The sequence below is a fragment of the Euphorbia lathyris genome, chromosome 1 (assembly GCF_963576675.1).
Source record: "Euphorbia lathyris chromosome 1, ddEupLath1.1, whole genome shotgun sequence".
NCBI classification, from domain to species: Eukaryota; Viridiplantae; Streptophyta; class Magnoliopsida; order Malpighiales; family Euphorbiaceae; genus Euphorbia; species Euphorbia lathyris.
In genome coordinates, this window is record NC_088910.1 from 44290054 (window position 1) to 44362142 (window position 72089).

At 32.5% G+C, this 72089-nt stretch overlaps 1 protein-coding gene and 1 long non-coding RNA gene across 27 annotated transcripts; one reads left to right on the forward strand and one right to left on the reverse strand.

Moving 5' to 3' along the window:
• Positions 1 to 24160: 24160 nt before the first annotated feature.
• Positions 24161 to 25787, reverse strand: LOC136234851 (uncharacterized). The gene is made up of 3 exons (XR_010691510.1): positions 25439 to 25787; positions 25085 to 25158; positions 24161 to 24333 (listed from the first exon to the last, which is right to left on the reverse strand). It is a non-coding gene; the product is annotated as an uncharacterized lncRNA (long non-coding RNA).
• Positions 25788 to 55086: 29299 nt separating this feature from the next.
• LOC136230429 (uncharacterized) lies at positions 55087 to 60420 on the forward strand. 26 transcript variants are annotated; one of them, XR_010689387.1, is made up of 7 exons: positions 55087 to 55426; positions 55689 to 55743; positions 56877 to 56990; positions 57173 to 58497; positions 58567 to 58613; positions 59036 to 59285; positions 59632 to 60420. XR_010689387.1 is itself a non-coding variant. In XM_066019566.1 (6 exons), exons 4-6 carry the CDS (start codon positions 58427 to 58429, stop codon positions 59824 to 59826), a joined length of 279 nt encoding a protein of 92 aa, XP_065875638.1. In that variant the 5' UTR covers positions 55089 to 55426; positions 55689 to 55739; positions 56877 to 56990; positions 57173 to 58426; the 3' UTR covers positions 59827 to 60420. The 26 variants fall into 26 exon arrangements, 7 of the variants coding, with proteins under 7 accessions (XP_065875573.1, XP_065875567.1, XP_065875638.1 ...); XR_010689389.1 differs by having other exon boundaries at positions 59039 to 59285; XR_010689388.1 differs by having other exon boundaries at positions 57173 to 58463.
• Positions 60421 to 72089: the final 11669 nt, after the last annotated feature.

Sequence of the window (72089 nt, forward strand, 5' to 3'; positions counted from 1 at the left end):
TGGAGTAAAGTTAAACAATCATCAATGTCCTAAAACTGATGATGACAAACGACGCATGGCTGTAGTCCCGTATGCCAGCGCGATCGATTCGATTATGTATGCTATGCTATGCACTAGACCTGACGTAGCGTTCGCGTTATCTGTAACGAGTCGTTACTAAGGGAATCCGGGAGACGGGCATTGGATTGCCGTCAAGAACATTCTTAAGTACTTGAGAAGGACTAAAGATATGTTCCTAGTGTACGGAGAAGGATATCTGAAAATACAAGGATTTTCAGATGCTAGTCATCTCACAGATGAGAATGATTTTAAATCCCAATCAGGATACCTGTTTATCTTGAATGGGGGCGCGGCCAGTTGGAAGAGTTCCAAGCAGGGAAGCATAGCTTTCTCTACAACCGAGTCAGAGTACATCGCTGCTGCGGAAGCAGCAAAGGAAGCAGTTTGGATTAGAAAGTTCATTACAGAACTAGGTGTGGTGCCTGACATTGTCAATCCCATTACTCTGTACTGTGATAACAATGGAGCCATTGCGCAAGCAAAGGAACCACGGTCTCATAATGCATCCAAGCACTACCTTAAGCGATACCACATCATTAGAGAGATTGTGGCTAGAGGAGATGTGAGAATAGAAAGAGTACCTACAGAGGACAACGTTGCAGATCCGTTGACAAAGCCTTTAACCCAGAAAGTACATGATCGTCATTTAATTTCTACTAGGATAAGTTTTAGAAAAAATTGACTTTAGTCCAAGTGGGAGTATGTTGGGGTTTAGTGTCCTATAGACAATTGTTGCAGGATACAAACTTAATGTAAATGAATTGTTCTTTATATCATTTGTTTTAATGAGATGTATGTTTTATAACTATATAAAGGCAATCACTTTTAAGCACTAAATAAAGTCTAATAAAAGGAAATCCGTAAGTTTGTTTAAAGTGATTATAAAGTGTTCATACAAGCATGAAGTGAGACAAAACTTTATAATAAACTAATAAACTTAAAACCACCCCAAGTCAAGTGATATGTTTAGGATTGATATATCGATGTTGAGACTTGTATGTAACAATGTCTTCTGTCCGACAGAAAGCTGATCTCACAAGCTTCATATATAAAGATATCTGGACAGTTATATAGATCCGGTGAAACGTCATTCATTAGGATTGGGGATCCGATTTGAGATAACAGGATGGGTAGATTCATCCTTGTCACCTGTTCATCTCATTGGTATTAATAGGTATAACTAATCCTCAGACTCAAAGGAATGTTAATTGGTCATCCTGAATTACTGAATGTGAGACTTTGATCCTGCGGTCCCACGATCCTTAACAGAGATGACTCTGGGGTGTGAACTGCAAAGGTTGGGTGTCACAGGAGGTAATGTCAGGGTAGTTATACATTGGATTGAGCATTTATCACTCCCGATTAATGGGAGATACATCCAAGGATCGCTTGTGGAAGACTCGACTCTAAATCCTTGCAAGGTGATAGCTTAAGAGTAAGAAATACAGATTTCACTTAACCTATCTATTTGAGTTGACTCGGCCTATACAAGTAAAACGAACGTCTCGCTATATGTGACTTGACATCACCCATAGTCATAAGATTCAGTTCAAGGATGTAGTTGATAAAGGATCGAATTATACCGTAACTAATACGGAAAGGTTAACGACAGAATCAACCTGTCTTCTTAACGGACTCTGGGGGAATGATTACAGACTTGCCAATAACATACTCAGTACATCATTCCGTTATGCAAGGATTAAATATAATTCTTGAAGAAATTAATTTAATAGTTGCATACGGCCAGAAGTAGTAAGAACCTAATAGATCACACATAAGACTTGGAACCAAAAGAGAGATGGATGTCATTAATAGATGGAAGCCCAATTGAGCCCAGTAAGGCCCATTTAAATAGAGGGGGCCGAAATTTATATATAATAAATAAGGAATTATTTTAATTCCATTAATCCTAATTTGATTAGGTTTGTGAATTAAATTAATTAAGAGATAATTAAGTTAGGAGTTTTAATTAGATTAATATACTCCTATTATTATCCAATTAGGTTATTTATTATTATCCTAGATATATTAGATATATAATGAGATAATAATTGGGAATTCTATTCCGAATTGAATTCCTATTAAGTAACCTATTCCTATCTAACTAGGGTTTAGATACAAGCGATTATATATACCCCTCTATACATGAATTTCGACTAAGCTCTAACCCTCCCCTCTATGTGATTTTCGAAACCTACATCTAGAGAGAGAAAGAGAATTCGACTCCCCTAGTTCGTGGACGAGAATTAATACGGCTTTCATCGTTTGATTAATTTCATTCATCTTCTTTTCTCTTTGATCTTGTGTTGGTTAATTAGAGGCAATCTATTTTGGTTGCATCTCATACGGTTGATTCTAACTTAACCTCACCGTGTTATACTTCGTGCTTGGGAACTCAGAGAAGAATTGTGGGCGCTTCTTTAACAACGGTAGATTGTACTTGAAAAGGTATTTCTTCTTATCCCTCTTTATATGAAATAACGATTAACAGATCCTATGGTTAAAAGGAAGTAGGCTAAATTTGTTATATTTCCGGTGCTATACCTTAGCCTAATTTCCAACAGTTAGAGTTTGTCAGGCTCCAGGGTCGAATCCACTACTTAATCTTCTCGCTGAATCTTCGGAATAGAGATGGGTCGTCAACTACCAGAATGTAAACTAATATAAACTGATCTTAATCTAAATCTAAATGCTACTGTGTTTGTAATTATTTGATAAACAATGTGTGTACATCATATTGCTTTTTACAAAATCGAACTTCTAACTCTGAATTGCTTGACTCAGAATTTCTGCATTAATTCTGTACTAAATCTTTTCTTCAATATATCATATCAACTATGAAATCAACTCTTTATTTATAGATGTTGAGGAGTCAAGTCTAAGGATCGTGTCTACTGCGAAAAGACGTTCTTATCCAATCGAACGGACACGTATCTTTGAAAACGAACAAGTGTATATTGGGCTGCCTGAAAATCTGAACTTACCGAGAATGTAAATTCTCGGCTGAGAATGGAGAAACAGTTTTTTCAGCCTTCTAACGAAAGGGGGAAGTATCTGGACAACGCGTGTCGCGATCGAGAATGGAGGATTCTCGGTCGCGACACGGGATGTTTTTCTCCGTTTCTGACTTCATCCTCATCCTCGTTTCGGTGCGTTTGATTTTCATCGTCTTTGACTCCTTTTGTAGAGTTTTTCTTCGTTTTTGACCTCTTTTCGTTCCTATTTGGATTTTACCAAATATTTAGGTACCTTGCATGAAAGAAACATATTCGAACGTAAAAGTACTCTAAATAGATATAAACAACACGATTTCATAGCAAAACTGATGTAAATATTAATGATATTTTAGGTATATTTTGGGCTTAACAAATCTCGACACTTAATCTTTTGCTAGTCCCGAGCAAAATTTCACTGAATTTATTCTTTAACTAACCTCTTTATGAAAATAAAACATATATATTTGTATTCCTTTTTGAATTAGTTAACCCGAAAAGACTAACTTCGCATGACAAATTTATACGCAAAATATCAAACTAACTTAGTATAAAGGCGATATATCATTCGTCTTGTATTTCAATTTTAAATTGAAGTATTTGGGACGATATAAGCAGGCATGTTATTGAGTCTTTCGTCTCAAGGCATTTCAAAGCACAAAATTTCCTTTCACAAACCTAAACTATTACATGAAATGAGTAAGTATTTGGGTTAATGAACTGCTTAGTTACGCCTGAGATAAGGGTGGTCTCGATCGTAACTTTATATGCATTTTATTGCTTTTGTGTTTGCTCAAGAGGTACCGACCATGCCATGGGTGGACGTAATCGTTACTTTAAACTTAAACACGTTTAATTTCTACTTAAACGTTCCTTCCATACCTCGATTGTGATAAGGGTGGTCGCAACCGTGGCCAAAAGTAAACGGTACTTAATTTTCTTCCATTTCATACCTCGATTGTGATAACGTTGGCCTCAATCGTGGCCAAAAGTTAAGAATATTACTAATTGAATTAATTAATATGAATTATGAATTGTAAATTGGGAAAAAGAAAATAGCACATTCATCCTATATTGACTTAAAATTCAACATGTATTATGGCTAAAGTTTCCTTAAAAACTTCAATTGGTGTTAATATATGACGAAATCAAACCGAGCTAAAAATGTTAGTTCAATTTAATACCTATAAACCTAATTGAAAATTAAAAATAAGATTTATTGTATCATGAATTGCATGATAGAAAATAGAGATTGAAAGAAAGAATTTATTTACTTAAATACATTCACTCGAGACAATTTTACTTAAAATCGTATCGGAGATTTATGAAAAATTAACTAATTTAGGTTAAATGTTATAAATTATAATATTTTATAGTATACATTTAGGTTAGAAAAAATATCCATTTAGTCATTGGCTAATATTTTATTTATCCCATTAATTTTTTTATTTGAAAATAAGTCTATTTAATTTAAGTTAAATGTTATAAATTATAATATTTAAAGAATAATTTTAATTATAATGAGGAATAATTGGGGATTCATCGGGGATTCCCCATCGGGGGTTAACAGCGTGGGGTCGGGGATCCCCACGGGGCAGGAATACCATCCCCTATCCCCACCCCATCCCCATCACGGGGGATAAAATTATCCTCATCCCCGTCCCATTGGGATTCTTATCGGTGATTCCCCATCCCCATCACGGGGGATAAAATTATCCTCATCCCCGCCCCACTTGCATCCCTAGGAATCTTCATATAAAGGAAACTTATGTCTTGAATTTTTGCCTAAGTATCATTTGTCAAAGATGATACAAGATCAAGGAAAGGATTACTCCAAAACTATCGACCAAAGGAGTTGGCATGCCGTATCAACCATACAATACGACATATGACGTGCTAACATTGTGCGACATGACATGCCAAAGGACAATCACATTTTGCTAAAGCCAACATAATGATGCAGAGCATCTCCTTTGAGGATTGAGTCCGGGCAAGGGAAGTCGGAGGAGGAAGCAAGCACGGACAATTATTGGATTAGCAACCAATCCATGCTCCGCTTAACTTAAACCCACGCTTCGCGTGGAGTATGAGTGATCTGGAGGAAGTTGCACTCATTGGATGAACAGCCAATCCACGCTTCTCCTGGCTATCCCATGCTCCGCATGACTTAAGTCACGTTCCACTTGGGATCACTTACAAAGCCTTGTGGATCAGCCTTGCGCCTTACTCCAACTTCCTCATATTTACAACTTTGCCACTCCCTAATTACAACTGACATCAATAAAAACTATCTAACTCCTAAGAGCAAGTGGACTCTATCGTTATTAAGTAGTAAACATTCCTAAGAATGGTATCGACCCCACATAGACTAGTTTCCTATTCCTTACTTGACTAAAATCCTATATTAACTAATGAATCAGTGAAAAAAGTTTGTTTGTTTTAATTAATCTAGAAAGATAAAAACAATGATTTAATAATGGGTTGTTCTATGTATGAATGAGAGGCTGAGATATCAGGATTCCAATGCTTACCTCCTATGGTGTCAAGTTGTGTAGTGATGTGACAAAGATCTAAACCTAAAAGACGGTAACTTTCCTTAAAAAGTAAATAACATCGACCTAATATTATCAACTCTATTCCTAGTTCCTTAGACCGATGTTTGATTAGGCAAAATCTCTAAGTTATTAGGAAGCATGAATATCAATGAAAGCTAAAGCTAAGTCGTGACCTAGACTACGAAGCCGCACTATCTAGTTAGGGTATAAGTAAAGTTAGGGTTTGCTTGGTTGGATTGATCGCTTGATTAGGCTACACAATCTAACACCTATACTAATAATTTGGTTAGGTTATTTAGTATAGACAAAGATTCCTAACTAAATCTTTTGATTTATTTCTTTTCACAATACAATTTAAACATTAACTTGACTTTAACCATGTTTGCTAAACACAGTTCACCATTAATCTTAGCCAAACGGTGGTTTAGTTCATGATGGAACTAAAACACAGATTAGGGATAAGATGAAGGAAGAGTGAGCTCATGTTTATCAATTATTATTAAGATTAAATGTGTGAGAGAGAGTGTGAGATTGAGCGAATTGAACTGTAATAAGTAAATTGATAGAATTGAGATGAAGAACAAAACCAATATTGAAATCTTACAACTAATGAATGAATGTACCTTGGTTGATTGAATACAAAACAAATCTGAACTTACTTGAATGTAAAACAAACAAATAAAAGCTAAATTAAAACTGAAACTAAGAATAATTAAAGATGAATACCTAATACAATGGTTCTAGCTTCTATTTATAGTGTTATAATAACTATTCTAGTCTAATTAGGTCTTCTCTCCATCTCTAAATCGGTTTAAAGTGTTCTTTTTTTTACTTGAAGTTGGATAATTGAAGTAGAATTGGAGCAGGATTCGTAAGTCTACTCACCGAGTAAGGGGTTTGCTCGCCGAGTAGATGACTGGTTTTGAGCTTTCCATGGTTGACTTTTATCTCTATTTCGTTGACTTGGCTTGATGACTGTCTGGTCTGGATGAGTTAATTAGCTCGTCGAGAAGCTGAAGTAAGTCGCTGAGTATCAAAACCTACTCGCCGAGTAGAGAATATTTTCAACCTTGATTTTGCTGCGTTTCTACCTCAATTGTACCCGAAATACCTCAAAGTGCACATTAAGCATGTAATGGAGAAAACACCTCATAAAATATGACAAATAGATGATAATTACACATAAATAGGCCTAAAACCCTATCTAAGACTCTATGTAACATGGCCCTAACAACAACCCATGCCACTCCATATTTATAACCATACCACCCCTTTACTATTACCCCAATCTACCCTTATCTTTACCCTTTTTAATTAATTATGTAATTGTCCTTTATTGTAATTTGCCAACTAGGTTTTGAGGTGATATAAATTCATCTCTTTCTCTTTGTAATGTTTAATTTTTATCAATACAAAATTATTATCTTCTTCATTGAAGCTTTGTTAAGGTTTCTAACCTTCAACGATGAGTGATCCTTGATTTTCTACGAATTTAGGCTCTAAAACCCGAGATTCACTCCTTCTAGTTTAGCTAGAGAAGAACATCTTTGTTAGTTTACGATTAAAACTAACTCATCCCATAAAAATCTACATCGTTTGGTATCGAAGCCGATCGTTTTCCTAACGGAGACTTCTTTCGACTATGGATTACCCGACTTTATTACAAGCCATTGAGAGACTCACTCTAGATGTTCAAATGTCTGTTCCCAATGCACCATGGAAGTTCCTCCCAAAGATCCATCACCAATCTTTTCTTCTTTACACATTGAAGAGGTAAATACTAAACTTCCAATTTCTCATATTGAGGTTGTGGATAGTCCTATTGCTATGGAGGATTTGGTTGTTTGTGATGTTGTGTGTGAGTTAGATTCTCATTGTAGGTTAATTGATAATGGTGTTATGAATGAGAATGTAAGTTCATGTGTGGATGAGGGGGAAGGAGTGTTTGTAGGTGAGGATGTTGGGGAAACCCATATAGCAAGTGATGTTCCCCAAGTGTTTGATAAAATGCCTCTTAAGCATAACCTTGTTTATATGTTTGAGGAAAGTGAAGGTATTATTCTTGAGGAAGGGGAGAGTGACTTTAGGCTTGTTAATCTCTTTAAGGAGCATGATGAAATTAGTCTATGTGTGGAGATTGATGGCTATGGTGATGGGAGAGATGTTGGTGGTTCTACCATGTTGGGTTGTAGTATGTCTTTTGAGTCAAGCGATTTGGCACGTGAATTAGTCGGCTTGAGCTATAGAGAGAAGTGGGAGGAAATGAGAGGTCATGGGAAAAGACAGATCATAGACGAAGGGAAATGAATTTGAATACGATCATAAAGAAGATGAGTTAGAAGAGAAGATTGATGAAGAGAGAGGCACGCTTCCGAAGATGAAATATGTGAGGATGGTGAACTTTGTCATAGTGCAAATGAGTTTGATTATAATGAAGATGATAGAGTTTACCATGACAAGGATGAACATCAAAGAATTGAGTGGAACCGATATGGGGCTGCTTATGAAGAAGCCGAAGATAGGGTCTACTATGAAAAGAGTAAGCGTCAGTGTGTTGAGTGGGATCGACATGGGGCTCCTTATGAAGATAATGAAGATAGATTCCATTGTGATGATGAGTTGGAGGATGTTGAACGAGACCAGAAAGAGGATAACTATAAGTATGATAGAAGTAGGTTCCGTCATGAGGGTGAGTTTGGGAATGTTGTGTGGAACCGATATGAAGAAAATTATGATGGTGAAGAAGGTTGGTTCCGACATGAAGATGAGTTGGGAAGTGTTGAGTGGAGCTTGTTGGGGTTTGGTGTCCTATAGTCAATTATTGTAGGATATAAACCAGTTGTAAATGAATTGTTCTTTTATATCATTTGTTTTAATAAGACGTTTTCAACTATATAAAGGCAATTACTTTTAAGAACTAAATAAGTCAAATAAATGAAAATCCTTAAGTTTATTTAAAGTGATTATAAAGTGTTCATACAAGCATGAAGTGAGACAAACATTATAATAAACTAATAAACTTAAAACCACCCCAAGTCAAGTAATATGTTTGAATAGAGATTGGCATAATATTGTTGAGACTTGCATGTAATAATGTCTTCTGTTGTGAACAAAGAGCTGATCTCACAAGCTTCAGGTATGTAGATATCTAGACAGTTACGTGAATCTAGTGAAGGAGTTCATTAGGATTGGGGACCCGACTTGAGATAACAGGATGGATGGATTTATCATCACATTGGTATTAGTAGGTATAAGTAATCCTCAAACTCAAAGGAATATTAATTAGTGATTCTGGATTATGGAATGTGATAATTTGACTCTGTTTAAACACGATCTATAACAGGGAGGACCCTGGGGTGTGTGCGGGCAGGCGTTGGGTATCATATGAAGTAATTATAGAATAGTTAATATTGTATTGAGCATTTGTCACTCCTGATAAATGGGAGATATGTCCAAGGATCACTTGTGGAAGACTTGACTCTAAATCCTTGCAAGGTGATGGATTAAGAGTTGAAATAAATCAGCTAGTCTACTAGCATGAATAACAACTATCTTTACTATATTCCTCTTCTTAATTAACTTATATCTTTTACTTGTTTTCAAGGCAACAATAATAGTTAGCAAGTTCCAATATAATAATAATAATATTATTATTAAAATCCAGATAGATGGAAGCATTTTATATAATAAAACCACAAACCTATTTTCTAAAGAAAAAAAGCTCTTAAATTATTTTTCCAAAATGTTATTACAAATATGCAAAATATATAGATACTCGCATATCAAGGTTAACAATCATTTCCATTTTTATTTAAATCATAAAAATTAAAAAAGAATTTTTCAAGAAAAAAATAAAATAAAAATAGCAGATGCATTGTGTCATACGTACGTCGAATCAATAATTCAATCACACATGTCATATTTTACCAATAAAATATTAACTTGTGTGGTGCCTTCTATGGTTATTTTGTTTTTTGACAAAGTACAATTACTTGGTGTGTTTTCACCATTGGATGATGGAGTATAAAATTAATCCAATGGTGAAAACACACAAAGTAAGACTTACTTTGTCAAAAACAAAGTAAGCATAGCCTTTACCTAACTTGTGTAGTTTACTAATTAAATATTTTTAGATTAATTATTTATAACCTTATAATATAAATTATAAATTCTAAACTGTAAATTAGTTCCTATTGGAAACCATTAACATTTCTCTTAGAAGGTTAAAATTAAAAATATTTTCTTACCTTTCCAATAAATAGAAAAAAGTACGAAAAAAATACTCGTAGTTTGCCTTCACTACAAAAAAATGGTCTATTAGGACACTAAAATTTATGGCTTAACGACGCTTTTCAGCATCTCTAAATGCTTACCCACGCTTCGAAAGTGTCGTCACAAGTGTCGTTAAATTGCGTGTCGTTAAATTTAACAACGCATAGACATTGTGTGGGTAAATTAGATCCGGCGACATTTTGCATACAAACATCGTCATGCCCCCCCCCAACACTTATATTTTAAACGTTGTAATATTTTCCAATTTATTTATATTTATTTTTCAAAATTTCCAATATGTTTTAATAAAACGTTGCAAATTTCACAACACATAATTTTTCTTACGTCGTTCTTTCACTTCAAAAAAATATTCGTAGCGTCTTAAACACGTCGACATCTATCTATAAACTATACTAAATCTGTAGACAATTTGATGATGTGTCCTATTTTTAATATATCAAAGGCTGATGTGTCATGTTATTAGTTAATCTGTTTTTAATGGTTTTAGGCATTATTAAGTTTTGCTTTGCTGCTATTTACGGTTTATACTTCCACCACAACTTCTTTTTTTTCCATGTTCAGTTTTTAAACTGATTTTCTCCTAACTTCTTCTGCACAACTTCTCCTCCGTAACTTTGTTTTCCAATCTCACTCTCTGCATTTTCCCTTCTCTCTCCCTCTCTTCTCTTCCTCTTTCTCCAAACCTTTGAAGAACGGGATCGAATTTGTCGCCTTCAAATCTCATTTAGGATTTTGAATTCCGCACTTCCATTTGGGTAAGGCTTTTTTCATTCGACTATATTTAACTTTGTTTTACATCTGACTTTATCAAGTATGATTAACCATTCAACTTTTGCAACTATTTTGCAGATGAGCGGTTTCACTCTCTCAATTTCGACCATTCTCCTCAAATGTTGAACTGTTATTCACTTTGACTGGAAAAATATAAGAAGAAAGTAAAATGCTGGTTTGCTTTTTGAATGTGCACTTGAAAGGTTAACATTTTAATTTTCTCGATTTATATGAACGTGTTTGATTCATTTGTTGTGCGTTACCGTCTTTCTGAATGTGTTCGATTTTACACTTCTCTCTCAACAATTCTTATTATGCAGAGCAATAATAGACTCTTAATAAAATATTGCATTGCTGGTTTTATGAAATTATCTGTTCAACTATAAACAGGAACATCATTTTTCGTTGTTGCGACATGATACTGAAACTGAAAAGCTTCGGCATGATATTGAGAAGATGGAGTGAATTAAGGTCTGTAGAGTTATCTTGCAAGTTTCATCTGTCTATTTTAAATGTATATTTCTTCTATGCCCCATATATCAAACTCCATTTTTCGTTGATAGGCCTGTTTCTTAGCTTACTGTCTAAGGAGGAGAAATATTTTATCCACGACCATTATCTAGAAAAGTCAAACGCAGTTATCGTAATTTTGTGGCAGTGGTGAATTGCATTGGTGAGTTTTTTTTTTTAAAATTAATTTTAGTTTCTAGGGATTTTGTTTTCTGTATTTTTTGTTAACCTGCTATTTGTATTTTCCTATCCTCCATTTCTAAGTGAGTTCTAAGTTGTTGTATATACATGTAATTTGTAAACACTTGATTTAATTTACATTTGCTCACATTTGATTGTTATATCTTTGGATGCCAAAAGGTCACCTAATAAGGAAGGTGAGCAAGAAGTTGAATAAAATGGAGGCTGTAATTGAAAAATACTTAACAGTAGTTTTCACGTGAAGATAGAATTTAAGAACATGTAATCAAAATTCTTATTTATGACGATGAAAATAGAACATGTAATCGTTCTAAAAATGCGGTAATAAAGAGGTTTTTAATAATTTATAGATGGAGATAGAACATAGTATAATCATACTCCAAATGTAGTATTTAACGAGATTTTAAATAATTTATAATGAATTATTATAGTTAAATCGATTATATTGTAAAATATATCATTTCATATTAATTTAATATATTTAAAAATATTGTACATACCGTGCATCACACGGGTGCAAAGCTAGTTTTAATTTAAAAGCGTCTCCAAACTCACGACATTAGATTATATAAATATCTACCATTTAATTAGATGAATTCCTCTTATTTTCTTAATAATTAATGACAAAATTTTAACATCTCTCAAAATTAAAACACTTCAATAAGAGTTCTTTATATTCCAACTATAAAGAAATTTGACAGAACATCGACAAAAAAGAATATATACATGAATAAAAAAAGAGATTTTATTAAACCACTTTAAACTCATCAAATCAAAATGTACACATAAAAAATCATTACAAAGATCCTGAAAGTGGAATTAGATTTAGTGTCACAGGTCGTGGAATGAGGCCGCCATACATGGAAGATGGAGGAGTAAAAGGCAGAAAGAGGAAGGGATGAGAGATTAGGTTAGCTAATGGGGGTGATTATGTTTACTTTTTGCAAATGGAATTCTAATTATGGACCACGATTAACCCACAACCAATATTATAGGTTATAGAATACGTGTTAGTTTAACTTCTCTTTTTCTTTTATAAAAAAAACTTCTACTTTTCTTACTGTTGATGTTTTATTATTTTGTGTAAATAAAAAGAAGAGGATCTTCATATTTTATGTAGAAAAATAAAATTAACTATATAATATGTCATTAAAAATGAAAAATAAATTTTCTATATAAAAATAGAGAAATAAAATAAGATTTTTTCTATACATTTATGCTATACATGTAACAGAGGTTTAATATTAATTGCTTTTTAAAATAGCAACAATAAATTAAAATTAAGTGATTTAAAATACGACACATATAGAAAAAGCGTGGTCGAATTTTTAAATATAGGGACAAAATTAGAAAGCGTCTTTTACTAAAAAATTATCAAGACACTTTTTTTTATCGTCGGTCGAATTTCTAGATATAGGGAAAAAATTAGAAAGCGTCTTCTACTAAAAAATTATCAGGACACTTTTTATCGTCGCAAAACCCAAACTGTCTATAAATTAAAAAAAATACCGACGTTTTTTTCTAAATGTGTAGCTAATTTTTTTATAGGGTCATCAAAGAATTCAAAGTGTCGTTAAGTGGTTATCAACTGCGACACAAAAGTAAAAAGCATGGCTGAATTTTTACGTACGGGATAAAAAATCAAATATAAAAACCATCAGGACACTTTGTCATGACACAAATTATATATCGTCTTTAACTTTAAAAAAATACCGACACATTTTTTTAAAACGTAGTTAATTTTTTAAAAATGCCATCAAATAATAAAAAGCGTCATTGATTGATAATAAAATCCGACACAAATATAAAAGCGTGACTAAATTTGAAAATATCAGGACACATATTGAAAAGTGTCTCTAAAAAAGTGTCGTAATAGAACTTTTTTTTGTAGTGCTTATTTGAAAATAGAGGTATGTGGTTTAAAAGTTTGCAAATAGAGGTATGTGGTATGTTTTTTTTTTTACAAAACAAAGTATTTAAAATTAAACTGTTTGCAAAATGGGCAAACCACATTTATTTTTTGCGTACTTTTTCCTTTAATAATTACTGAATTTAAAATAGAATAAGTGATAATAAAATGTTTAGTATTACAGTAAAACCTCTATATAGGAATACACATGGGACCAGACTATTTATATAACAATTGGGAGGTTATTATTAAATAGAGTTTGATATAATAAAATTTCTCAACACATAAAATTTTAAATTTTTATCATAGGCATGCATGGTTTATATATAATGTATAATAATAGATATTAATAGAACAAATTAAATATTGAGAATTTCAATTTAATTAGAGTTTAGGTTTTCAATATATAGATAATTGGACGAGTTTTATGGGAAAAATGTAAATATCAATGAGAATACTAAATATTTATAATTTCAAGTTGTAGTTTGTGTTTCCAAATCATATATAATTTCAATAGTTTTTTTTTTATATTTTATAATTTGGTTTGAATTCTTAATATATATATAATTATTACTATATAGAGGCATAGTTTCTAAAAGTGGGACTTGAAAAGTGTATAACAAATAACATTTAGGAGGTTATTCCTATTTATAATTGGCCCAAGTTGGGACCGAGTTTTTTTTATAACAAAATAGAGGTTATTCCAATATAGAGTATTCTTATATAAAGGTTTTACTGTACAAGGAAATGTATTACATATGTTGAGTTGTTAATATGTGTAAATGGATTAAAACATGCTATTAATGTATTGCTTACTTACCATATTTTGCTTAGGGTTAATTACAAATAACTTTCATGTGGTTTGGCCGATTTGCAGATCGGCACCTGTAGTATTTGTTTTTTTTTTTTGCAAACATAATCCCGTGGTTGTAAAATTTTACATGTTTTTTACTTTGCCAAATTTACCTGATAACGACCTCAAAATGAAAATTTTCAAGAATTAAAGTTGTTTAGTATTATATTTACTATGGAACCATATTCTTAATTTTTAAAAATCATCTTTTTGGAGTTTTCTCTCTCTAAACATTATCTCTCTCTCTCATAAAAAGCAACACCTAAATGACCTCAAACCTAAAAATTGAAGAATTAAAGTTGCTTAACATATCATTTAACTCTTAACAATTTTCATTTTGAAGTTATTGACTAAATTCTGGCAAAGTGAACTCAATTGCAAAATTTTGCAAACAACATATTTTGTTTGAAAAACACAGGGTTGCGTTTGCAAAAACAATACCACACGTAAATGTCTGCAAATTGGCCAAACCACATGGTAGTTATTTGTAATTAACCCTTTTGTTTATAATTAGGCATAAAGGCTTATTTGGCCCCATGTGCGGTCATTTGGTTAAATTTACCCCTTGTGGTATTCCCCTATGTGGCATTTAACCTATTTTGGATGAAAAGTAATCCGATTTGTTAATTCTTCTTACATGACTTTTTGACACATGACATTTACACATGATAATTGTTTTAATTTTATTTAAAAGTTATGCGCAATGCACTTACATTAAAGAAAAGAAGATTACATTAAAGAGAAAGAAAAAACCCCACAACCTATCCCACCCATGTGATTCAAACCCAAGTCAAATGTCACATATGAGAATACCTAATGGGGAAAATGTTACCCAATAACAACATATGAGACATATCACAAAAATTTGAATACCATATGGGCCAAATAATACCTATAATTATGACTATCTTCGAATTTGAATTTGACTCCTATATAAGCGGAGTCAAGATTTAAACCAGAGTTGTAATTAATTTTAATTACATTGACAACTTAATAATATGTCAAAAATTCTTTCATATTTTCCTAGTAATTAGTTTTGTTATCTATATGTTCATCTTATAGTCTATTGGTCGGAATATCATGTATCGTTTCTATATTCCCATTCTTAATTAACTTACGTCTTCTTTTTTTTAATTATATTGTAATTATATAATTGTATTTGTTTTTTTATGAAAATAATATATTTATTTTTTAGGCAATAATAATAATTAGCAAAGTTCCAATAGAATATAATAATAAGTAATATTATTATAATAATATATTAATAATAATATTAAAATTCAATTATAGATGGAAGTATTTTATATAAAACAAGTAGTTAGCTATATTACATAAGGGGGAATTGAACCCGTATGGACCCATTTATGGTATATTATGGTTGATATATATATTGAAGGGTGGGTTAGATGGAGATGAACTATAGAAGAAGAATGAGACGAAAAGCCCTGGATAAAGGAAGAAGACTGAAATGACGACACTGAATAAGTAAGAAGACTAGGATGAATATCTTTAATAATAGAAAAGCATTTTTCACAAGTCCAAAAACATCGGGAAATTACTTTTGCTATTATAAAGGAATGGTTTAGCATTCGCAATGCGAGAAAAGATCTCTGGGCGAACACGTTCAAGTTGTAGATTGCAAGAACAACAAAATGAGAACAACGACATGATGGTCGAACCGGAAACAATTTTCAGAGAAAAAATGAACAGTGTGGAAACTGAAGTAGAGTTCAAGAGAGAGCAGAGATTAGTGGAAAACAAGAGCACAGACAACTTGGCAAACCTCAGCGATGTTCGATGAGGAAGTGAATCTCCATAAATCTGTTTTTTGAAGAAAAAAAAACTCTTAAATTGTTTTCCGAAAATATTGTTGCAAATATACGAAATATAAATATACTTTTTGGAGTAAAATGGTAAAATGGTATATTTGGAGTTTTGGGCGCGCGTTCAATTTTTAGATACTTTTTGCTCCGCCCGCGAAAGTTAGAAAATTTTAGATTTTTGTTTACTCGATACAATGACAGTTCAATTTAATAAGTGTCATCTGATGGTTAAGTGATTTTTCCATCAAAATCGCGTTCTTTAGATGATAAAAGACTATAATCGTAACGTCATCCGAGAATCAAGAGCGCTTTTAATTAAGCCTTTAGATGACAGAATGTTAAAATACTGTCACGAAAAAAATTCAGACGACACGAAAGCAAATGTCTGTCATGTTACATGTGAAATGAAATATGACATAGTGTGAAGTAGAGTTTGAGAGAGAGCGGAGATCAGTGGAAAACAAGAGCGCGGACAACTTGGCGAAACCTCAGTGATGTTCAATGAGGAAGTGAATCTCCATGAACCTTTTTTCTGAAGAAAAAATAACTCTTAAATTGTTTTCACAAAATGTTGTTGCAAATATGCGAAATATAATATACTCTCATCTCAATGTTAATGGTAATTTTTTCAAAAAAAAAAAAAGGTGAACGGTCATTTAAATTGTTTTTTAAACCATAAAAATTAAAAAGGAATCTTTCAAGAAAAAAATAAAATGAAAAGGAAGAGATTTTACTTTACAACTGATGCATCGTGTCATCCTTCCACCGAATCAATAATTTATCAGCACATGTCATATTAAACATTAAAATATTAACTTGTGTAATTTATTAATTAATTATTGTTCAATTAATTATTTATAATCTTAAAATATAAATTTTAAGGCTAAAATGTAAATTATAAATTCTAAAATATATAATGTGTTATTAAATATTATTTATCAAACTTACCAAACCCAAATGTGAAATGTATATTATTTTTTTCATAAAAGATTGGGACGCGCTTAGGTGGCTAGACATCCCAACTAGGTTAGCACCCTAACACACCAAATCAACCCGAAATATTATTAATAAAAAAAGGAAAATTACAAAGGGAGGAAAAGAAAAATAAAAAAGGTTCAAAACAGAAAAATTAAGGAAAACGAACATGAGCAACATTACATAAGTCGTCAAAAACAGACGATTGACAAAAATGAGGAGCCGAATGCCACCATGTAAGAGTCATAACCGTCTTGCCAAAACGGACAAGTTGATCCGCCGCCTGATTGCCCTCTCGATAGATATGAGTGATTCTGCAATTCATATTCGAGAATCTAGATAAACACTGAAACCAGTCTTGTCTAATTTTCCAGGGAGCCATGGTAATCCTTCTGCTTAGCATATCCACTGCATATGCAGAATCCGGTTCAATCTAAAGATTGTGCCACCCCCGGTTCCCAGGCAGATTCTACTGCAAAAATAATGACAGACAGCTTGTCAATGTACGCATAGTAACTAGAGAGGTTAATAGCATAGTAGCCAATAACAACACCATGAGAATTTATGCATATGTATATTAAAATTTTAATAATTTAGTGCAATGTATATTAAAATTTCTTAAAACAAAAGGATATTATTGATATTTTTCAACAAAAAAAAAAGAATATTAATAAAATTTGGAATCCAAAGTTTCTATGTATGGAAGCTTAACAGTCACTTTTGTACAACAATATCAACCTTTAGATGAATAATAATCAATGGTGATTATCAATCTATAACCACTATTTAATTAGCAGAAAATCTTCCAACACTTTCATTTTACTGTTTCTTTCAATTTGTAGAGCTTGAGTACAACAGAGAATAATCCAATTTAGAAACACCCAAAATCAATGTTTTCATCTTATGATTGAAAGATGGATTCCTTTATAAACCATCACTTTCATCATCAAATCAATTGGATTATGACTATTTTGATCCCCAAATTCATTCAAATTCAAATGGATCATCATCTTTAAATCACATTTTTAATGAGGTTCATCAAACCAGTTCAACATCTAATGTGAATTTCCAAGATAATTATGAGCCCAATCCATTTGTGCAAAATGGTGGGCATGTTCAAGTCATGTTCAATCCATTTCTTCCTCATCACAATCCATATCCAGTTGAAAATATGGCTCCAAATCAGAGCCAAATCCATTTCTGTAACAAACCTTTCAATAGGGCCTGGCAAGGTCACAAAAAGAACATGGATATAATTAAAGGGAAATGGTCCATTGAAGAGGATAGGTATGAAATTAGGAAAATTTTGTGCATTATTGATGAAATTAACCCATTTTTTCTCTGTGATATCTCATTTTGGATCATGTGTTTGCAGGCTCCTGAGTCTACTAGTGGAGAAGTATGGAGTGACAAAATGGTCTGAAGTTGCTCAAATGGTGCCTGGAAGAAACGGGAAACAGTGCAGGGAAAGATGGAACAATCACTTAAGGCCTGATATCAAGGTAATTTAGCTACCAAAGTCCCTGTCCCTGTCCGTTTTGGTTTTGCTTTTGGTAAACAATGTTTTCCGGTGTACCTTTGTGTGTGTCTGTCACCGTCAACATAGTTTGGTATTTACAAAGTTTATTCCATATTTGATGTAATGGCCCAATCGTATTACCTGCAACATAGACTTTTTTAAATGCTTTCCAAATAGAGACAAAATCAGTTAACCCTAGGAATAAAAATGCCTGCATGGAAGACATATGGAAATGTCTGACTTGGCATGTACATTTTTTTTTTGTAAATGATGATTCCCACTTATCTTATTTAATATTTATTGTTTGTTTTTGGTGCATGGACTGAAGAGGAGGATAAGGTGCTAATACAGGTACATAGAGAAGTAGGAAATAAATGGGCAGATATTGAAAAAAGATTGCCAAAAAGAACTGAGAATTCAATTAAAAATCATTGGAATGTAACAAAAAGAAAGGAATATTTTAAGAGAAAGTGCAGAACTCAATATCCAAGAGGAACTCTTCTTCAAGATTATATCAGGAGCTTGAATTTAGACTCTGAAAGGCCCAGTGCTGCTGAAACACCCCTTTTGAGCATGCTGCAGCCGCATCCATGGGAGTTTAATCAGAATAATAATCAAAGCTTGGTTCCAAATTATGATTTTGACTTAGATTTTGATGATAAGATGTTTGAAGATGGAAGGTTTGAATTTTTACTTGAAGATATGGATTATCATCATCATGATGTCAGTTTTGTTGATGATCGACAAAACCTTTGAGGAGGATGGGACTTCTATGGATTTACCAGAGAAGAAGAAGATGGATTTAGTGGAGATGATTACAATAATATTAATATTGTAGGTTCAATTTAAATAGGGAAGAAATGCAGTAAAAAAACAGAAATAATGTATCATATGTTTTCAATTTAGTTATAAATTAAAAGAATGTTATATTGATATAATTAAAGTGGCTTAAAAATATAGGAAATGTCTGAGATATTATTATTTTTGTTTAACTACTATCATTGTAATTTCTATATTTTCATTTTAATTTTTCTATCTTTACAAATTTATTTAGGTTAAATTACAAAACTATGTCAAATGAAGGATTTACATATTTAACCCATTTACTCAACCCACTATATATCTAGACTGTTTTTGTGTTACTTTTTCATAATACCCTCAATATTTACGCCCGTCTGTCTCCCTCCCGTCTGACTTCGCAGATTCGATCATATGTGAAGCCTGCGAAGCTAATCGATGGGCTTACTTGATGAATTTAATTAGCATATGCGAAGCCTCGATGTGTTTTGAAGCTAATTCGTGAAGTGGTATGTAACACAAAATGCCAAACAACAACGGATTCTAACATTAAAATCATAACATTATCAAAATTTACAACAAGATTGCCACAATAAACTCCTAACAAATCACTTCAAAGTGAACCTGACTAATCTGGACGGAAATTTCTCTCTCTCCAGGAAATTCAGACCTTTTGGGATGAGAAATGGAAATCCAAACCTTTTGGGATGGACGTGTCCCATGGTGCACACCAAGATTGGCACAATCTCTCATAACCAATCATTTCAAAGTGAATGTGGCAATCTTGAGGGAAATTTCTCCCTATAGAGGAAGGAAAGTCATCTCCCCTGCATCCAAGGACGCCGCCTTCCAGAAAGGGATGTTATATAATCAACCACCTTCAGGAAAAATTAATCGTGTTAGGCAGGGAAAAAGACGATTTTGGCTTCGCGAAATGAGGATTAGTGAAGCATGCGAATGTAAATATGCAAGGAAAGAGATGATTTTACTTCGCTAATCGATGTTTTCGCGAGGTATGCGAGGTCTCAAACGTGACGATCTACGTCGCATATTGATGCTTTTCGCGAAGTCTATGAGTGAAATCATGAACATTTCTACTCGCAGACTTCGCGAACTAATCGATTCGCGAAGTAGATCGTCACGTTTCAGGCTCTTTCTCTTCGCAGATCTTCGCGAAATCATCGAATACACGAAGTGTATTCATGGTAAAACGCAGAAAAAACAGCAGATACAGTTAAACCTCGATAAATGAATGTTTGATAAAGTAATAACCTCGTTTATATAATAAATTCTTTCGGTCCCGACTTGGGCCAATGGACTAAAGTAATAATAACCTCGCTAAATGCATTAAGTAATAAAAATATTTAAATCCTTAAGGGCGCAATGAAAATATAAATTAATAATTATTGAATTACATATATATATGCCAAAACCTTTCAATCAATCAACTAGAAGTCATTTCTTCTGAAAAAAATACATCTATAGTTGATTGTTTTTTCTTTCCACCTAAACCAAAATGAACACCATCCTTAACTTTTTGTAGTGCAAACACAACTTCTGGAATATTTTGCTCATATTGTAGCAAGTAGTTGTTTAAGGTGACCATTGCTTGAAAGACCTCTTTTGACGATACATTTGCGACAACGCAACTATCATCTGGCTCTGGATCATTTTCATCATTATTGTTCATTATTGATTGGATAATGTATGCATTTTATAATGAAAAATTATCTATAAAATAATAAATATTGATTTATCGATAAATGAATAATTTATTCATTTATCGATAAATAAATAATCTCGCTTAATGAATATTTTTTTCCGGTGCTAAGGATATGCATTTATCGAGGTTTTACTCTACTTACATTTTTCGCGCCTTTCACCCTTAAAAGCGACAATAACAATATGATAAACTGGGAAAAACGATGGAAATAACGTAGAATAACCATTTCTTTGATGGTCACAAGAAGAAAGAAACCAAGTAACAGGATAAAGAATCATGGCTTTGTTTTCTAGGATTAGGAAGTTGCAGAATCAAGAGATGAAGAGATGAAAAAGAGAAATACATTGTGATTTGGAGAAATGGTGTAGATTTCGTGCAATTTAATGGAACATAGGAAGATCAAAAGTCTTGGAATCATTAATGGAGGAGCCAACAGCCGTTTCGCTCACCCAAGTTGAAGAGGGGAGAGAACGTTCGCGTAAAGGAAGTGGGAAGGATAGGGGTATTATATAAAAGTCACAAAATCAGTTTAGATATGTAGTAGGTTGAGTAAATGGGTTAAATATGTAAATGGGCCTCCATTTGATCCATTTTTATAATTTTCCCATTTAATTATTCCATACAGTTTTTTCTTGGAATTAATTAATTGTATTTTGGTTATTATTATTAGGGAAAAGTATAAAAATAATCCTTGTGGTTACACCTGTTTTCGAACAACACTCATGTGGTTTAAAAGTTTGCAAAATGGTACTTTGAGATTCATTCAGTTAGCAAACACATACCAAATTGACTAACGGTGTTAAAAGTTAAAGAGAAAATAGTTAATTTAGTCCTTATATTTATTTATTTTATAAATTAACCCCCTTTATTATCTAATTATCACAAACAAACCCAAAAAAAATCAATTACACTATCTTCTCCATCTCTTTTTAATTTTTTATTTTTCTTCTCCTTTCTCTCTTCTATTTTTCTCTCTTGTCTCTCTCCTCTTTCTTAATTTCTTTATAAAATCAATTGAAGTTTGCTAATCCATCTAAAACAAAGAAGTAGAAACTAACTGAAAATCTTCCGCTTCCCACACACAAAATAGATTACTGACTGTATAATTCGAATTGTAAAACATTGGCCTAATACACAAATAACCCCCTGAACTTGTCCAAATGTTGCAACTGCCCCCCTCAACTTTCAATTGCAACAACTTACCCCTTAAACTTGTTCAATTGTAAAACATAACCCCAAATTGAGAATTTGTTTACCCAGTACTTGAAGCAACAGTAAAAGCGTTTCCCCGAATTCGTATCACGCCAAAGATCTGATTATCACACTCCACGAACGTTGCAAATTTTGCATTTCACATGTCTCTTCAATTGCAGTCCATATCAGCAATTTGGGGTTATATTTTACAATTGGACAAGTTTAAGGGGTAAATTGTTACAATTAGACAAGTTCGAATGATAAGTTGTTACAATTGAAAGTTGGAGGGGGCAGTTGCAACATTTGGACAAGTTCAGGGGGTTATTTGTATATTAAGCCTAAAACATTTATCCACATCTTATCTTCCAGTAGGAGGAATCAGCAGCTCAAGGATTGTAAAACACAAATATAATAATTTCACTTTATTAGACAGTAATCTACATATATAATCAGCAAATAAACTCCAAAAATGTCGATTATACTATATAGTTAAAATATCTTATACAACTGATTCAATCAATTCGAATGAAAAACAAAAGACATTTAGGAATCATTTATCTGAACCGGAGCTTCATGCATTGACTTAGCGAAGAAATCATCTATCCGGCGAGTACCAGGCGCAACAGGCTTAGTAGCCATAAAACGATGGCGAGGCTTCTCAATCGTCGGCTTATCGGAGGATTGAGTAGACACATGTAGCGAATGGAGGAGGAAATCACTAGTCGGTTGGTGTCGCTTAACCGCAACTCGTATGTGATCCAGCTTCACGACCTTTCACTTCTTCTCGATAGCAACTTCAGCCGATTTCTCTATGATAAATCGGAGAAATAGTTCCCTAGAGCTGGAAATGAGGAATAGAGCTTCCGAGGTGACTTTATTGATGTCTTTGTCCAGCTTAACGATTTTCTTGACCCGACCTACTGGAAATTGGGGCCGGATTATCTCTTCCGTGTTTTCTTCACCAGCCATTGATGATTTGATCGGACTCTGATAAGCTGTAGGTGGAAACGCAAGGTAGGAGATTTGATATTTTCGGGGTTTAGATTGGCGGGAAATTGGGGCGTTAGGAATTTTTTTGGAATATATATGGACAATAAATACCCTTGTGGAAATATTTGCTTTCTACCTCAGTCAGCGTAATTTTGATGCATTGATAGGGGTATTATAAAATTCCCCTATCAATGAGGTATGGGAAGCAAAGATTTTCCGTTCATGTGTATTTTTTTGGGTAAAGTTCAAATAAAACCCATGTGGTTTCACTAATTTTCAGATAAAGGACTGTGGTTTACTTTTTGTCAAAACAAGGATTGGGGTTTTTAACTTTAAGAAAATAAGGACTTTTTCGATTGATACTATTAAAATCACATTTGACGACTTCAAAAATGACATATTTTAAGAACTACCAATATTCTAAGCAACTTTAATTCTTCAACTTTTTTATTTTGAGATTGTTTAGATGATGTTTGGTAAAGAGAGAGAAAGTTCATGTTTAGAGAGAGAAAGTTCCAAAAAAATGATTTTCGAAAATAAAAAAGGTAGTTTCATTTTCAGGTCGTTAAAGATGGTTTTAATAGCATTAATCCAAGTTTGAAACCTCAATCCTTGTTTTGACAAAAAGTAAACCACAGTCCTTTATCTGAAAATTAGTGAAACCACAGGGGTTTTATTTGAGCTTTCCCCTTTTTTTTTGTTTTTGATAGATTAGCAAAATTCAATTGATTTTAAAAATAAATTAGGAAAGAGGAAAGAGACAAGAGAGAGAAAAAGAGGAGAGAGAAATTGTCACGCTCGAACTCTAAAATTTACTATACAAAATCAACCTAAAATCCGGCAGCATTTCCTCTAGAATATGAATACCCAATTTTTTTTATACCTGCCAAAAGAAGTCACCAAGCTACCCATGCATATATATATATATCTAATACCATCCTCTTCAACAACGTTGTTAACAATCACACAATATATATTCTTATGTCCAAAATATCATCTCCCTCTAGTAACAATACAACTATCATTTCATGTTAATAAGTACAAACGCAAAATTGGAGGTAATCCTCAACAAGAGAGAAATCTAAGTTGGCCCAACCTCTTCTATGACTTACTGAAGATCCAAAAACAGCTATCTGCTATGTTCTAGCTACCTCTTATCAGCTTATCTGAAATATTTAAATAAGAGGGGTAACACATACTCAGTGAATGGATAAATATATAACAAAGGGGAACAATACATGTTTTTCATACATAATATGTACATGTTAAAAATCATAGCTGGATAATAAAGTTTGTAAAAACGATTCAAACAACTTTTCTAAGATGTCGCGTTTTTTTGAATAATTTATGTCATAAAAATAAAATATATCATATCAAAACATTATCATCTCAAAATATCATCATACACCCAAATACGTATCCTAAAGATCAACTTCAAGGGGCGAACCACGTAGGGATGACAAACCAGCCCCCGGAAGCAACCATAAACCATCCACGTGAAATCTACATATTTCACGTATCTCATAACTGAACAAGTGGGTGGGATCCCGGTATTTCATATCTCATCAATCAATTCTGTCATACGCATGCGCAGAGCCAATATCCATCATGATCATCACAACACTATGGAATACCCGTCATCAAAGGCATGATCTAAAGGCCCATAATTTGAGTGTATAATGTCATATATCCAGCTTTCTCATCAAATACATTTCAAAATCCAACACCAAACTCATAGCATATATATACATAAACAATAGATATACATATATATGTAATTAAAACACAAACTACCATGAATTGTTCCCAAATTTATTAATCACAATATACTTTGCTTGAAACATTTTATTTAGCATAATTAGAAAGACATACTATAAATATAATGAAAACAACATTGTTATATAATTACCCACTCACCTTATTGTCCAAAAAGAACCACTTCTTTTAACCTTAAGCACCTTATTGTGTCTCCATAGGTGCTAGATTCTCACCTAGAATAACCACAATCAACTTTATGTATTTAAAAATTCTAATTCACCACAAAAATGCTAAAATGTATGCTTATGCTCCTAATTTTCTTAACCTCATACAATATCTAACTTCACCTAGTCCAAAGCTTACCTAAATGTGAATTTCTATGTTAAATTCCTAAGCTATAAACTTGAAAAATTCATAGTAATTAATCTGTTGAGAATCTGACAAAAAGTCAAGAATTAATCTTTCTCAAAATAATATATAGAGTGTGGTAAAAATAATTTCGGCCGGAAATACCTTCGCCGGAGAAACTCGCCGGTCGCCGGAGTGTCGCCGGCGTGAATCCGGTGACTGCTGGAAACTCTCCTCGCCGACACGAGTTCAATGGTGGTGGTTTCGTAGCTTAACTCCTTACGGTTTGTCCGAATCGAGCCTTTGAAGGTTGAAATCCATAATACCCAAAACTTGAAATTTAGCTCTAAATTTCAGAAATTGATAGATGTTTTGGCTTGTTTGGGAGGAATTAGTAAGTGCAAAGTGAAGAATAAACTGATTGTGAGGAAGATTGATGGAGATAAGGATGAAATATGATGGTGGTGATGGAAGAGAGGAAAGAAAGAGCTAGAAGAATGGTGAGTGGAAGAGAAATGAGAAATGATAAAATGGGGAGGAAAGTGAGGTGTAGGAGCTGTTGCCTCCTCTCTTTATATTATTATTTTATTTTATTTTTTTACCCTAAATTTTTATTTATTTACATTAAGAGCCCAGATGTTATAACTCTTCCCCCGTAAAAGTAAATCTCGTCCCGAGATTTACATCTCCAATGGTGGAAAAAGATGTGGGTACTGTGAACGCATGTCTTGCTCTCTCTCCCAAGTTGCCTCTTCTTTAGAATGGTTTTTCCACAAGACTTTTACCAATGGTATAACCTTATTCCTTAAGACTTTCTCTTCTCGAGCCAAAATCTCCACAGGTTCTTCCTCATATGTCAAATCCTCTCTCAACTCTACCGGTTGCTTTGTAAGAACATGAGATGGATCACTTCGGTATCTTCTCAACATTGAAACATGGAAGACATCATGAATTTTTGATAACTCGGGTGGTAAAGCCAATCGATATGCCACTGGTCCAATTCTTTCCAGAACTTCATATGGACCAATAAATCTTGGGCTCAACTTCCCTCGTTTCCCGAAGCGCAACACTCCTTTCCAAGGTGAAATCTTTAGAAAAACTTTATCCCCCACATTATACTCAATATCCTTCCTTTTCAAATCTGCATAACTCTTTTGCCGGTCTTGAGCCACTTTCAACCTGTTTCTGATCATCTGGACTTTATCAACAGTTAACTGCACGATTTCAGGACCAATTAATTTCCTTTCCCTAGCTTCATCCCAACATACCAGTGTTCTACACTTTCTTCCATACAACGCCTTATAAGGAGCCATCCCCAAACTGCTATGGAAACTGTTATTATAGGCAAACTCCATCAAAGGTAAATGACTATCCCAACTACCCTTGAACTCCATAACACAAGCCCTCAACATGTCCTCTAAGGTCTGAATGGTACGTTCTGACTGTCCATCTGTTTGCGGGTGAAAAGAAGTACTAAACTTTAATTTAGTCCCCATGGCACGATGCAAACTATGCCAAAACTGGGATGTAAAGCGAGGATCCCTATCAGACACAATTGAAATAGGAATGCCATGTAATCTGACAATCTCACTAACATGAAATTCTGCAAGTTTATCCAAGGAGTAGTCCATCCTAATGGGTAAAAAGTGGGCTGATTTGGTCAATCTATCAACTATAACCCAAACTGAGTCATGTCCACGTTGAGTACGAGGCAAACTAGACACAAAATCCATGGTGATGTGTTCCCATTTCCATTCAGGAATAGGGAGTGGTTGAAGAAGACCTGATGGACACTGGTGTTCTGCTTTGACTTGTTGACACACCAAACATTTGGCCACAAACTCTGCTATATCCTTCTTCATTCCTTGCCACCAATAATTCTCCCTCAGAGTTCGATACATCTTAGTGCTTCCAGGATGTAAAGCATAAGCTGAACAATGAGCTTCTTCCATGATCTCTCTTTTTAATGCTTCCACATTGGGTACACACAATCTCTCCCCTTTCATTAGTGTCCCATCATCACGAAGAGAATAATCAATGCGGTCACCACCGTTCACCTTTCTAACAATTTTGTCAAACTTCTTATCTTTTAGTTGAGCTTCTCATATCTTATCCACCAAAACGGGCCTTACTCTGAGTGTTGCCATCAATGCTCCAGAATGATTCATCTCCAACTCCACGCCTAAGGCACGCAAATCTATTAACAAAGGAAGCCGTATTGTCTTCACATATGCCAATTTGCCATAAAACTTTCGACTAAGAGCATCAGCCACAACATTAGCTTTACCCGGATGGTATTCAATTGTGAGATCATAATCTTTCAACAGCTCCACCCATCTTCTTTGCCTGAGGTTCAATTCTTTCTGTGAGAGCAAGTACTTCAAACTTTTGTGGTCTGTGAAAATCTGACAGGTTTCTCCATAAAGGTAGTGTCTCCATGTTTTCAAGGCAAAAACCACTGCTGCAAGTTCTAGGTCATGAGTTGGATAATTCATTTCATGAGGCCGAAGTTGCCTTGAAGAATATGCCACTACTTTCCCATTTTGCATCAGAACACATCCCAATCCTTTTCTTGAAGCATCACTATACACCACATATCCACAATTACTAGTCGGAAGAGTAAGAACAGGGGCTGAAGTTAAACAAGCTTTAAGATTTTCAAAGCTTTCTTGACATTCATCACTCCAATCAAACTTGGCATTCTTTCTCAACAATTTAGTCAAGGGGGTTGCAATAATGGAAAAATCCTTCACAAAACGACGATAATAACCCGCTAAACCCAAGAAACTTCACACTTCTGTAGGACTAGTTGGTGGTTCCCATTTAACAACTGCTTCAACCTTGTTAGGATCAACAAAAACTCCCTCCACTGAAATGACATGGCCTAGGAAGGTCACTTGGTCTAGCCAAAATTCACATTTGCTGAGTTTCACGTACAACTGCTTGACTCTCAAGGTTTGCAACACCAGTCTTAGATGGTCCTCATGTTCTTCCTTACTTTTGGAGTAAACCAGAATATCATCAATAAATACAATCACAAAGTGATCTAGGTAAGGCTTGAACACTCGATGCATTAGATCCATAAAAGCAGCAGGAGCATTTGTAAGTCCGAAAGGCATAACAAGGAATTCGAAATGTCCATACCGGGTTCGAAAGGCTGTCTTTGATATATCTATCTCCTTAATCTTCAACTGATGATACCCCGATCTTAAATCTATCTTGGAGAACACTTTGGCACCTTGCAACTGATCAAACAAGTCATCAATACGAGGTAATGGGTATTTATTTCGAATTGTAACTTTGTTTAGTTGGTGGTAATTGATGCACAATCTCATAGACCCATCCTTCTTCTTCACAAACAACACCGGAGCTCCCCAGGGTGAAACACTAGGCCGAATAAAACCTTTATCTAGTAGCTCTTGCAATTGTACCTTCAATTCTCTCAATTCTGCTGGAGCCATTCGATACGGAGCTTGAGAGATAGGAGCAGTTCCTGGTTGTACGTCAATAGAGAATTCAATTTCTCTATCTGGAGGAAGACCAGGAAGATCATTTGGAAACACATCAGGAAATTCTCGAACAATTGGAATATTTTCCAATTTTGGCCCTTCTTGCTTTGTGTCAATGACATAAGCCAAGTATGCTTGGCAGTGCTTCCTAAGTAGCCTTTTTGCTTTTATGGCAGATGTCACACTTGATGGAAGAACTCGTCGTTCCCCATGGAAAGTGAGTTTAGGATTCCCAGGCGGACGGAAAACTACTAATTTCTCATAACAATCTACAATGGCATGGTGGCGAGCTAACCAATCCATTCCCAAAATGACATCGAATTCCTGAATTGCTAAAGGTACTAAATCTGCCAATAATTCATGGTCCCCTATTTTAACATTGCAATCTCTATACACATGCTCACACAACATAGAATCTCCAACTGGAGTACAAACTACCAAACCCACATCCAAAAGCTCTAGTTGTTTATCAATATTCATGGAAAATGTATGTGACATAAAAGAATGCGTAGCTCCTAGATCAATAAGAATATAAGCATCTTTACCAAGGATAGATAATGTACCCGTGACTACTTCAGGAGAGGCCAAAGCCTCTTGCTGGGTCATGACAAATGCCCGAGATTGAGTGGTAGGTCTCCTAATGGTGCATTCGACTTGGGTTGAGATGAAGTAGATCCTGTTCTGTTTTGAGTCGAATTAGTACCCCTTCCTTGTGGTGGAACTCTACCTCCCCTCTGATTTCTTGTTGCCCCTTGACTTGTTGCATCCGTTTGATTAAGGTGGGGACATAACCTTTTAATATGTCCAGTTTCTCCACATTCAAAGCATCGACCCTCTCGCTTACCCCAACATTCTCCACTATGGTACCTACCACATATAGCACATTGAGGTCTATTTTGTTGATAAGACCTCTGTTCTCCACCTTGCCTCGATTTTTGAATCTCACTCGAGCTAGTAACTGGCTTTCTTACTGAACCCTGACTCATCTGCGATCCACTTCCCCCTTGATATGATCTAGACTGACTTCCTCCTGCTCGGTTCCCACTTGTCATCGGAAAAGAACTGCTTCCTCTCTTGCTTGAAGTGCTAACAAATCCTTGAGAAAAATCAGCTTGCTTCCTCTTCTTTTGTAGATCTTCTCCCTTTTCCTTAAACAACTTCTCAACTCTTTTGGCTTCAGCTGTGAGTGACAAAAAGGTATCTCCACCACGCAATGGAACTTGTAAACGAAATTGCACATTCAGACCGCTGTGAAACCTCTCACATTTTTCCTTGTCATTAGTAATCAAGTGAGAAACAAATCTGTAGCAATCTTCAAACTTGTCCACATACTCTGTCACTGACATTCTTTCTTGCTTCAGGGTGAAAAACATATTTTTCTTTTCCCTTTTATAGTCTTCATGAACAAATGCTTTGTTAAATTCATTCACAAAGTCATTCCAAGTCCAATTACCACCATAAAGACCCTATACTCGATCATACCAATTCTCTGCTACTCCGGTAAGGAACATTCGAGCATAGCCCGCTTTATCCCGGTCAGAAATATTGGATAAAATCCCATAAGCCTTTGTTAGTTTCTTCAACCAATCATCTGCTTCCTCAGAATCTGTAGAACCCCCAAAATCAATAGCTCCCAACTGACGACAATGTTTCACAATGTCCCAAGGCTTATTTTGCATATTGTTGTTGTTGTTGTTGCAAGCTTGCATAGCAGTCACAACCGCTTGAGTAATAGTGGCTACGAGATTCGCATCCACTTGAGGAGCCACGGGTGCACCAACTGTAGGATTTGGTTGTCTACATTGCGGACTAGGAACACGATTTTCTGGTTGTGCATTTTCCAAAGAGGCAGCATCATCAACTAACTCATTTTCTATCTCATGTTCATCTACTTCTTCTTCTAGAGGTTCAACTCGGGGATTCCTACGAGGTCGGCCAACATTCCCTAACCTAACAGTCCTTGCTCTTCCTCTAGTAGTACGACGACCCCTTGCTCTAGTTCGGGGTGGCATTTTCCTATAAAATAACCAACACAATATGTTATTAGAATATTGTATATATATATATATATATATATATATATATATATATATATATATATATATATATACCTAATAGATATTGATAACCTATACAATCAATAGTGTACCATGTCAACTCATCATTTATCTTGGTAATTATATGCAAATGAAAATGCTTGTTTCATGCATGACTATGCATTTATGAATTTGGTAAAAATGACTTATGACTCGAAACTTATGCAATGACTCTTCCCACCCCAAATGACATGTTTAAAAAAAAAATATCGCATTTTTTTTTTAATAATAAGTTGACAGGTACACCATAGAATGTATAGACCATCCCTAATCCCAATATACTTAGTTCCTCAATTGTTATTCCGAGTCTGCAGAATCTAAAACCTAGGCTCTGATACCATTTAAATTGTCACGCCCGAACTCTAAAATTTACTATACAAAATCAACCTAAAATCCGGCAGCATTTCCTCTAGAATATGAATACCCAATTTTTTTTATACCTGCCAAAAGAACTCACCAAGCTACCCATGCATATATATATATCTAATACCATCCTCTTCAACAACAATCACACAATATATATTCTTATGTCCAAAATATCATCTCCCTCTAGTAACAATACAACTATCATTTCATGTTAATAAGTACAAACGCAAAATTGGAGGTAATCCTCAACAAGAGAGAAATCTAAGTTGGCCCAACCTCTTCTATGACTTACTGAAGATCCAAAAACAGCTATCTGCTATGTTCTAGCTACCTCTTATCAGCTTTCTGAAATGTTTAAATAAGAGGGGTGAGTATAACACATACTCAGTGAATGGATAAATATATAACAAAGGGGAACAATACATGTTTTTCATACATAATATGTACATGTTAAAAATCATAGCTGGATAATAAAGTTTGTAAAAACGATTCAAACAACTTTTCTAAGATGTCACGTTTTTTTGAATAATTTATGTCATAAAAATAAAATATATCATATCAAAACATTATCATCTCAAAATATCATCATACACCCAAATACGTATCCTAAAGATCAACTTCAAGGGGCGAACCACGTAGGGATGACAAACCAGCCCCCGGAAGCAACCATAAACCATCCACGTGAAATCTACATATTTCACGTATCTCATAACTGAACAAGTGGGTGGGATCCCGGTATTTCATATCTCATCAATCAATTCTGTCATACGCATGCGCAGAGCCAATATCCATCATGATCATCACAACACTATGGAATACCCGTCATCAAAGGCATGATCTAAAGGCCCATAATTTGAGTGTATAATGTCATATATCCAGCTTTCTCATCAAATACATTTCAAAATCCAACACCAAACTCATAGCATATATATACATAAACAATAGATATACATATATATGTAATTAAAACACAAACTACCATGAATTGTTCCCAATTTTATTAATCACAATATACTTTGCTTGAAACATTTTATTTAGCATAATTAGAAAGACATACTATAAATATAATGAAAACAACATTGTTATATAATTACCCACTCACCTTATTGTCCAAAAAGAACCACTTCCTTTAACCTTAAGCACCTTATTGTGTCTCTATAGGTGCTAGATTCTCACCTAGAATAACAACAATCAACTTTATGTATTTAAAAATTCTAATTCACCACAAAAATGCTAAAATATATGCTTATGCTCCTAATTTTCTTAACCTCATACAATATCTAACTTCACCTAGTCCAAAGCTTACCTAAATGTGAATTTCTATATTAAATTCCTAAGCTATAAACTTGAAAAATTCATAGTAATTAATCTGTTGAGAATCTGATAAAAAGTCAAGAATTAATCTTTCTCAAAATAATATATAGAGTGCGGTAAAAATAATTTCGGCCGGAAATACCTTCGCCGGAGAAACTCGCCGGTCGCCGGAGTGTCGCCGGCGTGAATCCGGTGACTGCTGGAAACTCTCCTCGCTGACACGAGTTCAATGGTGGTGGTTTCATAGCTTAACTCCTTACGGTTTGTCCGAATCGAACCTTTGAAGGTTGAAATCCATAATACCCAAAACTTGAAATTTAGCTCCAAATTTCAGAAATTGATAGATGTTTTGGCTTGTTTGGGAGGAATTAGTAAGTGCAAAATGAAGAATAAACTAATTGTGAGGAAGATTGATGGAGATAAGGATGAAATATGATGGTGGTGATGGAAGAGAGGAAAGAAAGAGCTAGAAGAATGGTGAGTGGAAGAGAAATGAGAAATGATAAAATGGGGAGGAAAGCGAGGTGTAGGAGCTGTTGCCTCCTCTCTTTATATTATTATTTTATTTTATTTTTTTATCCTAAATTTTTATTTATTTACATTAAGATCCCAGATGTTATAGAAATGAGAAGAAAAATAAAAAATTAAAAAGAGATGGAGAAGATGGTGTAATTGATTTTTATTTTTTATTTTAGGATTTGTTTGTGATAATTAGATAATAAAGAGAGTTAATTTATAAAACAAATAAATAGAAGGACTAAATTAACTCTTTTTCCTTTGACTTTTAAAACCGTTAGTCAATTTGGTATGTGTTTGCTAACGAAATGAACCTCAATGTACTATTTTATAAACTTTTAAACCACATTAGTGTTGTTCGAAAACAGATGTAACCACAAGGTTTATTTTTGTACTTTTCCCTTCTTTATATTATTATTATTTCTCAATATATAGAATTTCAGACTGACAATTTAATAATGGGTAAATTCTAAAAAAAAACCCTTGTGGTTTCATGTAGTTCCAAAAAAACCCTTGTGGTTTATTTTTACAAAAAAAAAAACCCATGTGGTTTACGCCGTTACTCGAAAAACGGAAAATGGCTTAACGGTGTTAAAAAGCTGACGTGACACATGGGTAAAATTGAAAAATCGAATTTTTTTAATTTTTTTATTTTTTTCCCTCTCCCTTCTTCTTCTTCTTTTTCTTCTTCTTCTCCTTCTTCTCTCCTTCTTCTTCCTCTTCTTCTCTCATTCTCCTTCGTCTTCCTCTCTTCTTTCCTTCTTCTTCTTCCTCCTTCTTCTTTTTTTTCTTCATTCTTTTTTTTTAATTTCCATACTCCGGAAATCTGGAAATTTTTCAAATTTCCGAAACTTAAAAAAAAAAGAAAAAAAAGAAAGAAGAAGAAGAAGGAGGACGAAGAAGAAGAAGGAAGAAGACGAAGGAGGAGAGAAGAAGAAGAAGGAGAGAATAAGAAGAAGAAGAAGAAGAAGAAGGAGGAGGAAGAGGAAGAAGAAGAAGGAAGAAGGAAGAAGAAGAAGAAGGAGGAGGAGGAGAGAGAGTGGGAAAAAAATAAAAAAATAAAAAAAAATTCGATTTTCCAACTTTACCCCTTGCCACATCAGCACTTTTAACACCATTAAGCCATTTTCCGTTTTTCGGGTAACGGCGTAAACCACATGGTTTTTTTTTGTAAAAACAAACCACAATGGTTTTTTTGGAACTACATGAAACCACACGGGTTTTTTTTTGGAATTTACCCTTTAATAATTTACTAACGTCAATTTCGTCTGTAATCTTTTTTTTTTGAAACAAAGAACTTTATATTAATTTAAATCTGAACGAAGAACATCAAACAAAAAAGTAGGATGACTGTCCCACTCACTACGTACAGACTTAGATCTGACCGCCCTAGCTAGAGTATGAGCTGCCTGATTCGCTGAACGTTTAACAAAAGAAATAGCTATAGAATCTAAATCTTACATAATAGAAAGACAATCTTGAATGATATCAGATAAATAAGAAAACTGCACCGACAGTTGTGTGATTGCCATCACTACTGATAAACAATCAGTTTGAATTGTAACTCGTCTGTAATCAATAATATATAAATACTAAATATCTAATTAGAACTCAACGAAAGATAAAATAATATTACCTCTTATAGCCGTAATCGTTACAAATTCTTATAATCGTTACAAATTCTAGTACCCACATGAGATCCTTCTGCTTTAACTCGGTCAAATTATCAAAGATATCTCCAATAAAATTAACCACCAATATTCATTTCCACCTTCTATATAAATATATATATATTTTGGATATAACCTAGCATTTTCTCACTCAAAAAAATCGTCCCCTTTGCCTCTCCTTTTCTTGTTATATTTATATTTTTATCAATTAACTCTCTCCACTCCTTATATTCTCTTCCATAAATTAAAAAAATATAGTTTAAAGAGTCACATATGAATTGTTGAAATGTAGAGACATGGATCTTACATCTCTTAAAATGATTACATGTGTTCTTTAATTATTTAAAATGATGACAATTGTATTTTGGGTGTTAAATTTTTTTGACACATGTATATCTCACCACTGATAAGGATGACAATCTAAAAGGGAACAAGATCTGTATTTTGTATACTTCATAGCATATATGAGAGATGAGAGATTTGCGGAGAGAAGAGATTAGTTAGAGCTAACGGGCAAGATATGATATAGGCTGGCTTGGTAAAGAAAGCACTCCTTTGAAATTAAAGACTTGTCTTGCAGTTCCTCAAGATTTGCGGAGAGAAGAGATTAGTTAGAGCTAACGGGCAAGATGTGATATAGGATGGCTTGGTAAAGAAAGCACTCCTTTGAAATTAAAGACTTGTCTTGCAGTTCCTCAGGAATATTTATGGTGTGACTGAGATGGTCCAAAGATTTGGACTCATTTCTAGGGACTCAATTGGGTGGTTAGTCATTACTATGTAAATTGATACTTTTATTGAAATTATTGTATTATTTTAAATTTAATCAATAAAATATTTCTTTATATATATATATATATATATTTATTTTATTTATAATTAAGCTAGCTAATATAAAACAATAATATAACATGTATTAGTTACAATAATTTTTTTTACAGATTTATATATGTGACAATTTTAATTTTACGAAATCATAATTGTAACAAGATAAATGGACACTCATTTATATTAGTTACTATTATATTTTGTTATAAAATTATATTTGGAACAACTAAATATTGTAACATACATAAGATGGTAACAACTTAAAGTTGTCACTGTATTTAAATAATTTGTGATAACACAAAAACATTGTAATTAATATACAATTATTACAATATAAAAACAGTGTTACAGATTTATATAGGTGACAATTTTAATTGTTACAAATTTATTTTTTTGTGACAATTAAGTAAGATTGTCACACGATTTTAGTTTTAATTAATAGATAATTTGTGACAACATACTTTGTTTGTGACAATATTTTATTTTCCAGTTACAATAAAAGTTGTAACAATTAAAAGTAGTGTGACAACAAACTTATTATTACAAAAAGTAATAATTTCCGTGACAATATTTTAATGTCACATTTGTCAAAAAGTATTAGCAACGGAGTTATACGTGACAACCTTCGTGACACCTACTTATCGTCACATATACAATTATGTGACAATTTTTTAGGAGTTTGTGACAATAATTGTTGTCACAAACAACCCGATTTCTTATAGTGACATACTCATGTATCATCACCAAGGTGCCTTCTATGGTGATTTTTTTTATAAGCATATATATTATCAATATCCAATATCATATATTTCTTGGTTTTCTCAATTCTTATGGTTTTCAGAGGTTGAATTCTGATCAAGCAACACTTATATATTATTGGTTAAAAGATAAGGTGATTGAAAAAAACAAAACCCAAGACTTAGCATATATAATGAATTTAAAGCAATAGAACTAAACAAAACTATACTACAACTAAAATATGGATTTATTGATAAAAGGGATCAATAATCGCATCATAATAGTTCTTTGGAAGTTCAACAAAAATTCTAGAATCCTAACATTAGAGAAAATCTTCCCTTAGAGCATCTCTAACTCTAATTAGTGCTTCCCATAAAAAGCTAACTGATTGGAGGAGGAAGCTTTAATAGAAGGATGACCAATGAAGCACATGAGTGAAAGCTTGGGTCTAAAGGCCGAAAATCTGTAGCTAATAACGATTAACAATTGTGGCTAAAGGCCGTTTCAATACTAGTGATTTCGTAGAGTAGCTAATACCTAATTTTATGAATGCTTAGAAATGAATCTTAAGTGGTTTAAATAGAATATACAAGCCTTGATGTTAAAACAATAAATAAAAGTTACAAAATCAAGTCTGAAAATTGTGGCCTAGTGAACTAGAATGACGTGTTGAGCTGGGGCATGATGTGTTGAGGCGAATTAGTAGAAATAGGGTGCATGGAGTTGTAGCTGGAACGATGTATTGACTGGTTGATAATCATACTCGCTTTAGAAAAAATTCAAATGTCCTTTAGCACGTCATTCCTCTTGACGGGTGCTCCATTGGCATCGCATTATAGGCTATATGGTTCTATGGCTTTGGCATGTCGTATTGTATGGTTGACACGACGTGTTAAGTCCTTTGACCGACAGTTTTGGAGTAATCTTTTCCTTGATCTTGTGTTGGACCTATCCTTAATTCTATCATTAACTCCCTCTATAACTAAAATCCAAACACTAATACTCAAAATTTAGTTATCTTTTACTTTGAATAAGAAATAAAGGGTAAGTCAAAGATAAAATCCTAAAAAAGTCCAACTTGAATTCTAATTAATAAAAACCTAACTTAAAAACAAAATAATCAAAATTAAATTAAAACTAGATATTCAAACCAAAAATTGATGTTTGAATAATAACATAAAACTACAACCAACCTAAACTAAGAAACTCTAAAAAAAATCAACTAAATTAAGTGAAAAATGCTAGAAATTAAAATAAAAACATGCAATCTTAAATTTAAGCTAAAAGACCCAATATAAAATGTATGAAATAATATGGATTTTACATCCCTATGAACCTGGTCCCACATAAATATTTACTTTTCACCAAGTAAATGAAATGAAAATTTGAAAAAGAACAAGTTATTTGTCTCGTCTGCAATTATAAAGGGTTTACCAATTACAAATAACCATGATTTTGCCAATTATAAATGGCATTTTTCCCAGTAGTGGTTTTAAGCTTTCGACTAAAAGGTCACCATAGTTTGAAGAATAGGAATTACAAGGAACATGTCCCCTATTGTAATATGATTAGTAGCATGATGTATGTTATGGTGTGTACTCATACTAATTTGGCTCAAGCGGTTAGTGAGGTTAGCCGATATATGTTGCATGTTGAAAAAGCTCACTAGGGAGTTATGGAGTAAATATTGAGGTAGTTGCGTGGAATTTCTTAGTATTTCCTTGAATATGGAAAATCTTCTAGTAGTTTGGTTGGCTATTCTGATTCTTAATATACATGAGATTTGGATAAGAATAAAGCATTGAGAGGTTACGTCTTTACCCTTAATATGAGTAGGAAACCTTTTCCGCATCCTAAAGTTGTATTGTCAACAATAGAGGTTGAATACTGTTTAAATAAATATGACTGCAAAATTTGTTTGGTTTAATTATAACTATGGAAAATTAAAAAACTAGGTCAAATGGGAGGCCCATTTACATATTTAACCCATTTACTCAACCTACTACATATCTAGACTGATTTTGTGTGACTTTCCCATAATACCCCTAACCTTCCCACTTCCCCAAACACGAACGGTCTCTCCCCTCTTCTCTTTGGTTGCGCGAAACGGTTGGCAGCTCCTCCATTAATGATTCCAAGACTTTTGATCTTCCTATCTTTCTTTAAATTGCACGAAATCTACATCATTTCTCCAAATCACAATGTATTTCTCTTCTTCCTCTCTTCATCTTTGATTTTGCAACTTCCTAATCCTAGAAAACGAAGCCATGGTTCTTCATCTTCCATTTCATGCTCGTTCGAAGAAATGGTGATTCTACGTTATTTTCATTATTTTTTCCAGTTTATCATATTGGTTTCGTTGAAAAATGTAAGTATATACTGTGTTTTCTGCGTTTTCCCCATAAATCCACTTAGCATATGCAGTTTTCGCGAGGTTTGTGGGGAGAAATTTATCGATTTGACTTCTTGAAACGATGATTACGTGAAGTTTGCGAGGTAATTCGATAAATTTCTCTCGCACACTCCGCAAAATCATCGTTTCGCGAAGTCAAAGCGTCACATTTCTCCTCGCAGACTCCACGAAATCATCGTTTCGCAAAGTCAGAGCGTCACATTCCTCCTCGCAGACGTCACGAAATCATTGTTTCGCTAAGTAAAATCACCTTCTTCCTTGCACATTTATGTTCACATACTTAGAAATCATCGTTTCGCGAAGGCAAATCTTCATTTTTTCTGACTAACACGATTAAATTTTTTCTGAAGTTGGTTGAATACATAATATTCATTCCTGGAAGCCGACGTGATAGGGTGCCATGAGAGATATCCATTCCAAAAGGCTTGGACTTCCGACCATCGATCGTGAATAAGAGCTTACACCGTGGGACACGTCCATCCCTGTGGTGAATAAGAGCATATGTATCGTGAGACATCCATCCATCGGTGGTGAATAATAGTCTATGTATAATGAAGTGATTTGTTAGGAGTTTATTGTGGCAATCTTGTTCTGTACCGTGAGACGCATCCATCCATCAGTATTGAATAGGAGCCTATGTATAATGAAGTGATTTGTTAGGAGTTTATTGTGGCAATCTTGTTATGTATCGTGAGACACATCCATCCATCGGTATTGAATAGGAGCTTATGTATTATGAAGTGATTTGTTATGAGTTTATTGTGGCAATCTTGTTGTAAATTTTGATAATATTATGATTTTAATGTTAGAATCCGTTGTTGTTTGGCATTTTTTGTTATATACCACTTCGTGAATTAGCTTCAAAACACATACAGGCTTCACTTATGCTAATTAAATTCATCAACTAAACCAAACATTAGCTTCGCATATGCTAATTAAATTCATCAAGTAAACCCAAACATTAGCTTCGCAGGCTTCGCATAAGATCGAATCTGCGAAGTCAGACGGGAGGGAGACAGACGCGCGTAAATATTGAGGGTCTTATGTGAAAGTCACACAAAATCAGTCTAGATATGTAGTAGGTTGAGTAAATGGGTTAAATATGTAAATGGGCCTCCCATTTGACCCATTTTTGTAATTTACCCTTATAACTAAACAAGATGTTGTATATGTTAATTGTGATAGAGAAAACATTATACATTTGATAAATATATGATCAAATGTTTAATGAATGAATGAAGCATATTGACATACTAATATCATTTTTTTAAAGTTGTGAGCGATGGGAAAACTCTGATGGAGAAGATTCGTATTTTTTAAAATCCAGTTGACATGTTCACTAAATCTATACCACATACCAAGTTTGCGTTCTTTAACGACTTGGTAAGACTTGAAGCATAATGTTTGTGGCTCTAAAGGGGTATGAGAGAAGGAGGAGGAGGGTGACTCTACATTTCATAGTTAAGGATCGAATTATTAATATTAATTATTAATTTATGATGATTAATTTAATAAGGAACTTCTACTTTATTTCCTTACGATGTCAAAATTGAAAATGACAAATTTCTTTGTTCCTTTAGGCTCATGAAGTTATAGAAAACCTTTATATTGTTTTCTTAAGAAATTTGAATATATAAATATATATGTAAAACTTAATTGTTAATTGCAAGGAAGAAAGAAAAAATAAATAAAAAAGAAACAATATAGAGTTGAGAAACACTTCGTAATAGAATTTATGAGGCATATTCTTGAATTTTGTAAGGTTTTATATATTATTTTATAAGTTGTTCCTTCGTTACTTCCATAAAAAATATTTTCCTCTCTTGAAGACGTAAACACTAATTGAAGCACGCAAATTTCTTGTATTTATTATTTTGTTTTGTTTTCAATTATTCAACTTATTCACATAAGTTTATTTTCCATCTAATAATAATAATAATAATAATAGTATTAATAGTAATAGTAAGTGAAATCTAACCAATTAATTTAGAAAAGATTTAAGAAACAAAATGCTAAAAATTGTAAAATGTGCATTAGATTACTTAAACAACATAAACATTAAAAAAAGCACTAAAAAACAAAATGTCCGAGAACAGACATTCTGTACATTTTTTCTTAAGGTACTTTAATTATATCCACTTAGAGTTTTTGCACCTAATATAATATTCTTTTAATTTAGAACTAAGTTGAAAAACTACCAATCAATGGAAGGTGCATTATTTATGAAATATTTAATGATGCAACCTCCATCATCTAAACCATAATTTGCTACAAACCCTGGATTATTTTGATTAAACTCATGTTGTTATGGCTACACCTGCATCATGCTCAAACTTGGTGTTTCAGCAGCACTAGGCGCATCATCAACCGCTTCAAAGCTTTTGTGATCATCAAGAATACTAACATAATTATCCATGAAATATTCAAAGTTGAACCCCTCCATCATCAAACTTATCGAAACCATAATCTGGAATAAACCCTTGATTATTAATATTATTATTCTGATTAAACTCATTGACCTACGGTTGCGGCTGCACATGCACCGTGCTCAACTTGGTGTTTCAACAGCACTAGGCTCTGCACTATCTAAGTTCAAGCTCTTTATATAATCTTCAAGAAGTGTTTCTCTTGCTTAGATTAAGATCAAATCTATATTATAATAACAATGGATGACACGATGGTGCTCCGGAGTTGTGGAAACAATCATTTGGTATATGTTGTTATGGACGGACACGAAAATGACCACATATCAGGTTTGGCTTATGAATGCTTTTTATTGTCTAATGCTGGAATACCCTTAACTCAAGGACACTTGGTTAAACTCTGTTCTTAGAATCTTTGCAAATGGGACACCAGACCTTAGTGAGAAATGAGAGACGTACCCGGATTAGGAAATGTATGTATGCTTCAGTAAATGGAACAGTTGTGCGAACAGTTGCCTGTTTGGTTTAGTGCTAGACTTGTGCTTGTTTGGTATATGTTGTTATGGACGGACACGAAAATGACCACATATCAGGTTTGGCTTATGAATGCTTTTTATTGTGTAATGCTGGAATACCCTTAACTTAAGGACACTTGGTTAAGCTCTGTTCTTAGAATCTTTGCAAATGGGACACCAGACCTTAGTGAGAAATGAGAGAGCTACCCGGATCAGGAAATGTATGTATGCTTCAGTAAATGGAACAGTTGTGCGAACAGTTGCCTGTTTGGTTTAGTGCTAGACTTGTGCTTGTTTAAATCTATTATACATCCTTTTATTTATTTTGCTATTTACTTGTTCATGCCACTGTCACTTAACAACTCTCAAATATTGAATTCTAGTTGTTAAGGTATAACTATTCACTAGATTTAAACCTCAATCCCCGTGGAAATGACACTTGGTTTTATCAAACTACACACGACCTAGTGCACTTGCTAGAAGTCCATAATTAATACACCAAGTACTCATACTAATTTGGCTCAAGCGGTTAGTGTGGTTCCCCGACATATATATTGTGTGTTGAAAAAGCTCACTAGGAAACTATGGAGTGAATATTGAGGTAGTTGCGTGGAATTTCTTAGTATTTCCTCGAATATGGAAAATCTTCTAGTAGTTTGGTTGGAGATTGTGATTCTTAATACACGTGAGATTTGGATAACAATAGAGCATTCAGAGGTTATGTCTTTACCCTTATTAGTTCTAATATGAATAGTAAACCTTTTCTACGTCCTAAAATTGTATTGTCAATAATAGAGGTTGAGTACTGTTTAAACAAATAACCAATATGACTGCAAAATTTGCTTGGAGAAATTACAACTAAACAAGATGTTGTATATGTTAATTGTGATAGAGAAAATATTATACGTTTGACAAATAATCAAATGTTTCAAGAATGAATAAAAGCATATTGACATACCAATATCATTTTTTATTAAAGTTGTCAGTGACGGGAAAATTGTGATGGAGAAGATTCATATTTTTTAGAATCTAGTTGACATGTTCACAATCTATACCATGTACCAAGTTCGAGTTGTTTAACGACTTGGTAAGACTTGGAGCATGATGTTTATGGCTCTAAGAGGATACGAGAGGAGGAGGAGGATGACTCTAGATTTCATAGTTAAGGATCAGATTATTAATGTTAACTATTAATTTATGACCATAAATTTAATAAGGAACTTCTACTTTATTTCCTTGGGATGTCAAAATTGAAAATAACAAATTTCCTTGTTCTTTAGGCTTATAAAGTTATAGAAACCCTTTTTATTATTTTCTTAAGAAATTTGAGTATGTAAATACATAAATAAGACTTAATTGTTAATTGCAAGGAAGAAAGAAAAAATAAATAAAAAAAATAACAATATAGAGTTGAGAAACACTTGGTAAGGTTTCCTCTCTTCAAGACATAAACACTAACTGACGCACGCAAATTTCTTGTATTTATTATTTTGTTTTGTTTTCAATTATTCAACTTATTCACATAAGTTTATTTTCCATCTAATAATAATAATAAGTGAAATCTAAACAATTAATTCCAAACAAAAACTGCATGTCATAATTAAATTTGTATCGGTTACCAAGCATAGTATTAATTAGATAAGATTTAAGAAAATAAATACTAAAAATTGCAGAATGTGCATTACATTACTTAAACAAAATAAATATTAAAAAAAAAGCACTAAAAAAACAAAATTCCTGGGAACGGACATTCCGTACATTTTTTTCTTAAGTTACTTTAATTATATCCATATAGAGTTTTTGCACCTAATATAATATTCTATTAATTTAGAACTAAGTTGAAAACTACCAATCCATGGAAGGTGCATTCTCCATGAAATATTTAATGTTGCAGCCTCCATCATCTAAACCATAATTTGTAACAAACTCTGGATTATTCTGATTAAACTTCATGGCCTGCTGTTGCGGCTGAACCTCTATCATGCTCAAACTTTGTGGTTCAGCAGCACTAGGCGCATCATCAACCGCCTCAAAGCTTTTGTGATCATCAGCAATACTAACATAATTATCCTCCTTCATCAACTGCCTCAAATATTCAATGCTACACCCTCCATCATCAAACTCATTTAAACCATAATTTGGAAGGAACCCTGAATTATTAATATTATTATTCTGATTAAACTCATGGGCCAGCGGTTGAGGCTGCACCTCCACCATGCTCAAACCTGGTGTTTCAGCTGCCTTGTCTAAGTTCAAGCTCTTTATGTAATCTTCAAGAAGTGTTGCTCTTGCATATTTAGTTCTTGTTGTGGCATTCCAGTGATTTTTAATTGTGTTCTCAGTTCTTCCTGGCAATCTTTTTGCAATTTCTGCCCATTTATTTCCTATTTCTCTATGTGCTTGTATCAGTATCCTATCCTCATCTTCACTCCATAAATCTTTCTGTCAAAAACAAATGACAACTCTTCTTACACACAATATTAAAGCTGCAGTTAAAATGATTTCTATAACATGCAACGAACACAAAAAGGATACCAGAAATATTATTTCTATAACCTAAAAAATGGGCAGAAACGAAATGGAGATTTATAGCTAAATTATACATTGATACCAGGCTTTAGATGATTGTGCCATCTCTCTCTACACTGTTTCCCAATTCTTCCTGGTAACATTTTAGCAATTTGAGTCCATTTTCTCACTCCATACTGCTGCACTAAGTGTCTCAGAAGCCTGTAAAACATGATCCACAATGTATCACAAAAAAAAAAGTTAATTTCATCAAACATGCACCAAATTTTTCTAATTTCATACCTATCTTCTTCGATTGCCCATTGGCCTTTAATTATATTTTGCTTCTTGAGACCTTTCCAAGACCTATCTACAGATTTCTTCCGGAAATCAGTTACATGTGCATCCGGCATAGTTTTTAGTTCTGGCTGATTTATAGAAGTCGGGCTCTGATTTGAACCCATAATATCAACTTGATTTGAAGCATAATGAGGAATAAATATGTTTGAATTTCTTCCGTCTTCAATGTATCCACCGTTTTGTACAAATATATTACTCTGATAATGATCATAAATATTTACCAGTGGATTGAGAGATGTTGATGATCCATACAGCAAAGCATCATAAAAGTAGGTACTGGAACCGGCTTGATTAGCCAGTGGAGTGAGAGACGTTGATGATCCATTTGAATGGTTCAAATGAGGATCAAAATGTTGGAAATTCATTTCATATACTAATCCCTCTTTCCGGTTTGTCATCTCCGACGATGGGAGAGACGGAGCGTATGGAGTTGATACAGATGAACAGAAGGACTCTATATTCACCTGGATTGCTTGTCTTAACTCTGTGGTCGATTGTCATCTCAGACGATGGGAGAGACGGAGCGTATCGAGTTGATACAGATGAACAGAAGGACTCTATATTCACCTGGATTGCTTGTCTTAACTCTGTGGTCGATGAATATGCAAGTCCAGGGTGTGGTTTATATATATATAATGCTGTCTGAAAACCTAGAATTAGGGCATTTCAATTTTGTTTTTAATTTGGGGGAAATCACAATCCTAGGGCTTCAAAATGACCTAGTTACAGCTTTATTTTACATGGACTAAACTAGCTAGTAACATTATGGTTGTTGTATTTTTTTTTCTTTTTTTATAAAAATGCTTTAATGTAATAATATTAAATTGAAATATTAATTAAAATTAATGATAAATATATAATACATTTGGTAATTCTTAAAAAAAATATATTTGATATTATTTTCAAAGTCAAATTCAAATTCAAATTCAAACATAGTCAAAATATAAATGGAATAGGAAAATTAAGGAGTGGATTAATAGGATGTTTAATTCCATTAATACATATTAATAACTTATGTAACACATTTACGTGTAACACTAAATATTTAATTACCATTAATTCTAATTTAATTACAATAATTATTAAATTTTCTATTTCAATGGAAAGGTATGAAAATATCTTTAATTCCAATCTCCTAATTAAACTTTATATCAACCCATTACGGTTGATTTTAGTAGTTAACAATCTCAAATTGTTTAAGTTAGTGATTTAGGGTTCGAGTCCTATTGTACACATAATTTTTTTAATTAAGATTATCCACTTAGAGGATGTTTAACAAATCTCGAATGGAGTAATTCGATAAACTATTAAAAAAAATTAAACATTATATCATTATTTATTTATTTTAATCATTTTATCAATCTTTTTTCCATTATTATATTTGGTTTTGGTTAATGTTAATCTTTTAATTAAAGTTTTTAGAAATAAGGTCTAAATTTACTTTTATCTTTTTTTTTTTTTTGTGAAAAGTAGATTTACCCTTAACGTACAAAATGATAAAATTTTACTCAATATTCCAAATAATATCAAGTTCATCCATGCCTCCTTTCAAAAAAAAAAAAGTTCATCCATGCCTAACAGAAAATTTAAATACACTCGTTTACCATTATTTGACATAGTATTTAACTTTCATCAAACATGTTAAATAATATTTAAATATTAATTATATTTAAATATTGGGTTAAATTACAAAAATACCCCTAACGTTTTGGGTCAGGAGCAATTTTACCCCTAACATCTAAAATAGTGCAATTTTACCCCTAACGTTGGAAGCCAAGAGCAATTTTACCCCTAAAGTTGATAAATTGGGTTAATTTGAGAAATAATTCATCAAACTGTCTTCTCGGTCATGAATCTTGTATCTACACTTTACAAGTGCGTCATTTTATCAGTAACAAATCACAAACATATAGGGATGTGAAAAAATATAACAAATAATAATAATAAAATTATATGTCTTTTGTACGAATTAGACAAAAAAATCAAAGAAATAAAAAAATTCACCGAATTTATAAATATTAATCTACAATTCTATTATTAAATTACAAAAAAAACATGAAATTCTTTGTTTTAGGACGAATTGATATGCAATTGGTGCAAAATAAGGAACAAAAATATATATTTTTTTATAATAGGGGTAAAATTGACCCAAATTATTAACGTTAGGGGTAAAATATCTCTTGCCTACAAACGTTAGGGGTAAAATTGCAGCATTTTAGACGTTAGGGGTAAAATTGCTCCTGACCAAAAAATGTTAGGGGTATTTTTGCACCTTAACCCTTAAATATTTAAATACACTCTCAAACATTTAAATACACTCGTTTACCATTATTTAAATATTTAAATGTCATTAAACATTAATTATATTTAAAATATTTGCTATGCTACTTTCACAGTTTCAAACAACCTTAAAAAAATACTAACAATTAAGGGTATGTTTGATATCCAGTTTCAGTACTCAACATTAATCATTAGGTGCTTATTGATTTTTAGCTTGTCTGATAACACAACTTAAAAATATAAGATAAGTGAAAAAAAATTATTTTGGTAAGTCAAAATATTTAACTTAGAATTTTAATTTAAACATATCAACTAGTAATACTTTTAAATTCAGTACTATTTTTGCATTTATCAAACAATTACACTATTCAATATGTTCAGAATTTATAAAATTAAACACTTAAAATTAAATACTTATTTTTTCACAACTTAATTTGTTTTTGCTATTTTGTTTGTAATTATGACTATCTTTGAGTTTGAATTTAACTTCTATACGAGCCGAGTTAAAATATAAATTGAATTTATTGGTCACATTCTCACATAATATGTCAAAAACTCTTTCATATTTGCATCCTCTAAGTAATTAAATTTGTTATCTACATACCAATATTTCTCCTATATATATTGCCCTTTTTAATTAACTTATACCTTCTTTTAATTATATTTATCTTTTTATGAAAATGATATATTTGTTTTTTTCTTAAATAAAGATAAACTTTTATTAGCAAGAATAACATACAAACCATTAACAAGAAAATTAGGAAGTCCCTTGGACCAAACTGCAAACCTTGACATAAGATAGGCTACACTAACCAGTTGACGAGGAACCATATTCGTAGAGCGGCAAACAACAACGTCATTAAAATAGATAAGAAAACTTACATAAAAGACCATCTCCCCTTTTCTATGTCTTTTAGGGTTTATAATAATAACACAAACCTTTTTTGGAATAATAATTCTTAGTTTAATACACATATTTGTCTATGTATTATCACGGATAAGCAGATACGTCCTTACATCAAATAAATCCACAAAACTATTTCTAAATTTTTCACAAATCTGCAATTATGTCTTAATCTAACATACTTGCTTATTTGACATAAACAGCGTTTGATCCCATTTTAGATCTTTTCATCATCTGTTGTTCACCTTCTTCAACCTCCCTATCAGTGACCTGTTTGTCTCTCAAAAATCATTTCTTTAATCTCATTTCACTCTCTTCTCTTTCTCTGCAAATTTCATAAACAAGCATAAACTGCGTTCGACATCATTCCGCCCAACTCTTCTCATGACGGGAATCTCTCATTTTCCACCTCCCTTTCTCCCTCTTCTTCCACTTATACGATCAACGATATTTTCATCCTAATTTATATGAAATTGATTAATTAGTTAATTACCTTTTGTAAATTCTCTGGGCAGCTAAAATTGAGACATCAACATCGTTGTTTTTGGAAGATAACATTCGGGAGAACTTCTGGTAGAAAGAATCTCTAACAGTAGCAACTTCATCTACTTTTTCCACCTCCTTCTTTGATACAAACCACCTCTACAGTATGTGATTAGTTAGTTATTAATGCAATTAATTAAGAAAAATGTATGGAATTATTTAATTAATTAATTAAAGCATTACTCTTGTTTGTAGGTGTTGGATGTGATATTATCGAAGCTGATGAGGGAAGTTTTGAGTTTGAGCTTATGGTATTTTTTAGTTTTGAGTCTTGAGTTTGAGTTCCTGTGGTGGCTACCAATTAATCTGGCATTTTAATGTATGGTTTGTTTTTAAGCTTCTCTAATTGCCAATGAACAATAACAATAAATGATAAAAAAAAACATTAATTAAAAACAATGTTCAATTTACCGGACAAGGAGGATGAATATAAGTGGAAAAGAAGGGAAAATAAAATAATAATAATAATAAATAATCAAATTTAGTTTACACTGAAACAATATTGGGTACAGTTCAGGTGTTAAACTCTGAGTGGATGGTGATGGAGAAGATGGGTCTTCAAGTATTACACCCTTAGTGTCATATTAGTGTGTTAGATTAGGACATTTTTGGTGTTAATAATTTTTATAACTGGATTGAACTTTTGACCATAATTATTTGTGACTTCATAAGCCTTCTGCTAGATAGAAATATGTTATAGATATGAGAGGACACCAGAACGAAAAATATATATTAAAATTTACATTCTAAAAATAGATGAAAGTATTGTATATAATAAAGTAGTTAACTATATTGACCACAAACTCATTTATTGAAACAAAGTTATTAAATTATTTTCCGAAAATGCTAATGTAAATATGTAAGATATAAAGACACATTCTCATATCAAGGTTAATGGTCTCAAGTTAATTCTTTTTTATTATAAAAAAATAATTCTTTTCTCTTCACTCCTTATAAAATTTGTCGTAAAAAGGTCCACCAATTGGCATTTACTATTATTATATGAAAATTCATTTCAAGAATTTAATAATTTTAAATAAATTAACTAATATTGAGCTACCATATAAGTTGAACTAGGGGTGCACGTTGTCGGTTACCAGTCCATTAAGGTTAATTCAGTCGGTTAATTATTAAATCGGGTTTTTAAAAATACTAACCGTACATTAGTCTATTAAATTCGGTTAACCACTAATCGGTTAACCAATTATTTCGGTCGGTTAACCTTTTATTTCGGGTTCTAACCATTAGTAAATAAAAATAAAAATAATAAGAGAATTCTAATTTTTATTGTGAGTGGAATGGTGGGTCAATGACGAATTGAAGAGATTAACAACAGAGAGGGAGATGTGAGTGCATTGTGTCTGTATGAACTATAGACTATAGATTTGACACAATGAGGGTTCTTTGTTCACTCAATTTTCACCTCATGTTTATCTTTTCATATTAAAAACGAGAGTTTTAGGTGTTTGGTTAGGGAACTACTATTTGTCTTTTATACCTGAAAAGTAATTTTTTCTAAAAGCAGAAAATCTCTGTTTTTCCAACAACAGGAACAACAAACTGTAACAGCAAACAAAAAACAAAAAACAACAGGTAAACCAAACAGGCCCTGAATTTTCCCATTACAACAACTCTTTACAACATCAAATTACTATGTTTATTTTTTTTGGACTAGAATTATCATTCTTCGTGCTTTACCAACTAACCCCTATTCAGATATATTAATTTCACTAATTTTCTAATTTGTGACAAATTGGTAATATGAGTGGAGTTTTTTTTTTTTTTGAGGAACTATATGAGTGGAGTCTTAATCACCGAAAATAATTAGTGTTTCTTATTTTTTTTTGTTACTGACTCTGTATTTATTCTAAGTGGGATAATATACAATTATATATAAATATAAATAAATATATATTTTAAATGTTTTTAATATTTAATTGATATTCGGTCAGTTTCGGTAAATCGCAGTTTTTGAAATACAAAAACCGTAACCATAACCATTAAGCACTATTTTTAAAATTAAAAACCGTACACTAGTCCATCGGTTTTGGTTAACGTTATTTTCGGTTTGGTTTCAATTTGGTTTTTCGGTTTTATGGATTTTGTGTTCACCCCTAAGTTGAACCTATATATAACGACTAATATAAGTTATTACCATTAATTAACCATTATTAATGTAGTAAATTGAAATTTTCCATATAAGCCATTAAAAGAGAGATATTTTACATAATGAATTAATAGACCCTAGTGTAGAGCAATATCAACCCTTAGATGAATATTAATCAATGGTCATGATCAATATATAACTACTATAAATTAGCACATCAAACATTCCCAACACTCTCATTTTACACTCTCTTTCAATTTGAAGAGCTTGAGCAAAAAAGAGAAGAACAACAAAAAAAAATCAATGTTTTCATCTCATAATTCCTCTGGGAGCCACCATTTCCACCATCAAGTCAAATGCATTTCCACTATGTTGATCCTCATTTGAATCATTCAAATGGATCGTCAGCGTCTTTAAATCCCATGATTAATCAAGTCGGTTCCATTTTCTACGTTTATGATGCTTTGTGATATATGTCCTCATCATCAACAAAGGTAAATATCTATAATCATTATCAGAGGAATCTATTTGTACAAGATGATGGGTATGTTTAAGATGGAAGAAACTCGAACTTTTTTCTTGCTCATCATACTCCAAATCTGGTTGATATTATGAGTTCAAATCAGAGAGAGATTCCTATAAATTTTCAAGAACTAAAAACTCTGCCAGATGCACGTGTCATCGATTTCTACTCGAAATTTGTGAAAAGGTCTAAAAAGGTCTTATTCGATTGCCCTTTGGCCTTTAATTATATTTTGATTTTTGAGAGCTTTTCAAGCCCTATTTATTCACAGATTTCAATTCATCTAGCACCATTTTCAGTTCTTGCATATATTCTAGCTCTGATTTGAACCCATAATATCAATATGATTTGGAGTATGATGAGCAAGAAAAAAATTTGAGTTTCTTCCATCTTGAACATACCCACCATTTTGTACAAATAGATTCCTCTGATAATGATCATAGATCTTTACCCTTGTTGATGAGGAGGACACACATTGTAAAGCATTATAAACGTAGAAATTGGAACCGACTTGATTAGTCATGGGATTCAGAGACGCTGATGATCCATTTGAATGATTCAAATGAGGATCAACATAGTGGAAATGCATTTGATTTGATGATGGAAGTGGTGGCTCATAGAGGAATCCCTCTTTCTCAAAGGAATTATGAGATGAACACATTGAATTTTTGGGTTGTTCTTCTCTCTTTTGCTTAAGCTGTGCAACTTGAAAGAAAAGAGTAAAATGAGAGTGTTGTGAAGGTTTGATGTGATAATTTATAGTGGTTACAGATTGACCATGACTATTGATTGTATTCATCTAAGGGTTAATATTGTTCTATATTAATTCATCATGTAAAATATCTCCATTTTATGGCTTACTAGTATTGTGCCCGCGCGTTGCGTATGTCATATCTGTGTCCCTAATTTTAATTATTATACCCTAATATTAGGTTATATTACAGTTATTTAATGATTTATGAGTTAATTGGGTATTGTCGATTATAGTTTGGAGGCTAATTTCATGATTCAAGTGTAAAATTAAAAGTTTAGGGTAAGTTTTAAAAGAAGTTAAATTTTAGAGGGACCAAAAGGAATAATTTTCCCCTTGTTGGGAACATAAATTTGCAATTCCCAAACCTATATTTCGAATGCCAAGATAAGAAAAATGAGAAACAATTTTTATTTCTCATTTTCTTCCCCATCTTCTCCAATTTCTTCTCCATTCACCCCAAAATTATATAGTTTCAATGATTTGATGATATCCAGTGTTTGCATGGTCTGATTGAGCCCATTCTTTTACAGTAGGTTCTAGATATCCTAATACATATTGTGGCCGGTATGATTTTGATTTGGAGATTGTTAGCATGGATTCGTCCTAAGCAGATTAAAGGAGAAGATTTGAGGCCTAATGTGTTTATTTTCTCAATTATTCTAATGTAAGTAACTATCAACTATCCTTTTGAGTTTTAATGTATATATAGGTATATTTAACTCTATATTTTCCAGAAAATTGAATTTTTATGTGGATTTTTTGTAACACCCCTTTTTAAAAACCGTCAATTTCTGCAACAATAATAAATTCCATTTAATATACCAATAAAACTCAAAAGCGCAATTCTATTACGTTTATAAGTGCTTTCCAATAGGTTCAAATAAATGAAACCAAACGTTTAAAATTTACCAAAAGTGCAGACAAGCTAGACTATTAGTAATATAAACCTAATAATGACAACTCTACATACTGACCGATCCATACGAGCGTCGTTAGCCTTTTATTCCTGAAAAGTGGTGGTGGTGGCAAGGGGTGAGCTGCCGACTCAATAAGATAGTTAATTAAATACACAATTCAACCACATGCGCATACAATAGTTTCGTGCATTTAAATTTATTAGTTATCAAGCAAACAATCCAATAATTGATAAATTACTATTAATTTATTTAAAGGGCCCTGCTTATTCTAGTATAGTAGTACTCAATGGTTGCTTGGCCAATAAAATCATATCATGGGATATCCTATCGTAACAAATACCCGGTATCCCATCTTTTAGGTACCCTGTCGTAATAAATACCCGGTACCTTAACACCCTGTCGTAACAAATACCCGGTGTTTATATTTCACGTGATCACAATATTCCTTTTTCTCATTTCAATCACAACCATTGAATATACTATACTAGATAAGCTCTTATTCTTATAATTTTCCAGTCTTCCAGTTTATCCAAAGTTTATCAACTGTATCATAATCGATTCCCATTCTATCTCCAATAAGTCTCGGTCTAAAAACCATCCATGTCCTCACAACCGTCAATATCAAATTCAATTCATTCACATTAGTTGTCATAAATATCAAGTATACATGTCAAAAATATAAATCGAATCAATAAGCAATTAATAGACCCAGTCAGGTATAGCACCCATATACAAGCACACATACTATATATTTAATTAACCACTTACACATATTAAACACGAAGATCGAACCAATAAACAATTTATCTCAACCAATCAATATGGAAACAAACATATAATGAAAAGTACTGAATATTTAATTAACTACTCACCTCAAGCCCGAAAGGAAACTAGAAACAGTACTTGACTTATCGTTGTTTTGATCATCGATCGTAACCTGGAAAGTTTGATCCCTTTTTCTTTGCTTCAAAAGTAATTAGGCGGCTCCCCCTCCCATAAGATTTCATTGTGTGTATATATATATATATATATATAGAGATAAAGAATTTTACCCTAATTAAAATTGAGTTTAAAAAAATAATTATTAATTTCTTAATAATGATAAGCTTATAAATTTTTGTTGAATATATTATCACAAAAATCGTACTTATCTTCTCTTAATATCAATTAGTTACAACTATTTAATATATAAGAATTACTTTTTTTTAAATATAAATATATAATATTTATTTTTATAATAAAACTTAATTAATTATTTTAGAATTCTAATTTCAAAGATTTACATGTATGAATTTTTTTTTTACGAGCGTTACAGTTATACCCCTCTAAAAATAATTTCCTCCTCGAAATTCAAAAGTGATGTCAAAATTAAATCGACTAAAAAAAACTCTAGAAATTAAATTATCACAAAAAAAAAAATAGAGATGAAATTTTCAAATTTGAAATCAACAAATTTAATTAATTTCAAGCAAAACAATTTAAGGTTTCTTTGTCTATAAAAACCATAATAGGGTATAAATAAATTTAATTGAATAACTAAAGAACAGAAAACTCAAGGGCACAAATAAAAGGATTGCTCCTTTTGTTAGTAGAAATAAAATTATATGCAGAATTAAAATTGTCTGTTTCACTTAGGGTACTCAATTATCAATATAAAATTAATAATGTTGTAAAACTTGTTTTACGTACAAAATTTGGTTAGCAACGAGTTTTATTAATACAAATTTAATTAACTCAAAAATTGAAAGTAAAAAAAATAAGACCTTACTTTCAAATTAGGGTATTTTTACTCCATAAATCTTTTTATGGCACCTCCCAATTAGATCACTAGATGTCATCTTTCTCAACAAAACAAAATAAAGCAATCTAAGATTTAGTTATGTAATATAATTACATATATGATATCCGGCTAAATGATGTCATATGCATAACGTCATCACTATACTTATTACGGCCCAAGTCCAATACGTGTACAAAGCCCAAGCGTGTCTAAAGAAACCATTACAAAGTAAGGCGGTCCAAAATCCAACAACATGCAACCCATCAAAGACCTCTTACAATCCTACGAGATAAATGATTTGTCACACCCGACCCAAAACGGCATCGGGTATGAAAGGAATATAAAATAACGAACGCCTAATAATCTGAAAAGGCGAACCGATTTACTAATAGATAAAAATTCATTTGGACTACCTAAAGTTTTCACTACAAGAAAACAAGGTATTTGTGAGAAAAAAATAACGAGAATAATAAAACATTCTCGTTAAATACATAATCTTTATAATTTTAGTGAGAATAACCTATATATTTTAATATAAATAACAAAATAATTTATTTATTAAATTTTATTTTATTTTATTCTCATTAATATCTCTATTTTACTAATTTACTAAATCCCACTTTTTGTTATTCTCATTATATTATTTCAGTGTAATTTTAATAAGAATCTTTATTCTTACTGAGCTTTCTAAATAATTTTTCCCCAAATTATTTCACTTTACCGCCACCCATTGCCCCCTAATTTTTCAGCTTCCCTCCATACTTTTAGGGGTTCGCTCCATTCCTTTCAGCAAAACCTTAGACAAATTTAGTATTCTCAAATTCATTCCTTATTTTCAATTTCGCACATAGCGTCAAACCTCAATGCAGTTGAAATTCACGGCTTAGAACCTCTTACTGAATCACTACGCGCAAGTCTGCAACCTTGTATGTGTCGTTTGCGACTCTCCAACCACCCACAATTAGTCTGCAACCTAGTCTCTGATGGTACCAAACCATTTTCCATCCACGCACGACTTGCTTCAGTTCAATGGCTACTCTAATCAACGTTTTCCTGCGTCCATACCTAATTGTTTCAATTCTCTCCAATGTAAGTTTTGCTTTGCCTTCTAGATTATTCCTCTGTACCTATGGCATATCCCTTTCGGGTATATTCTGCAAATGCTTAGTTCTGTTAAGGGGTTTAATTGATTAGGGCATTTTAGATTTAAAGATTGGAAACAAGAGTGAGGTAGAAACTCTCTTCTCTCTTCTCTGCTTGCAACGGGATGGAGAACTGAAAGTACAATTTTTTACTTAGTTGTTCATTATCTCATTTGTAATATTGCTGATGTTTATAGTTTGTAATGCAGTTTGTGTTTGTTTCAACTGGGCTTGGACCTCCTTAAACATGTTAAGCACTTGTGAGTGAGTCAACTTTGTCTCTGTTTTTTGGTTTCTATTTTTGCTCATTCAATTCATTAAGTCACAGTGCTTTAACAAGGATGAATTAATAAAGCTCTTACATGTAAATGTGAAGCCATTTCGACAAGAACCAGCCATTTTGGGTTATTTCACTTAAGCATGAAGGACATTTGCCAATTGATTCCTGTTTTGCCATTTCTTTTTGTATATCAATATATTTGATTGAAGATTTGAACTTCGTTTTTGTGAGGGTTTGATAGACTCTAGCTTGGTTGAATTAGCCCAAGGCTGTGGTTGGAAAATCACTGAAGTCTCTTGGTATTGCAGCCTGTGTAAAAACAACTGATATATCGATGGAAGTAGTGGGTTCTTATTGCAAATCTGTTGAAACCTTTTCACTAGATTCAGAAATTATCGAAACTAGTGTTGTTCTTTTGATTGCCCAAGGATGCCCTTCTCTTAATGTTTTGAAGTTACAAAGTATTAATGTTACATATGAGGCTTTGATGGCTATAGGAACTCGTTGTTTGTCATTGGAATTGTTGGCTCTATATAGTTTCCCGCAACTTACTGATAGGTTAGATATTCTGGCTGAGCTGAGCTATTGAAATATATGTCATGGGCTCTGAATTTCTCCTTACATTAATCTGCTTTTCACAAAGGCTAAAATATGGATGAACTTTAGTTTCTTTATTTTCCTATCTCCTTGAGGATGTGCTATATCAAGGCAAGAATCTTTTGAGAGGAAGTTAGATATTCTGGCTGAGCTGAGCTATTGAAATATATGTCATGGGCTCTGAATTTCTCCTTACATTAATCTGCTTTTCACAAAGGCTAAAATATGGATGAACTTTAGTTTCCTTGTTTTCCTATCTCCTTGAGGATGTGCTATATCAAGGCAAGAATCTTTTGAGAGGAAGTGTGCTCGTTTTACATTACTGTTATCTTCTAATTTTGATTTTTCTTTATTTTGTATAAAATTTGAACTGTATTATATCATCTTAGGGCTTTCAAATAACTCTGGCAATTCATGATAATTAAAGTTTCTTCATTGTACTCTTCAGCTGTTTGTGTGTCATGGGGATGGGTGTAAGAAGTTGAAAAATCTTACTCTTAAGTGATTGCTACTTCCTTAGTGACAGGGGTTTAGAAGCTATTGCCACTAGTTGCAGACAACTGACCCATCTTGAAGTTAATGGTTGCCACAAGATCAGAACTCTTAGACTTGAGGAGATTGGACAATTTTGGTTGTAATTTCTCTGTCTCTGTTTTTTTTTTTTGCTTTGTTTGTTTGGAAGCCTTCTCCTTTTCACCCTTTCAATATCGAAAATTGTTCTATTGATTTATGTGTAGTTACCATCTTTAGACTGTTTGTTTGGCAGCCTTCTCCTGTTCGTGTGTTGTCATGACTGAAACTTTTGACTGTTTGTAGGCACCTTACTGAGTTGGCTTTATTATACTGCCAAAGAATTAGAAATCATGATCTTCTAGAAATGGGAAAGGGCTGTAAGTTCTTGTAGTCTCTTCAACTGGTAGATTGTTCGAGTGTTGGTGATGATACTATTTGCAGCATAGCTAAAGGTTGTAGGAATCTGAAGAAACTTCATGTTCGTCATAGTTATGAGGTTAACTCTCTACAAAGGTAACCAAACTCCCTCCACAATACTGTCATTCTTTTTCATGAAAGGAGCTTGAGAGACAATAATCAAAACCACTCCTCCATCAAATGTCTACTCGATCTTCATTGACAAATATCACTCCAGCAAACAGTAGTAAGCTCAGAAATTCATCATCAAGGGGTCATGTTAGCAAAAGATCTAGCAGCAAAAAAGATGTGCAATTAGGCCTACTGCGTCAATTGATAGGTCTGCTCTAGATTTAGGAAAATGTCACAGTGGAAATACTCTTTCATTTGCAAAAAAAGAGAATGAAGGGTGACAGAAAGAGTAAGAATCTGCTTGTTATTGTTTTTTTATAAATTGCTTATGAATATTCGCTTGTGAAATCCACATGATTTCTCAATCTTATACTAAGTCTATGTTAAATGAATTCATGGTTAATACAATTATTTATGCTCAAGGTTGAAAATAAAACTCTAATGGTTTATACTTCAGTGTTGAAAAAGCTCTTGTTCCTTTTCTTTCCAATGATTTTTACATATTTACTTCCTATACACATATATAGTACAAGACATTTGATTCAGGGGAAGTTGTTTTTTGACATTAGGTTTTCAATTGTTCTAGGGTGATTCTAAAAATATATGAAAGATAGCAAGACTTTCAAATTGTTGTTTATGGCTAATGTTAAAATTTAAAAACTAAAAGTCATGGTTATTTCTTGATACCACTTGCATTGGTTTTCTTTGCCATTCAGTGTGTGTGCTCTTTTTCGATAATGTTATTTTAGAGTATTCTCAAATCTTGTGTTGCGATTACTGCCGCCAATTACCACGCTATCTGATAGTCGTGCAGAAGCAGGTGAAATTGACCGATAGCGTGTTGAAGAGCTTAATTATGTTATTTAGGTGCAGATTAGCAGTTTGCTGAATAGAATCTAGAATTTCAATTTTATATAGAAGAGCTTAATTATATTTGTGTTTCTTTTAAAATACTGTTCAATTTGTTGGAATTAATACATGATAGTTTGGATGGAGAATCAGAGGTCTTAATTGATCCTAATGGTTTGAATGAGGATGGAACTGTTTCACTTAGCAGGATTTCTAGGTAGTCCTTCCATTGGAGTATCTTCACTTTCAAGGTAGAAATTAAGCTAAATGTATGGTTTTCTCTACATATTAATTAACGAAATTTGACATGTTTGCTGCAGGTATAATTTATAGAGACTTGAAGCTAGAAAATATTTCAACATCTAAGGTATATTCTATTGATTACTTATGAATGGATAAAATTACACAATCCGCTACTTCATAAACTTCTTTATTTTTTTGGGTTGAAATGTGCCTGTTCTAATTAAGCATGGGATTTTGAGTTTTGCTAACAAGGTATGGGTTTAATATTTCTTGCACAATGCATCTGTAAGTGTTATTGAAAAGGTTGCTCTTTGGTGCTCCGTTTTAACCCAAAGTTTGATTTTTTAAGTACAAAGCTTTTTTATTTGTGTGTTGTGTAATTTTGATACTCAAACATGGAGTTCGTCTGAAGAATTTGGTCCTCATATGTATTCTGTAGAATGGGTTTAGTGAACTTGAAAGCAGAGAAATATGAAGCTCTGCGTCTGTGCAAAGAACATATGTGATTCATAAAGCAAACAATTGATTAAAGGTACAATCTTGCAGCAGCTAATGTCTCTTATGTCAACTCTCCAAAAAACATTGGTATTGCTGTACGGAGATTCGCAGAGGCAGAAATTTTGATAGAATATTCTATATCAACAACCTCAACTATTGAGCTTGAAAAGAGCCCATCACACTCATTCCCCTCTCCTTCTCCCTGTCATCTTGCAGAGAGAGAAGAGGGAAACGGTGAATCAAGCTTAAGGAATATATGGAGAAAAGGCAGCTGATGCCAAATGAAATTGTAGTCATGGTAGGGATGTGGCTTTTTTCCTTTTCTAGTTTTTGAATGAAAAATATTCTTTGATTTTCCTCACAAAGAGCTTTTCACAAGTAACAACTCATGGAATTTGACTGCAAACCCGGTCTTTTTATTCTCCCAGATTTAAGCATTTTCTATGAGATAAGCTCTATCTTTTTCTAAGATAGCAAAATGTTAATTCAATACTGACATCCAATTCTAGCCAGTTGCATTTTCCACATGTTTACACTTTACACTATATTTGGAATCTTTTACTTTTCTGACATATCCTTCATGTTAATTAGATTCATAGACTGTCAACGTGAAATTTGACCTTTCTTATGTGCACCTTCTGCAGGTACCTGAAGATATTCTGGTTAAGGGAGTGGTTGGATGTAGGCAGGTGAAGATATTCTTTTTTACTAACTCTGTGTTTGCAGAATTTGGATTAGCAGATCAAAATAAAAAGTTGGGTGATATTGCTGCTTCTCACTTGCTTAACTTATGGAGTGGTAAGGCTAGCAGTGGAGGCGCCTCTTGGAAACTCTCCTAACAGGGTAAGTTATATGAGATTTCTATAACCTTATTAATTTTCTGAAATTCATGTGGTTTCTTTCGTACCCATTGATCTGATGGATTTCATGGTTTTATTTGTGCGTTTATTACAAATTGATGACAATTAATGCTTTCATGTGGTTAGCAATCAGTCTCAGGAGTGTTAGAAATTTGTTGTTATGAAGATGGAACTGTGCCCTTTATGTTATGATTGGGAATGGCACAACAGTGTGAAATTTAATGAAATGATATATACTAGAGGTTGAAACAGAGGTTGAAGAAACAGAGGTTGAAGAAAGCTGGAAGATTTTTCTCCCTCTTGGCCCTATGGTCTTTTAATTAGAACATGGAAGATTTTTGCCTCAGACACATTTTTCATTTTTTTTGGTACTGCTAATTAGGTATATTAATTATAGGGCTTGAATTGTGTAGTTTGTTGTTTGTCCTACAGAGGTTAGAATGCTTGGCTATGCCATGTTTGTTGGAGTGAGGCATCCGGCTAGAGCTTTTATATAGGATGTTGATGCTGATTGTTTACCAATATGCAAATCCAAGCTATTCTATTGCTCATGTAATGCATTTTGTTTCTCCATGTTGCGGTTTTTTTGTCTTAGTGAATTGAAATGGAACTTTGTTTTATAATTTATTGTTGAATTGTATTTTTATAATTAATAAGCAGAATATTATTATATACTGTAAATATTTTTTTTTATCATGATAAAATCTTTAATGAGGGGTTTTTGAATCATTATAAAAGATTTAATGAGAAGATTTTTAATTATTATATAAAAAATTAATGAGATTATTTCTAATTATTATAAACAATTTAACGAGAAGAGTTTTTATTATTATAAAAAAGTCTGATGAGGACAATTAATCTCATTATATATTGTGATAATGAGAAGGTATTTTATTCTCATAATTACTTTTAGTAAGGGACCCTTATAATGAAGGGAGCCATGAGAGTAATAATTCTCATTAAAAACCCTTTCATGAGAACATTTGGACTTTTAATAATAATTTTTCTTCTCATTAAAAGTCTCTTTTTTTGTAGTGTTTATTTATTATTTGGCTTGGACTTGATAATTCTATCAAGCTTCCTACGTATTCCGAACGTCTTTTCATATTTAAACCGAAAATCAAAGCCACGTAATTCTACTAAAAGACCCGATTCAAACTCCTCTACGTTCTGAAACGACCGGTGATCAAATCAAACTCAAAGTCTAATTAACCCGACTATTTTTATCCAAACAAACTGTTCTTAACGAACGAATTAACACAAGGTCTAACAAAAAGAATCATTATTACCAACAAATGAATCCAAGTCTAATATGTCTCTTGTACCATAAAATCAGATTTTTACAAATCCCATCCCAAAACAAACCCACTCACACCGATCAAATTAAACATAAATTCAAATATATCCACATTTGATTAAATTTAAGGAGACAAAAAGAATAATGTCATAAGTAGAAAAAGAAAGTGTAGATCAGCATCAAAATGATTATCGATCAAAACAACCCACGCAACATAAGAGAAAAGGTTAAAACAGAGTCAAATTTCACATAGGGAATCAGACCGTTAGGAGCTCGGAGAAAGAAAAAAAACACTCCCCGTACATCCGCCATTATAGACTCGGAAGCTAAATCTAAAGCTGTCTCAGATACATTAAACGACAATTAAGAATTTCCCTATTTATCTACCGAACACGAATATTGAGTTTAAACAAAATCATTCCCGTCCTCAGCACCCGATCAAGATCAGATCAAATTGAACTGACCCTGCTATTTATTTGCGAATTGAATGAACTGAATGGAATTTCAGAAAAACCATTTGCCAACAGTAAAAGAATAGCCAAATCGAAATTCGGTTTAGTGAAGAGACGAACTCTCCCTATCTTTTTTTTTTTCTTTTTTTTTTCTTCTTCGACCAACTCCCTCCCTTCTATTATTATATGATGTTTCATATATAAATAAAAGATGATTTTTTTTCCATTGAGTGTCTGCTCCCATTCTCCTTTGTCCCCTTCATTTTATCATTATTTTATATATCATATATAAAACATGAATCAACCACGAAATAACACTGCAATTTTCAAATTAAAGACTTAAAGACACGTGTCATTTCATATACACATGCCATTTGCTATATATATGTAAATACACTTTAACATACACAATAATCACCCATTATTTTCATTTATTAACTTATTATTATTATTATTGTTATCATTTACTATTAATATTATTAATATTATTATTATTATTAAATACTACCACTTCCACCGTTTAAATATATGTGGGTATTTGTATAAAATAGAAAATATTCATATTCATCCTTCTAACCTATAATTTATTTTAAAATTTACCCTAAACTTTTAATTTACTATCCAAATAATTAATCAATTATCTATTAAATATAATAAACTCTAATTTATTAAAGTATAACCTCCATAAATTTCAGATACGGACGTGACATGATTCCTACTAAGGACCGGACTCCTAAAGGGATTAGAAATTCTAGCTCTACAAGGATTCCCAAAGGGAACGATCACCATGAAAACACCTAATTAAAACACTATACATAGATAGATATGTGGACAAGTTCCGGTACGTTAATTTCTATCACAAAGCTAGTCTAAATCCTTCATTCGGTGCTAAGCAGCAACTGACTTAGATATCGGAGTGATTTTCCGAATACCGACCCATCTGACCTTGTTATTATTCTAACATGACGTCAAATCATATCTAGAGGTTATACACGTAACCAGGTTCAAGTAACAAGTTATCAATATATAAATTATCTTGCGTTAAACTGTACCTGTATCATAATAATCAACTTATTCCACAATTCATGTGATTTTTTTTTAAATAAAGAAAAAAAATGGAAATAGGTGGCACTGGTCAGAGAAGATAAGGATAATAGGATATTTTTTTTTCGTCAAAATAAGTCAATTTAAAAACAAAACAGAGATTGTAGCTATCATTAAACGAATATCATGTAATTTACCAACATTTCAATTGACACAATCTTTGAAAACTTCTAATTAATTTACTTTAATAACATAAAATGACATGAAAGAAAAGTGTAATTCACGAGGTTAAATATATATACATATATTTTTCAAGGTACTACGATCTTCAAGTAATAAATATTTATATATTTATTTGCCATCATTAGAGTACATCTCCCTTCGACCCTTGGAAGGAATTTTGATCTCGAAATTAATTGATAAATATAAAGGCTCTAAATTAATTGATAAGTATACAAATTCTAAGGAATTTCTCTAGACGCTCGGCCAGTATATATCCTAACTCTTTATACTCTATCCATTGGAACGTAAAATTGACGCTCTGATACCATTAAATATAACACCCCTTTTTAAAAACCGTCAATTTCTGCAACAATAATAAATTCCATTTAATATACCAATAAAACTCAAAAGCGCAATTCTATTACGTTTATAAGTGCTTTCCAATAGGTTCAAATAAATGAAACCAAACGTTTAAAATTTACCAAAAGTGCAGACAAGCTAGACTATTAGTAATATAAACCTAATAATGACAACTCTACATACTGGCCGATCCATACGAGCGTCGTTAGCCTTTTATTCCTGAAAAGTGGTGGTGGTGGTAAGGGGTGAGCTGCCGACTCAATAAGATAGTTAATTAAATACACAATTCAACCACATGCGCATACAATAGTTTCGTGCATTTAAATTTATTAGTTATCAAGCAAACAATCCAATAATTGATAAATTACTATTAATTTATTTAAAGGGCCCTGCTTATTCTAGTATAGTAGTACTCAATGGTTGCTTGGCCAATAAAATCATATCATGGGATACCCTATCGTAACAAATACCCGGTATCCCATCTTCTAGGTACCCTGTCGTAACAAATACCCGGTACCTTAACACCCTGTCGTAACAAATACCCGGTGTTTATATTTCACGTGATCACAATATTCCTTTTTCTCATTTCAATCACAACCATTGAATATACTATACTAGATAAGCTCTTATTCTTATAATTTTTCAGTCTTCCAGTTTATCCAAAGTTTATCAACTGTATCATAATCGATTCCCATTCTATCTCCAATAAGTCTCGGTCTAAAAACCATCCATGTCCTCACAACCATCAATATCAAATTCAATTCATTCACATTAGTTGTCATAAATATCAAGTATACATGTCAAACATATAAATCGAATCAATAAGCATTTAATAGACCCAGTCAGGTATAGCACCCATATACAAGCACACATACTATATATTTAATTAACCACTTACACATATTAAACACGAAGATCGAACCAATAAACAATTTATCTCAACCAATCAATATGGAAACAAACATATAATGAAAAGTACTAAATATTTAATTAACTACTCACCTCAAGCCCGAAAGGAAACTAGAAACAGTACTTGACTTATCGTTGTTTTGATCATCGATCGTAACCTGGAAAGTTTGATCGCTTTTTCTTTGCTTCAAAAGTAATTAGGCGGCTCCCCCTCCCATAAGATTTCATTGTATATATATATATAGGGATAAAGAGTTTTACCCTAATTAAAATTGAGTTTAAAAAAATAATTATTAATTTCTTAATAATGATAAGTTTAAACTATGTTCAACAAAATATGTATGTGTCTTTGCATGTAAATTTCAGCCTATATATACATATGTGTATACATATTTTGGATTTTGTTGTGATGAATTTAGTATATTTTGGATATGTGGCTTTAATTAAAGACCGTATTTAGTGAGAAATACGGCTTGTGTACACACTTAAAGACCTAATAGGGTGTGGCAAAGAAGTGTTTAGGAAAAATTATGAGATATCTCGATTCTATTATATTGTGGAGATTGATACATACAGGGATTATCTCTCGGATGGATACAGTTTGTGAAGTATTTGTTGATATACGGTTTATGGTGTAACTATCGATATACGAGTTATGAAGTATTTATTGATATATGGTTTATGAAGTATTTACTCACATACGATTTATGAAGTATTTATTGATTTATGATTATTTTGAACACAAGTTTTAGTATTAAGTATTTTAATACACTTTTACAATGTGTGATATTTGAAAAATATGTTTATAACAAGCTTACGATATTTTAAATTGCATATTCAAGTAAAATTATTATTTTGAGTATTTTATTATGGTTTAATCAATAAAATGTTCATTTTTAAGAATATGAGTTTTATATGATGTATTTTGGAAATTAAAAAAAAATATATATATATATAGTTATTTTGAGTATAAGTATATTATGTAGTTGACAATTGCTTACTGAAATTTTTGTCTCACATTTCTAAATGTTTTACTGTTTTTACATGACAAAATACAAGGTATAGAGAATATTACCGACTGACTAGACGAGAATTGGAAGTTGTTGCTTATTGTTAGAATTATCATTAGCACTTTAGTATTTCAATTGTAATATGATGGAGTTGGTAAATATGTTGAGGTTCTTGAATGACTAATGTAGTAGGAATATGAATTTATTTAGAATATATATTTAAGAGAAATGTCTAGAAAAGTGATATTTATGATATTTGGATAATTTGGAGACTACTAAGTGTTGATTGTGATCCTTCTATTTCACGTCCGATGCCGATTGAGGTCGTTTAGGGTCGGTTGTGATAGCGCATGTGTCACGCCCGCGTCTAAAATTATTCGATATAGATTTTGGAGTATTAATTAATTACGATTTTAAATATATTTAATATTTTTAGATGTAAATTAATAGTTTTGGATAAGTTTTATAAAAAAAAGTTATAAATTAAAGGATCAAAATCAATGTTTTGTAATTAAAAACAAATCATTACACGTCACACGTGTAATGAGTTATGTTATATAAATTAATTACATATTATTTTATTAAGAAAAAGTAATTAAAAATAAAATAATTAGAATGTAACACTTTAATTAGAATAATATTGAATAGTTGTTTGGTGATGAGGGTTATACTTAAACATATCACCACTATGCTGGTAACCCTTTCAGATATCGATAACCCCTTCATTTTTTATCATTTGACACCTAAAAACTTGGAAATTTTGGGCTTGTGGCACCATTATTTATTGATTTCACACACTTCAAATTTGATAAAGAAAGCTACATAGATTATATTTTTGGATTTTTATATGAATATCATAAATAAATATAAAATTACAATTAAATCATATTACCAAACTTAATTATAATAAATATGTCACTTTTTCTTATATATTACGAATAAATTATGATTTTATACCCAAATTAAAAAAAAATACAGGCCTCAATTCATAAATCCTAAACCATACAAAATATATCATAGACTCGTAATTTATAAGCCTTACTCTTTAAAATATATTAAAAATACACTACAAGAAAATCTGTAGTTAGGGACTGAAAATTCGGTCGCAATTCAGTCCCTAAATACGTTTACTGACCGAATTTTGTCGGTTACCGACGGAACTCGTTCGGTCCGTAACTACCTGGTCGGTAACGTGTTAGTGACGAATTTTCCAGTTCGGTCGTAAATTTCATGACCAATATGAAATGGTCGCAAAAATTAGTCGCGTTGTTACAGACTAAATATTCAGTCGTAAACCATAAAATTTGGTCGGCAACTGTGCTTCGGAGATATTTCCAATTCTTACTTTAGCGACGAAATTGACGTATTTCCGACGGATAATCAGTCAGTAAAATCTACATTTTTTTGTTTGAAAAGTACTAATTTTCAATAGAAACAGAAAATTAAATTTGGATTGAAGAGAGTTCCTTTCCAGTAAAGGAGTAACTAAAACATAAATGCATAATATTACTGACTAAAATATTGAAATCAACATCAAAATTTATCGTGTAATCTACAAAGCATGTTCAAGAATCCGGCCGTGCATAGAAGTAATACAAGAAATAAGCATAGATAAACAACCCAGTCGATCCATCGAACAGAAAAACCTGTAACAATCAAAACATTTCGTTCACTAACCCACATCTAGGACATCACACAAAAGTAGTCCATATTTGTCTTCACCACAAACACAAGATAAGATTTATGCACGATACAAAAAAAAAGGGAAAAATGGAAAATGGGAAGTAGAGAGGCAAATATTATATGCACAAATCATGTGAGGCAAACTTCCCTAATGGAAAACAAAGGATATCCAACACATCATGGACATAAACACAAATTGATTTGTTTGGAGTGTGAACATGATATAGACCTAATTAAAAAATAAACACTTGCATTTTGACAAAAGGTAAGAGACAAAGAAGACAAGTTTTATGCATTTTGGTATGATAATCAAGTTTACTAATGGACCAACAACTTGAACATATATGACCTTGTTTCTAGTTTCAATATTGGAGAATACAGAATCCAAGTTCTAGAAGTTTAACAAGTTTACTCTATCTATATAATCCAATTAATCAAATTAAAAAACACTATATCTCAAGTTAGACAACTATTTGGCAGTTCCCTGTGGTATAAAAACTAACCTTTGCACCACTATTATCACCCTCCATTGCCATTGCTTTTTTCGGTTTTCTTTTTCTTCTTTTTTACTTGCATACAAAAATACCCAACAAACATATCAAGTGGACCCCTAATTCATAAATAATACCAAGCTAAGCATCAAAACATGCATTGACTATGTCTCTCTTTATTCTATTTTAACTTAAAGGAGGGTGGGAGGTTGCCGCCGGAACAAAATCGGGATTCACGGAGGCTGCTGCATATTTCGGGATTCATGGAGGCTGCTGCATATTTCGAGAAAGCTGGGGGAGAAGTCGGCGAAGGTGAGAAAGAGGAAAAGAGGGGTTCGAGGAAAGAGGAGAGAATGGGAAAAGAGGGGCAAAACCTCTTCACTTTAAGGTATCGTACTGAAATGAGTGGGTTTTTTTAATATTATTATTTTAATGACCTATTAATCAGTCATTAAACAAGACTGATCAGTCATTAATGTGGGTCCAGGATTTGGCATTCACTTTTACGACTATCAGAGTAAGCTAATGACCAAGTTAGTCTTTATTTAACTACTAAAATACAATTGGTCATTAAAATCGGTAGTTAACTCCTCTTTTTCTTGTAGTGATAATGATTTACTTAATTTGACATAATTAAAATTTACTTGACATAATTGTAGATAATTTTTAAAACATGAATTTCTATATAAATTTCTCTTTTATTTTTGGGGTCGATAAAAATAATGATTTAGTTAATTTGACATAATTAAAAGTGTAATAACTTGACATAATTGTAGATAATTTTTAAAACATGAGTTTCTATGTAAATTTCTCTTTTACATATTTAGATGTGTAATTGTGTATTAAACACACACACACACACATATATATATATATATATATATATATATATATATATATATGCAATTAACATATAAATTTATTTCAGAAGAATTGAAAAGTTCTACAAACCCTTTGGTAGACTTTAATAATGGAGGAATCACAACAAAACACTTGGAAGGTCAATCCATGAAAATGTGTTAAAAGTAATATAATTTTTTTGGTAATAATAATCGGTAATGGTAATTTTTTCTTTATTTCTCCCTTGAGTAGAGGGATTAGCGGACTAACCTTGATCAACCCAAATTTGCTATTTGTTACACAAAACTAGACCCAAAATTGGAGATAAAAGCTTCTTTTCATTCATTGGAACTATATAGGGTGTTTGGATGGAAAGTTTTCACATGAAAAATGATAAAGGTTATCTTCCACTCAGTAGAATTTCTTTATACATGAGTTAGAAAAATAAAGAGAAAATGATTGATGTTATCGTTATGAGAAGGAAGGTGAAGGATAATAATTATTAAGAATGTAGCTAACGAGTAGTTCCTTATATAGGCAAGTCAATGGTATCATAAGAATCTTAAAGAGTGCCACTGAAAAATGATTGATGGAATTTTTTTTTATCTATATGAAAGTACTATTTGTCGGAGATTAATATAAGATATATGATTGGGCCTTAACAATCATATATCTTATATTAATCTCCGACACTATTATACTATTTTCCACATGTTAGTTATAGTGGCTGTTTGAAAGATGTGGTCTAATTTTGAATAGAATTTTCTTATTGTTATCCTTTTTTTAATTGACAAAATTCATCTCTATGAGTTCTAGAGGGATGTAAACGGGGCGGGACGGGGCGGGGAATGCATTTCCCCTTCCCATCCCCGACTAGTCGGAGATTTCTTGTCCCCATCCCCGCGAATTAGACGGGGACTGTTGAGCGATTTCCGCAAGTGCACGGTTTCTCTTATAGTAATAAAAAGATATCGATCCCACAGAGAACGTTTTTCAACAAAAACTTATTAATGTGTAGATTAAATACGACTTAAGGTTTGTATAAATAGATAATCGTTATTTGAAATTGGTTTTGAAATTGAGAGAATAAGAATATTAGATTAGAATATGTAGAATGTTAGAAATCAATTCTGTTTTGAGAATGAATTATAAAACAGAAACGTTTAGTGCTTAGAAAAAGAGAATAAATGTATTCGTTTGCATTAAGAAAAGAAAACAACTTTAAACTTTGTACAAATTATGGAAATGTAATAACGTAAATTCCTTCAATTAAAGGGCTTTGAACCGCAGACATTCCTCCTACGGTCGGGTTAGATTGCTACCTTAACCAAATTAGTACTTATATGCATAATAATTAATTTGCCTAAGTGTTCAACAAAGTTTCCTTGTAAAGATATTGAATTCAACTACGTATTAATGAAAACACCAGAACTCACTTCGGATCAATTACAGAAGTGCTACATAAAAATCTATTGAATTGTATAAACTTTATTAGATGAAGTATAAATTTGATACACGTTTACATAGAACAGAAAGCATGGAAGCATTCAAAATGAAATTCAAGTTCCAGGTTGTCAATCCTTTCCTCAAACCTCGTTAGAGTTTGTCAGGCTCCGGGGTCGAATCTGCTACTTAATCTTCTCGCTGAATCTTCGGAATAGAGATGGGTCGTCAACTACCAGAATGTAAACTAATATAAACTGATCTTAATCTAAATCTAAATGCTACTGTGTTTGTAATTATTTGATAAACAATGTGTGTACATCATATTGCGTTTTACAAAATCGAACTTCTTACTCTGAATTGCTTGACTCAGAATTTCTGCATTAATTCTGTACTAAATCTTTTCTTCAATATATCATATCAACTCTGAAATCAACTCTTTATTTATAGATGTTGAGGACTCGAGTCTAAGGATCGTGTCTGCTGTGAAGAGACGTTCTTATCCAATCGAACGGACGCGTATCTTTGAAAACGAACAAGTGTATATTGGGCTGCCAGAAAATCTGAACTTACCGAGAATGTAAATTCTTGGCCGAGAATGGAGAAACAGTTTTTTCAGCCTTCGAACGAAAGGGGGAAGTATCTGGGCAACGCGTGTCGCGATCGAGAATGGAGGATTCTCGGTCGCGACACGGGATGTTTTTCTCCATTTTTGACTTCATCCTCGTCCTCGTTTCGGTGCGTTTGATTTTCGTCGTCTTTGACTCCTTTTGTAGAGTTTTCTTCGTTTTTGACCTCTTTTCGTTCCTATTTGGATTTTACCAAATATTTAGGTACCTTGCATAAAAAAACATATTCGAACGTAAAAGTACTCTAAATAGATATAAACAACACGATTTCATTGCAAAACTGATGTAAATATTCATGATATTTTAGGTATATTTTGGGCTTAACAAATCTCCACACTTAATCTTTTACTAGTCCCGAGCAAAATTTCACTGAATTTATTCTTTAACTAACCTCTTTATGAAAATAAAACATATATCTTTGTATTCCTTTTTGAATTAGTTAAGCCGAAAAGACTAACTTCGCATGGCAAATTTATATGCAAAATATCAAACTAGCTTAGTATAAAGGCGATATATCATTCGTCTTGTATTTCAATTTTAAATTGATGTATTTGGGACGATATAAGCATGCATGTTATAGAGTCTTTCGTCTCAAGGCATTTCAAAGCACAAAATTTCCTTTTCCAAACCTAAACTATTACATGATATGAGTAAGTATTTGGGTTAATGAACTGCTTAGTTACGCCCGAGATAAGGGTGGTCTCGATCGTAACTTTATATGCATTTTATTGCTTTTGTGTTTGCTCAAGAGGTACCGACCATGCCATGGGTGGACGTAATCGTTACTTTAAACTTAAACACGTTTAATTTCTACTTAAACGTTCCTTCCATACCTCGATTGTGATAAGGGTGGTCGCAACCGTGGCCAAAAGTAAACGGTACTTAATTTTCTTCCCTTTCATACCTCGATTGTGATAAGGTTGGTCTCAATCGTGGCCAAAAGTTAAGAATATTACTAATTGATTTAATTATTATGAATTATGAATTGTAAATTGGGAAAAAGAAAAATAGCACATTCATCATATATTGACTTAAAATTCAACATGTATTATGGCTAAAGTTTCCTTAAAAACTTTAATTGGTGTTAATGTAAGACGAAATCAAACCGAGCTAAAAATGTTAGTTCAATTTAATACCTATAAACCTAATTGAAAATTAAAAATAAGATTTATTGTATCATGAATTGCATGATAGAAAATAGAGATTGAAAGAAAGAATTTATTTACTTAAATACATTCACTCGAGACAATTTTACTTAAAATCGTATCGGAGATTTATGAAAAATTAACGAATTAATCTTCATGAAATTCTGTTATGAACTCAATTTCCCTAATTGGAGTGTTTTCATAATAGATTTTGCATCTATTAACGTTAACCTTAAAGCGAACTCCGTTAGGTCCTTCAAGTTCTAAGTATCCATAGTCGAATGTTTTAACGACTAAATATGGTCCTGTCCATCTAGACTTAAGTTTACCTGGAATTAATCAGAGTCGTGAATTAAATAACAACACCTTAGCTCCAACGCTAAAGCTTTTGACTTTAATTTTGGCATCGTGCCATTTTTTCACTTTCTTTTTATATATTTTTGCATTTTCGTAAGATAAATGACGTAATTCATCCAACTCATTCAAGTCGAGCAAACGTTTCTTACCTACTTGTTGTAAATCATAGTTAAGTGCTTTAATAGCCCAATAAGCTTTATGTTTTAATTCTACTGGCAAATGACATGCTTTCCCATACACTAATCGGTATATGGTGTCATTCCTATTGGTGTTTTAAATGCAGTACGGTATGCCCATAACGCATTGTTGAGTTTACAAGACCAATCTCTCCTTGAAGACGAAACTGTTTTCTCTAGAATC

Bases quoted from the DNA above. Each gene is read 5' to 3' on its own strand.
- LOC136230429 (XM_066019495.1), top strand. From the start codon at position 55,321: ATGGTACCAAACCATTTTCCATCCACGCACGACTTGCTTCAGTTCAAT. The intron at 55,740-58,566 runs GTGAGTGAGTCA...TGTTTGCTGCAG, and splicing joins CTTAAACATGTTAAGCACTT to GTATAATTTATAGAGACTTG. The intron at 58,614-59,631 runs GTATATTCTATT...CACCTTCTGCAG, and splicing joins AAAATATTTCAACATCTAAG to GTACCTGAAGATATTCTGGT.